The sequence below is a fragment of the Nicotiana sylvestris genome, chromosome 9 (assembly GCF_000393655.2).
Source record: "Nicotiana sylvestris chromosome 9, ASM39365v2, whole genome shotgun sequence".
NCBI lineage: Eukaryota > Viridiplantae > Streptophyta > Magnoliopsida > Solanales > Solanaceae > Nicotiana > Nicotiana sylvestris.
In genome coordinates, this window is record NC_091065.1 from 117,462,858 (window position 1) to 117,533,498 (window position 70,641).

The window sequence follows — 70,641 nt, forward strand, 5'->3', positions numbered from 1 at the left end:
CCATCAAGTTCTAATCACAATTCATTTCCAAATCTCATAAAAAATTTCAGAAAATAATTTTCTTTAAAAATTCATTTCTCGGGCTTTGGACCTCGAAATTCGATTCTGGGCATACGCCCAAGTCCCATATTTTACTGCGGACCCTCTGGGACCGTCAAATCATGGGTCCGCCCAAATGTTGATCGAAGTCAACTTAATTCATTTTATAATCATAATTCATCATTTTTTCACAAATTTTCACATAATGTCTATCCGGCTATGCGCCCGGGCTGCGCACGCAAATTGAGGTAATTCTTAAAGAGGTTTCTAAGATCTCGGAATGCATAATTCATTTCTAAAACAAGTGATAACCCAAAAGGGTCATCACACTTAGCCATGCTAAGGTATGATACATAAGCACTGAGAACCATGAAGCGAGTGGCACCTCGTGGATTGGGCCTATTTGATCAGGTTAGGATCGAACTCGTGCCGATCACACGGTGACTGAGACAAAATTAAGTCAGGATAGTTGGAACTCCCAAAGTATAAAGTGAAGTATTTTTTTTATAAGAAAGAAAAAAGAAAAGAATTTCTTTTAGAATATTCATAAACTGCTATTATGCAATTATTTAGAATTATTCTTATAAGCTTTATGGTTTACATGCATTTAGAACCTTTGCTCATAATATATATGTTATTAAAGTTTCGCCCCCTGTTGTTGAGACTCACTGAGTACAATGGATGGTACTGACGTTCTCTTTTGGGAACCTACGTTGGTCTGCAGTACAACGTAGGAACCTGATTTACAGGTGAGCAGACTACGAGTTAGAACTTCTTTCTCTTCTAGTGCTAATGGTGAGCTCCGCTTTTGTTCTTGGAGTATTCCTTAGAGTCATATTTATTTAGATATTTATTTGTTACTTAGAGAACTGGCCAGGAAATCTCATGTCTTGAGCAGTGCGTCAGTTTATCAGTAGAGGCTTCATAGACATAGTCGTTGGGTTAAGATTCAGATATTTTTGATAATAATTTAGCAGTATTTCATTGGTTACTATGAATAAAGTTTTGGAGTTGATTTATTTAAATGTTTAAATTAATCAAAAGTATTGGTTAGAGTATTGCCTTGTTGCATATAAAGTTTAGAGTTACAATAGATTTGATAGGCAGAGATGGTTCGCTCGGTCATGTTTAGTGATCGAGTACCGGTCCCAGCTTGTTCAGAAAATGGGTCGTGACATCTGCGTACACACTACCCTCCCTAGACCCCACTAAGTGGGATTATACTGGGTTGTTATTGTTGTTGTTTGGTTTAAAGTCTTTTATTTGTACTTATGTTCGTAAACATTTTTAATATATATATATATATATATATATTAAAAATGTTTAAGCTAAAGTTACTGAATTTCGATGAACCCGTATAAACTAAAAGTTACATTCGCCTCCGCCTACCACCCACACCGAGAAGAAAAACACTGAAGGACCCATCATATGGAATTCTGCATTTTCAAGGGCCGAAATAATTTGACCTTAATTGGACTTGCACAATATACTTGTTAGAAATATAGTAGATATGCCCTAGATCCATTCTCATATTTGATGATTTGAACATATTTTTGTGAACATTATTTGATATAAAAATATATGACATTTGATATTATTTTATCATTGTTATTATTAATTGCTTGATTAATTTAATAAGGTCCTTGATTAAATTGTGAGACTTACCATCGTGATCATGATAATGAGAGTGATGTTTCTTATAATTTAATCTAATTTTTGTTCTAGATCGTAGGATTATTAATTTGGACATTAGTAATCTAGTTAGATCAATATTTATGTGATCGTCTTTATAGGATAAAGATTAGTTGATCTCATTAACTAAATCACATAGATAGATGATGCATATGGAGAAAAGATCATAGAACTTACTCATTGGATAATTCCTAATGGTTAGAATTACCATAAACTGTCAATAGGATATTCTCTTGAAGAATGTGATGTAAGAGTTTCCTTTGACCTAAGATCGTCATAGTAATTGACAAGTTATTTATTGTGCTTTGATACTAAACACCTATGGCCCTAGGGCGATAGTTAAAAGGATATTGGGTATGATTAAATGCTTGTAGAATTAGTGATTGATCAAGATGAAATCTGTCAACTCTTGGTAATGAGTTTAAGCTCCATGTTGTCATGAATTATAAACGATCAAACTAAGACCTTGGCCATGGGCAATTGAATGAAAAGAAGAAAAGAGTTTCTTAGGTCATTCAATGGTCGATTATATTTGACCTGAACACATAGTTGGTCGCCTATTAGTATTTGACAGTTGAACCATATCCTAGGGTGACTCTGAGCTATAAAGACAGAAAAAAATACTACATTATTGTTCTACGGGTTCTTGAGAGTAAATTGTATACTTCATGTTATCCAGTCGTTAAGGAGTGTTGCTAGACGCCACCCTTGATTAGTATATTGATATGATCAATTTACTACTGATTTTGTATTGAACCTATGGTGTCGCACACTAACGAATTTTCTGATCTTTGCTAAAGGATTAATTAAATTATTTGATAATTAAATTAAAGAATTTAATTAGTCACGTAAATCAAATTTATTATTATATTCTTTGTTAGCACAGAGAATATAATTAATATTGTAAACAAATTAAAGTTTTCTATTTAGAATAAAAAATTAAATTATCTCTTGATTAAAATATATATGTGATATGTATAATTAATACTTATTTTATATAAGATGTTTTATAAAATAGTAATAAAATATTGATGGAAACTTACTAGTGAAATCCAATGTGGAATTGGATTCACATTAAAGTCCATCAAAGGTCTAGCTGCCAACGTACATATATAATCCCATTTGGAATGGGAAATATTTTTCCAATGGAAAACCTTTACAAAGTCTATTTTTGGAACTAGACTTCTACCCAAAGTAACTTCCCACCTTAGCCAATAGGAAATAGGTTTAGGTGATGTTATAAAAGGGGTCATGGGAAAGTGTCGTACGTGTTCTTTAGGAAAAACACTTTGCAAAAGTGTATGATTAAAAAGAGTTTTTTGAAGAAACCAAAAACTAAGAGATATATTCTTGCCAAGAAAATCAACTTTCTTGTCACATTATTTGCCGGAGGTTTGAGAAAATTTCAGCACAAGTTTTACATTGAATTTGTTTGCGGTTTCATTAATCAAAAAGTTGATAGCAAGGATTGGTCTCGGTGTAGATACGCATAGAGTTTTCGCACTATCGAAGAAATTTTAAAATGAGACTCTCTTCACCAGGTACGTCTTAGATCCGATCTTTGACATGTAAATAAATTTTAAATACGAAAAGATCTGCCTAGGATTGTTATTGTCTTCCGCTGCGTGTTACGAACGCCTATATGCAATCCTTCAGTGGTATCAGAGCCGTGGTGTATTGTGTCTAAAATTTTGGTTACAAAATATTTTAATATTATATTTGAAGAGTTAAAACTATAATACATGTGTCTTGTGTTATAGTCAAATTGTTTGAATGCATATGGATTGATATTATTTTATTATGAATAAAATATGTATACATATAAGTTAAACTATTGAGATAGTTCATAACTTAAATTTGAAATTTTGTATTAGATACGACGATAATCTATAATAGGTTAATGGATTCTATTGTTATTTTAATTGTTATTACTTCATGAGATGTTATTAATAATAGCAATATTCTGGCATGAATTCTTTTTATGTGATATATAAGATAAACGTGTTAGAAGTATGTTGAATTTCGTTTTTATGTCAACTGCTTGTTCGTTACATAATTTTTGAATTATTGATTAAATGTGATGTAAATTAATTTAGGACTAAGTATGTAGACAACTTGAACTAAATTCATATGCGATAAAAGATTTTATCTTCATGCTATTAAAAGTTGTTTTAGTAATAATTTCCTCTTACTAAAATTTGAGTTCTTAAATAATAAAATATAAGATGTTTTACTATAGAGCTATCCATCAAATATCACTGCGTAAAATACTTGAGACCAACAAGTTGGTAGGACCAAACTTTGATAACTGATATAGAAATTTGAGAATTGTTCTCATGCATGAAAAGCTCATTGATGTGATCGATAAGCTGCAAAGATAGTCCCACCAGAGAATGATGTTGAAGGCACCAAGGTTTATCAGAAATACTTGGAAGAATGTCTTGCTATTAAACACATCATTCTCGCTTTTATGAGTTCTGAACTTCTGAGGAAACATCAGAATATGGATCCAACTGCAATCATTAAATATCTTAAAAAGATGATTAATACACAGTTGGACACTGAAAACTCTCCAATTGGACCCCTTGTCAATCATGTGATTGTTCTTATCGGAGAATATGAGAAGTTGGGATACAAGCTTAATAAAGAGCTTTCTGAAGATTTGATCTTACAGTGAGTATATGATGTTCAATGTTTTCATTGTAAGAAGAAAGGGCATTGGAAGAGAAACTGCAAGGAGTATCTTGTAACTCTAAAGGACAAGAAACAAGGCGAGACATTAATGAAAAATATTTTCAAGGTTTATTTAGCTACTACTAATTCTTCAATGTGGGTATTAGATAATGGCAGTAGTTATAACATATGCAATATGTTGCAAGGGTTGAAGATAAGTAAGAGACTAAAGAAAGGAGAAGTTAATCAACAAGTTGAAAATGGTGCAAAAGTTGCAGCCACAGCTGTAGGATCAATTTCTTTAATAATGCCTAAGGGCAAAGTACTTATGTTGGATGATTGTTATTATGTTCCTAAATTTGTTTCGAACATAATTTCAGCTTCTGTGTTAGACAAACGTGGTTTTTGCATTATTATAGGCAATGGTATTTGATCTATTTATTATGGTGATAATTTATATGTGAATGACTATCTTCAATATGATGTTTATGTCTTACCTAATACAACAACAACAACAACAACAACAACAACAACAACAACAAACCTAGTGTAATCCCACAAGTGGGGTTTGAGAAGGGTAGTGTGTACGCAAACCTTATCCCCACCTTGAAGGTAGAGAGGTTGTTTCCGATAGACCCTCGCTCACGAAAGACAAAAAGATAAGCAGTAGCACTAAGTAGTAACAACAATAAGATAGCAAGAAAACGAAGTGAAAGGAACAAGAAGTAATACTTAAAAGAATCTAACAATAATAGAATTCAAGACCAACACTAAAACTCATGACTACCTATTAACCGTCTACCTTTATTCTCGACCTCCACACCTTCCTATCAAGAGTTATGTCTTCGGTAAGCTGAAGTAACGCCAATATGATGCGTTGTGAAAATAATTAATCTTGATTTTGTTTGGATTGTACTGATAATCAGTTATTTTGTGCTTTTAAAACATAGATGGACAAATCTGCTCCAGCAATTGTTGGTAGTTCACATTTTAAGGCACAACCAGTGACATTTGAACAGGCTCACTTGTGGAATGGAGTGTATTCCAATTTCTTTCCCAGCTCCGAGGTATTTTCTGTTGTGTCCCCTATTAGTTATATCAGTTGAAACTTATGGTAAAAACAATGTGCATATGCGTTCAGTCTGCATTATGTCTTACCTAATGTGAATGCTAATTCAATTATACATGTTTCAAGTATTAAGAGGAAAAAAGATGATCAAGTAAATCATACATACCTTTGGCATTGTAGGCTTGGTCATGTTGGAGAGAAAAAAATTAACAAATTGTACAAGGAAGGGTACCTTGACAAATATAATTTTGAATCATATCCAAATTGTGAATCTTGTCTCAAAGAAAAAATGACCAAATCCCCATTTACTGAAAATGGAGAAAGAGCTTCTGAATTATTGGGACTAATTCATACAGATGTATGTGGGCCCATAAAAATTCAAGTTAGAGGTGGATATTCTTACTTCATCACTTTCACTGATGATATGTCAAGATATGGATTTGTGTATCTTATGAAACACAAATCTGACTCTTTTGAAATGTTCAAAAGGGTCCGTAGTGAAGTTGAGAAACAGACTGGTAAAAGTATTAAAGTACTAAGGTCTGATAGAGGTGGAGAATATCTTAGTGAAGATTTTACTAGGTATCTCAAAGAGAATGGGATTCTCTCACAGTGGACACCTCCGGGAACACCACAACACAATGGTATGTCTGAAAGGAGAAATTGAACCTTATTAGATATGGTGAGATCTATGATGGGGTTCACTGATCTTTCAATAAATTTTTGGGGATATGCTTTGGAAACAGAAACATACTTACTTAACAAAGTTCCCACTAAGTCAGTCTCTACAACACCATATGAGATATGGAAAGGATGTAAGCCTAGCCTTAAGCATATTAAAGTTTGGAGTTGTCCAACTTATGTTAAGAGACTATAGTATGATAAACTTGACTCAAGATTTGATAAGTGTAGGTTCATTGGGTATCCCAAAGAAACAATGAGATATTATTTATATTACCTTTCTAACCATAAAGTGTTTGTGGCTAGAGGAACGACCTTTTTGTAAAGGGAATTTATTTTGGAAGAAAATTATAGTGGAGAAATAGGACTTGATGAAGTTTAAGAAACTAATAAATCAATACAAAATAAAGATCATGAGACCCAAGTTGAAGAACCTTTACTGAAAGAACTAAATGCAGTTCAAGAACAGGTTAATGAACTAGTTCTAAACCAAATTGAACACCAACCAAATCCAGCACAAGGTGGACAGGTTGTACAAGTACTTCTTAGAAAGTCTACAAGAGAACGTCATGTACCAACTAGATTAAATGTGATAGTACAAGGTGATATATCAAGTGAGGTTGATCATAATGATGACCTAAGACCTATGAAGAGGCTATACAAAGTTCTGACTATGAGAGATGACAAAAGGCTATGGAATCCGAAATGGAATCCATAAAGGAAAATAAAGTGTGGACTTTAGTTGAACCTTCAAAGGATATAAAAACTATAGGTTCTAAATGGGGTTTTAAGAAAAAGATTGGAGCAGACGGAAAGGTGGAGACCTACAAAGCCCATCTTGTTGCTAAGTAATATCGTCAGAAAGAAGGAGTCGACTATGATGATACTTTCTCTCCCGTGACAATGCTCAAATCAATTTGGATTTTGCTTGCTATAGCAGCATACTATGATTATGAAATATTACAAATAGATATGAAAACAGCTTTCCTTAATGGTTAGTTAGAAGAGGATGTGTACATGACACGACCTAAAGGTTTCACATCTCCGTCTGATCATATTAAAATTTGCAAGTTACATAGATCCATTTATGGACTAAAGCAAGCTTCTCGAAGTTGGAATATTCACTTTAACAATATAATTGAAAAGTTCAATTTTGTTAGATGCGAAGAAGAACCTTGTGTGTACAATAAGGTTAGTGGGAGCACAATTATATTCTTAGTATTGTATGTTGATGATATATTGCTCATAGGGAATGACATATCGGCATTGCAAAGTGTTAAGTTAAATTCCAAGGTTTCAATGATGATAATATTTAACTATTCTATTTCACAGGAATCTTCAAAAGGAAAAGAAAAGCAATAAGTTGTGATTGCTAAATCAATGGACCTATAGAAGGAACCAAAAGGCTGTTGATCTACTCGGCCTCAATCATGGCAATTAATTTTCCAATCAAGGAGTTATTGCCATATTTAGCCTCCTCAATTAAAGCTCAGTCAAGGGATTGACTGTCTCGTAAATGAAAATCTGTGACAAAGGAAGGTCGATCGAATCTGGTCTTTCCCAAAGAGCAAAATTCGAAGAAGCACCCATTGGGTCAAATCCTTTCAAAGATCTCGTGCCTCTATTTTTGGTCAAGAACTCAACGGCTATTTTCCTCTTCTATAAAAAGGTTGCTTGGTTCAATAGGAAGACATGCGCAACTACATACATTGTCTTCTAAGTCTCCCTACTTCTTAGACTAAACATTGTAATCTAATGTTTATCAGTGTCTCAAAAGATGGGAAGAATTTAGAACATAAAAGAGAGTTGTGTCATTATTAAGATTCACTGATTATTGTACTTCATTGGTGGTGAACGAATCAAAACCATCCATGTTGTAATTCTTTCAAGATCTAAAAGGAACCCTTATGACCTAAGGGAAACTGGATGTAAGTACCACACCGATACCGAACCAGTATAAAATTGTTGTATGTCTTCCTTTATTTGTTTACTGTAACTTTACTTCTGCTCTCGATCTAGTCAACTAATATCACCATCAATCGACTAAGTTTCTAACAGACCATAATTCACCACCTCTTGCACTTTCAATTGGTATCAGAGCAAGGCTCACAAACTTTGTTTAACACCCAGTAAGGAAAAGATCATGTGATCAAACACAGTCGTTGGTGCACTATTTCAAGAGAAAACTTCTCAAGTTCGACCACCACACTTTAATAGACAACATTTCTCTCATTGGAAGGTGCATATGGAAACATACACCATGTCTTATGACATCAAAGTCTGGCGAGTGATCAAAAAGGGAAATCTTCTAATTCCCCCAAGGAAAGACGAAAATGGTCAAGTTATATTATCCACTTATCCACTTGACTTGGATGATTACACTGATGAGCAAGTTATTGTTATAACTATAAATGCCAAAGCAAAACATCTGTTGTACAATGCTTTTAGTGGTGAAGAATATGAAAAAATTCCAAGCTGTGAAACTGCTAAGGAAATGTGGGATAAATTGGAAGTCATATGTGAAGGGACAAACAAAGTAAAAGAAACAAGGATAAATCTATTGGTTCGAGAGTATGAGCTATTTCAAATGAAAGATGGAGAATCTGCAGAAACAACGTTCTCCAGGTTCAGCAAAATTCTTGGAGATTTGAAATCCTTTGGTAGAACAATAAAAAGTGGAGAACAAGTCAGAAAAATTTTCAGAAGTCTACCTACGATTTGGTAGCCAAAAGTCATTGCACTCGAATGTCAGGATCTCGATAAAATATCATATGATGAACTCAGAGGTGATCTAATTGCTTTTGAGAAAACTCACTTGATAGATAGATTCAACAAGAAAAGAAGAAATAGACGCTTTCAAAGCAACTGTGGTTGAACCAGAAGATGAAGAAGAAAATGAAGGAGGAGAACAAGATGAAAACATAGCCATGTTCTCTCAAGTTGTAACCAGTATGATGAGGAGAAACAAAAATAGCAGAAGAGGTAAATCAAATTTCAGAAAGGGAAGGATAAATAATGAAAATAATGGAAGATGCTACGAATGTGGTAAACATGGACCATTCAAGTTGACTGTCTAGAACTAAAAAAATTGAGAAGGAATCTTCAAAGAAAGAAGTCTTTTTGAGCCTGGAGTGATGAAGAAGAATCTGATCCTGAAGAAATTGAAAATATGTGCTTCATGGCCTTAGAAGATGACAACAATAAAGAATCAGGAGAGTGTGGATTCTTAGGAAATAGAGGAATAAATAAAGAAGAAGAAGAAGAAGATCAACTTGGTCTCATGGCAGATGAAGGAACTAGTGAGGTGCGTCCCCTAAATTGTCCTAAATGTTATGAACTCCAAGAATTCGTTAATATTTCTCTTGCAGATATTGAAAGAGTTCTAAATGAACTTAGAAAGATTCTCAGAGAAAAGAAAGAATGGGTTCTGAATCTAGAAGTTTGTGAAATTGAACGTGATATGCTAAGGAAGAAGTAAATGAATTTCAACTGCAATTGAATGGATTGCAGAAATCTACTAGTCATAGTTCAGTCAAATCAAATCAGACTGTTCGTCACAAACAAAAGAAATCTCATGGGTGTTCGTTCTGTGGTAAGAATGGACATAATACTAACCAATGCAGGAACATAATCAAAATTGAAAAGGATTCTAAAAATAGTCCATCTTATTTTTATTGTGGGAAAAAGGGCCACACTTCAAATCGCTGCAGGTTTAAGGATAACAGAAGATGGTTCTGGCGACCAAAATCTTCAAACCAAACTAACACTCAGCAGTCTAATCTTTCAAGACCCAAGCAAGCTTGGGTACCTAAAAATAAGTAATTTTGTTTTGCAGGAATACCGCAAGAAGAATCGAAAAGGAAAATGGTATATCGACAGCGTGTGTTCCAGACATATGACTGGTGACAAACAACTATTCAAAATAGTCTCTAAACTAGATGGAGAAACAGTTACATTTGGAGACAAATCCAATGGAAATGTAATTGGTGTTGGAAAAGTACCTCTAATCCCAACATGTGATGTAGATGAAGTTTACCTGGTTGATGAACTTGGCTACAATCTTCTCAACATTGGTCAACTATGTGACAATGATTATGAGGTTCATTTTGAGAAACATGGTTGGTTTATAGAAGATGAATCAGGTAAAGTCATTCTTTCAGGTAATAGAGACAGAAATGTTTATACTATTAGCAACCTAGATAATCTCGGGGATCAAATCTGTCTTGCTTCTATAGTTTATGATCCTTGGGTTGGCATAGAAAACTTGTTCATGCCAGCATGCATACTATTCAAAAGCTTTCTAAACATGATCTCATCATTAGACTTCCAAAACTAGATTTTTCAAAAGATCATATTTGTGATGCATGTCAACTCAGAAAACAAACTCGCTCATCTTTCAAAATAAAAAGTTTTATTTCCACTTCAAAACCTCTTCAACTATTGCATATGGATTTATTTGAACCAACTAGAACTACTGGCATAGGTGGTAGAAAATATGCTTTTGTTATTGTAGATGATTTTTCTAGATTTACTTGGGTTATGTTTTTAAGTCATAAAGATGATGCTCTAAAGAATTTTGAAGTTTTTTGTAAGAAGGTTCAACGAGAAAATGGTTACTACATCTCTTCTATCAGAAGTGATCATGGAGGAGAATTTGAAAGCAGAGCTTTTGAGAAATTTTGCACGATCAAGGAATCTCTCACAATTTTTCCTCACCAAGATCTCCGCAACAAAATGGAGTGGTAGAACGTAAAAATAGAATCCTATAGGACATGACAAGAACTATGATTGTGAAAATTTTCCTACCTCATTATTTCTAGGCAGAAGATGTAAGCACGACTTATCATATTATCAATAGGTGTTTGATTCGATCCATTCTCAAAAAGACTCCATATGAACTGTGCAATGGTAAGAAACCTAATATTAGTTATTTTCACCCCTTTGGATGCAAATGTTTCATTCACAACAATAGAAAGGATAATTTGGGTACGTTCGATCCGACAAGTGATGAAGATATATTTCTTGGTTACTCTCTTTCAAGTAGAGTATATAGAGTTTATAATAAAAGAACTCTCTGCATTGAAGAATCAATTCATGTTGTTTTTGTTGATACTAACCCTCATCCAAAAAACTTCCTGAAGATGAGAAAATTCCTTTTGTCCCTAAATTTGTCAATGCAGGAAAAGATCATCAAAGTGAGTCAGCTGATCAGCAAACTCAACCGCTGAAGAATCTATAGAAGTTCACGAACCATCTCAAACAGATCAGTCGACCAACGTAGAAAGAGATCTTCCTTCAAACACACCAAATGAATGGAAGGGCAAACCTGGCCATTCTCACAAATTTATTATAGGAGATCCACATGAAGGAATCACGACAAGAAGATCCCAGAAGAACAAATCTCATGTGGCTCTCATCTCTGAACTTGAGCCAAAGAAGGTGGATGAAGTTCTGAAGGATACACACTGGATAGGTGCTATGAAAGAGGAACTAGATCAATTTGAAAGAAACAAAGTATGGGAGTTGGTTCCAAGACCTTCAAACTCCTCAATCATTGGAACTAAATGGGTAATCAAAAACAAATTAAATGAATCTGGTCAAGTGGTTCGAAAAAAAGCAAGATTAGTTACTCAAGGATACTCCCAGCAAGAAGGAATTGACTATAATAAAACCTTTGCTCCTGTAGCAAGACTTGAACTCATTCGAATATTACTTGCTTGTGCTGCTCACAAAGGTTTCAAGTTATTTCAAATGGACGTTAAAAGCGCGTTCTTAAACGACTACATCTCTGAAGAAGTGTATGAAAAGCATCCACTAGGATATGCAAACATCTCCTTTCCTAATCATGTATACAAGCTAACTAAAGCCCTGTATGGTCTCAAACAAGCTCCACATGCCGGTATGAAAGGTTAAGTTCTTTTCTCTTAAATGAAGGGTTCAAAAGAGGTAATATTGATACAGCCCCTTTTTATTAAGCATTCTAGTTCAGGTAATCTTATTACTCAAATTTATGTTGATGCCATCATTTTTGGTAGTTATAACTCTATTTTATGTGAAGATTTTGCTCATTCCATGAAAGGAGAATTCGAAATGAGCATGATGGGAGAACGAACTTTTTTTCTCGGACTTCAAATCAAACAGTCTCCTAAAGACATTTTCATTAGCCAAACCAAGTACACTAAGGAGCTTATCAAAAAGTTTGGAATGGAAAATGAAAATTCAATAGGCACTCCAATGAGTCTAACAATAATTATCGATGAAGACAACAATGGAAAAAAGGTTGATGAAACCATGTATAGAGGGATGATTGGTTCGCTATTGTATCTTACTACTAGTCTACCAGATATCATGTTCAGTATATGCAAGTGTGCAAGATTTCAGTCGGCTCCTAAGGAATCCCATCTCACTACCATTAAAAGAATTATTAGATACCTAATTGGTACTTCTAATCTAGGATTATGGTATGATCATTCTAACAATTTCACATTAAAAAGTTTTTCAGATGCAGACTTTGCGGGTGACAAGATTGATAGAAAAAGCACTAGTGGACTCTTGGGAAATGCATTGGTATCTTGTCATAGCAAGAAACAAAATTGTGTTTCTCTATCAACGACTGAAGCAGATGTCACGACCCCGGTTCGCCCTCCGTGAACCATCGTAACGGTACCTAGTCTCTACGACTAGGTAAGCCTAAATTTGCGAAAGATAACCAAACTTGCGGATGTAAAACAATTTAAAAACAGAATAAAGCAATAACAATGTGTAAATGTGCCGCTCGGCATATTCCATGTTTAACTCTCAATACCAAACATAAATCCAAGACCCGGAAACCCATGAATCACAAGCTACGAAAGAAATACTACATAGATCTAACTCCGAAATTTCTAATAAATAACAGAAAAGTGCAGAAGGGCTAAATACTAAGGGCAAGAATAGAAAGGGACTCCTTGGTCTGGGGACGCGGCAGATGTACCTCGGAGTCTCTATGCAGTCGCCTCCCTCAACAATAGTAGGCCTGATCAGCAGTACCTGGGTCTGCACATGAAAAACATGCACAGAAGAGGCATGAGTACACTATAGCGGTACTCAGTAAGTGTCAAGCCTAACCTCGATTGGGTAGTGACGAGAAAGGTCAGGTCCCTACTGAGGTCAAATAAGATATAAAGATTAATAGTATAGAATGGAATAGTATAAATGAGTACAATGGTAAAATAACACAAGGTGAACAGAACAGCAACAACTATACAGAACAAGGTAAACATGGAAAGGAAATACAACTCAGCACCGAGAGTAACAATCGGGGATCTCCCAGGACACCGTCATGTAGTCCCATTTTTACAAATCCAGTGGATCTCCCGAGATACCGTCCCGTAGTCCATCATATATATATATATATATATATATATATATATATATATATATATATATATATATCCGAAGGATCTCCCGGGTACCGTCCCGTAGTCTAACTCATAGTGCGCAGGGATCTACCAAAATCTCATTCTGTAGTCCCAAATGTAAATATCCAGTACTGGGGAATCTACCGGGTGCATTACCGAAGTTCTATATAATTGTGCAGGGGGATCTACCAATAAACTAAGTCGTAGTCCCAAAGTAAACAGACAAGGGGGGAGCTACCGGAATCCCACATCCGTAGTCCCAAAATAAATACACAGCAACAGCAGGAAGATATACAGAAATGGCAAGATTTCATATTAAGGCAAGAAGTGATTCTAGCCTAGCATGCTGCACAGAATCCAAGTAAGGCAGGTTAAATCAAATAAAGCAAATTAAGTCACTTAGACATGCTTTCCTAAGCTAACAGCAGGCTCAATAGTGCAAGAAATAGAAACAGGAAAAGAAACATACTAGTAATTACTTAAGAAAAAAAACCGGATTTCCAACAATTAGCTCAAGTACGCACTCATCACCTACGTACAAGGCGTTTCAATTACCAAGTATACCAATCCTAAGGGGAAGGTCCCCCACACAAGGTTAGACAAGCCACTTACCTCGAACCGACTCAAAATCAACTTGAAACCACACTTTTGCCCCGAGCATCCGACTCCAAATGGCTCAAATCTATTAAATTCAATCGCATATTATAAATAACACTTTAAGTAACTGATTCTACAATTAAATTCTAAGCTAATACATGAAAACATGTAAAATAACCAAAACGCCCCTCAGGCCAACGTCTCGGAATCGGGTGAAATATATATTTTCAGAGACCCCGTACTCTCACGAGTCTATACATAACAAGAACACTGAAATCAGAGTCCAAATGACCCCTCAAATCTTCAATCAAAGGTCTCTTAAACTCAAGCCCTAATTACCCCTTTTCCCCAAATTTCTCACCATTAATTAGGTCCTTAATCACATAAAAACGAGTTATGAAATCAAGGACATTACCTCCAATCGATTACCCTTTATTTTCCTCAAATATCCCTCTCAAAAGCTCTAAACCCGGATGAAACTGGTGGAAGAATAGCCAAATTTCGCAAAGGCAACTATTTATATGTTCTGCCCAGCGATTTCTGCATTTGCAGCCCTGGGACCGCATCTGCAGTCCCGCTTCTGCAGAACAAGTGTCGCATCTGCGACTTTCATTAAATGACCAATTTTCCGCACCTGCGGTCTTCCACTCGCAGATGCGGTTCCGCTTCTGCGGAATATCCACCGCATCTGCGGAACCTGCTGAACAAACCAAAATCCGCTTCTGCGGTCTCCTTGGCCGCATCTACAGCACCGCATCTGTGGTCACCAAGCCGCAGATGCGAAAATACTAGAAGCAGCAATGCTACAGCTGCTGCAACACTTCTTCAACCTTCCCGTCAATCATCCGAAATCATCTCGAGGCCCCTGGGACCTCAACTAAAAGCGCCAACATCACCTAATATCTTATTCAAACTTGTACCAATCCTTAAAACATCTAAAACAACATCGGGAACTCGAATTAATCAAGGATTTAAGCCTACGAACTCCAATTTCCTTCAAATATGCTTTCGATCAAAACCTAACCAAAACACATCCGAATGACCTGAAACTTTGCACACACATCCTAAATGACATGACGGAACTACTGCAACTTCCGAAATTCTATTCCGATCCTTGGATCAAAATCTCACTATCGAACCAGAAACTTCAAAAATTCAACCTTCAGCATTTCAAGCCTAAATGAGCTACGGACCTCCAAAACACTATCTGAATACGCTCCCAACCCCAAAATCACCCAACGGAGCTAACAGAATCATCAGATTTCCTTTCTGAGGTCGACTTCACACTTTTCCGACTACGGTCAATTTTCCAACACTTAAGCTCTCATTCAGGGACTAAGTGTCCCAAAACTCTCCGAAACTCACAACCGAACATCCCGGCGATCAAATTAGCAGAATTAAATTTGGGAAAGTAGTTAATAGGGGATCGGGGTATTAATTCTTAAGACGACCGGCTGAGTCGTCACATCCTCCTACACTTAAACATTCGTTCGTACTCGAACAAGCATAGAGACATACCTGAAGTTGTGAAGAGATGAGGGTAACGGCTACGCATATCCTGCTCGATCTCCCAGGTCGCCTCCTCGACCGGCTGGCCCCGCCACTGACCTTTACCGAAGAAATGTTCTTTGACCTCAGCTTTCTAATCTGCCTGTCCAATATTGTCACTAGCTCCTCAACATAAGATAGATCCTTGTCCAACTGGACTGAGCAGAAATCCAACACGTGCGACGGGTCGCCATGATACCTCCGGAGCATCGAAACATGAAATACCAGATGAACTCCTGCCAAGCTGGGAGGTAAGGCAAGCTCATAAGCAACCTCCCCAACACGCCTTAATATCTCAAAAGGGCCAATAAACCTCGGACTCAACTTCCCTTTCTTCCCGAACCTTATAACGCCCTTCATAGGCGAGACCCGAAGCAGAACCCGCTCTCCAACCATATAGGAAACATTGCGAATTTTCCGGTCCACGTAACTCTTCTGTCTGGACTGGGTTGTACGGAGTCTATCCTGAATCACCTTAACCTTCTCCAAAGCATCCTGAACCAAGTCTGTGCCCAATAGTCTGGCCTCACCCGGCTCAAACCAACCCATCGGAGATCTACACCACCTACCATATAAAGCCTCATACGGTGCCATCTGAATGCTGGACGGATAGTTGTTGTAGTAAGGAAACTCCGCCAATGGAAAAAATGATCCCAAGACCCTCCAAACTCAATCACACACGCACGGAGCATATCCTCAAGAATCTAAATAGTGCGGTCGGACTGTCCGTCCATCTGAGGGTGAAATTTTGTACTCAACTCTACCCAAGTACCTAACTCATGCTGAACGGCTCTCCAGAACCGTGATGTGAACTGGGTACCTCTATTTAAAATGATAGAAACTAGAATACCATGCAGACGAATAATCTCCCGGATATAAATCTCAGCCAACCGCTCCGAAGAATAAGTAGTACACACAGGAATGAAATGAGCGGACTTGGTCAGCCGATCCACAATCACCCAAATAGCATCAAACTTCTTCAAAGTTTGTGGGAAACCAACTACAAAGTCCATGGTGATCCGCTCCAACTTCCACTCCGGAATCTCTATCTGCTGAAGCAACCCACCCGGTCACTAGTGCTCATACTTCACCTGCTGATAGTTGAGACACCGAGCTACAAATCCAACTATATCTTTCTTCATCCGCCTCCACCAATAGTGCTGCCTCAAATCCTAATACATCTTCGTGGCACCCGAATGAATGGAATACCGCGAGCTATGTGCCTTCTCCAGAATCAACTCCTGAAGCCCCTCAACATTGAGTACACAAATCCGGCCATGCATCCTCAATACCCCATCATCACCAATAGTCATATCCCTAGCATCACCGTGCTGAACCTTGTCCTTGAGGACAAGCAAATGAGGGTCATCATATTGTCGCTCCTTGATACGATCACATAAAGAAGACTGAGAAACCACGCAAGCTAGAACCTGAATAGGCTCCGAAAGATCCAATCTCACAAACTAACTGGCTAAGGCTTGAATATCCATCGCCATAGGCCTCTCTGATGCTGGTAAATAAGCCAAACTCCACAAACTCTCTGCCCGGCGACTCAAAGCATCGACCACCACATTAGCCTTGCCTGGGTGATACAAAATAGTGATATCATAGTCCTTTAGCAACTCCAGCCACCTCCTATGGCGCAAATTTAGTTCCTTTTGTTTGAACAAATGTTGCAAGCTCTGATGGTCAGTATAAACTTCACAAGGCACACCGTATAAGGAGTGGCACCAAATCTTCAGGGCATGAACAATGGCAGCTAACTCAAGGTCGTGAACAGGGTAGTTCTTCTCATGTATCTTTAACTGTCTGGATGCTAGGCAATCACCCTACCATCCTATATCAACACCACTCTGAGGCCAACCCTCGAGGAGTCACAATAGACCGTATAAGACCCCGAACTTGTAGGCAGTATCAAAATTAGGGATGTAGTCAATGCTGTCTTGAGCTTCTGAAAGCTCGCCTCACACTCCTCCATCTACTGAAACGGATCACCCTTCTGGGTCAATCTGGTCATGGGGGCTACAATCGATGAAACCCCCTCCACAAAACAACAGTAGTAGCCAGCCAAACCAAGGAAATTACGGATCTCGGTAGCTGAAGATGGTCTGGGCCAACTCTGCACGGCCTCTATCTTCTTCGGATCCACCTAAGTACCCTCGCTCGATACCACGTGGCCTAAGAATGCCACTGAATCCAACTAAAACTCACATTTCGAGAATTTAACATATAACTTCTTCTCTCTCAGAGTCTGAAGCACAGTCCTAGGGTGCTGCTCATGATCTTCCCGACTCCGGGAATACACCAGAATGCCATCAATAAAGACAATGACGAACGAGTCAAGATACGGCTGAAACACACTGTGCATCAAATGCATAAAGGCTGTTGGGGCATTGGTCAACCCAAATGACATAACAAGGAACTCATAATGACCATACCGAGTCCTGAAAGTGGTCTTCGGGATATCTGGCTCCCGAATCTTCAACTGATGGTAACCTGAGCGCAACTCAATCTTAGAAAACACTTGTGCACCCTGAAGCTGGTCAAATAGGTCATCAATACGAGGCAAGGGATAACGGTTCTTCACTGTAACCTTATTCAACTGGCGATAATCAATACACATACGCATAGAACCATCCTTTTTCTTCACAAACAAAACAGGAGAACCCCAAGCTGATACACTGGGACGAATAAAACCCTTATCAAGCAATTCCTGTAACTGATACTTCAACTCCTTCAACTCAGGAGGAGCCATACAATACGGAGGAATAGAAATGGGCTGAGTGCCCGGCAATAGATCAATGCCAAAATCAATATCTCTATCAGGCGGTATGCCTAGAAGGTCAGCTGGAAACACTTCGGGAAAATCTCGTACTACTAGAACTGAATCAACTAAAGGGGTATCAATACAAACATCTCTCACATAAGCTAAATATGTGTCACACCCCTTCTCAACCATACGCTGAGCTTTAAGAAAATAAATGACTCTATTGGAGGTGTAATCTAAGGTACCCCTCCACTCAACACACGGTACACCTGGCATAGCCAGCGTCACGGTTTTGGCGTGACAATCAAGAATAGCATAATGGGGCGACAACTAGTCCATGCCTAAGATAATATCAAAATCGATCATGCTGAGTAACAATAAATCGGCTCTGGTTTCAAAACCACTGAGAGCAACCAAACACGACCGATAAACACGGTCCACAATGAAAGAATCTCCCACAGGAGTAGAAACATAAACAGGGGAACTCAAAGAATCCCGAGGTACACCCAAATGCAGAGCAAAATAAGAAGACACATAAGAGTAAGTAGAGCCTGGATCGAATAGAACTGATGCATCTCTGTGACAAACCAATATAATACCTGTGATGTTAGAATCGGAGGCAACAACCTCGGTACGGGCAGGAAGGGCATAGTATCTGGCCTAGCCTCCCCCTCTAGGCTGACCTCTACCTCTAGCTGGCTGAGCAGGTGGGGTAGTAAACGGAGCTGTAACCATAGCCTAAGAACTCTGCGGGGCACGCTGTGGCTGAGAAGTCTATGGAGGTGCACCCCTCCCAAGTCTGGGGCAATCCCTCACCATATGGCATGTGTAAGCATACTCAAAACAAGCTCTGGGAGGGTGTGGTGGTTGTGACTGGCTAGGGCCAGGTCAGCTGGACTGACCCCTCAAAGCACCACGCGCAGGAGGCGCGCTAGAAACTAGAGGTGCATAATAAGGCTCCTAAGGTCTAGGAGGAGTTGGAATATCACTGGTTGCTGGAAGATCTGAATGAATGGGGTGACTCATATAACCTCTACCATGACGACCTGCAGCTGGGATACGGGCACCAGAATAATGGCCCAACTCTCGAGACCTCTTGGCCTCCCTCTCCTCTTTCTCCCTAGCATGCATACACTCAATCCTCCTATCAATGCTCACCACCTGCTCGTAAGAAATATCCATCTCCAAATCACGAGCCATGCTAGATCTGATGCTGGGAATAAGACCCTCAATAAACCGGCGAACCCTCTCACGGACAGTAGGAAACAAGGCTGTTTTAACGGACAGCATACTCTAAAACAGTCATATGGTGCAAATGCTCAAACTCTGCGCGCCATGCATCCCTAAGGCTCTGAGGAACATACTCCCTCAAGAACAGGTCTAAAAACTGAGTCCAAGTCAGTGAAGCAGCCTCATCTGGACTATCTAGCTCATAGGTGTGTCACCACTCATAGGAGGCTCCTCGAAGCTGGAAGGTAGTGAAAGAAACCCCGCTCAATCCTGAGATACCCATGGTGCGGAGGATGCGGTAACACTTATCAAGGAACCCCAGAGCATCCTCCGATGCTAAACCGCTGAATACAGGAGGCTTGTACCTCTTGAACCTCTCAAGCCTCAACTGCTCATCCTCGGAAGCAGCTGCCCTGTCCTCGGGCTGAGCTGGCACTGCAGGCGGTACAGGAATAATCTCAGGGACCTGCTCAACATGCACTCGCTACTCAGGAGTGTGGACGGCAGGAGTCTGTGCTGCTCCCCCGGCCTGGGATGTAGTTGCAGCAAGGGGAAGCAACCCTACCTGAGCCAAAGTGGTGTACATGCTCATAAACTATGCCAGAGTCTCCTGAAGTTCTGGCGTGGTAGTAGTAGTAGGTGTATCAGGTGCTTGGACTCCGGCTAGATCCGCTGGTGGTACCTCAGCGGCAGCTCGCACAGGTGCTCTGGTTGTACCACGTGCACGTCCTCGGCCTCTACCTCGGCCCAGGCCTCTGACGGCTGCAATAGGGGGTACGAGTGCCTGATCATCTCGGGTAGCATGTGTCCTCACCATCTGTGAGAGAATAGAAGACAAAAGTTTAGAATGGTGATGTCAAAATATCGCACGACAAAGAAATCAAATGAAGTGGAATTTTCCTAACAGTTACATAGCCTCTCATAGACAAGTACAGACGTCTCCGTACCGATCAGCGAGACTCTAATAAACCGACTTGTGATCCATGACTCCTATGAACCTAGAGCTCTAATACCACTTGTCACGACTGGTTCACCCTCCGTGAACCATCATGACGGCACCTAGTCTCTACGACTAGGCAAGCCTAAATTTCCGGAAGATAACCAAACTTGCGGAAGTAAAACAATTTAAAAATAGAATAAAGCAATAATAGTGTGTAAATGTATCACTCGACATATTCCATGTTTAACTCTCAACACCAAACATAAATCCAATACCCGGAAACCCATGAATCACAAGCTACGAAAGAAATACTACATAGCTCTAACTCCGGAATTTCTAATAAAGAATAGAAAAATGCAGAAGGGCTAAATACTAAAGGCAGGAATAGAAAGGGACTCCTTGGTCTGCGGACGAGGAAGATGTACCTCGGAGTCTCTACGCAGTCGCCTCCCTCAATGATAGTAGGCCTGATCAGCAGTACCTGGGTTTGCACATGAAAAACATGTGCAGAAAAGGCATGAGTACAGCACAGTTGTACTCAGTAAGTGCCAAGCCTAACCTCGGTTGGTAGTGACGAGGAAGGTCATGGCCCTACTGAGGTCAAATAAGATATAAAGATTAACAGTATAGAATGGAACAGTATAAATGAGTACAGCAGTAAAATAACACAGGGTGAACAGAACAGCAACAACTATACAGAATAAGGTAAACATGGAAAGGAAATACCACTCAGCACCGATAGTAACAATCGGGGATCTCCCAGGATACCGTCCTGTAGTCCCATATTTTCATATCCAGTGGATCTCCCAGGATATCGTCCCGTAGTCCATCATATATATATATATATATCCGAAGGATCTCCGGGGATACCGTCTCGTAGTCCAACTCATAGTGCGTGGAGATCTATCAGAATCCCATTTCGTAGTCCTAATTGTAAACACTCAGTACTGGGGGAATCTACCGGGTGCATTTCCGTAGTTCTATATAACTGTGCAGGGGGATATACCGGGAATCTAACCCATAGTACCAAAGTAAACAGGCAAGGGAGAAGCTATCGGAATCCCACATCCTTAGTATATATATACATATATATATATATATATATATATATATCCGAAGGATCTCCCGGGATACCGTCCCATAGTGCAACTCATAGTGCGTGGAGATCTACCAGAATCCCGTTCCGTAGTCCAAAATGTAAATACCCAGTACTGGGGGAATCTACCGGGTGCATTCACATAATTTCATATAATTGTGCAGGGGGATCTACCGGGAATCTAACCCGTAGTCCCAAAGTAAACAGACAAGGGGGGAGCTACCGGAATCCCACATACGTAGTCCCAAAATAAATACACAACAACAGCAGGAAGATATACAGAAATGGCAAGATTTCATATTAAGGCAAGAAGTGATTCTAGCCTAGCATGCTGCACAGAATCCAAGTAAGGCAGGTTAAATCAAATAAAGCAAACTAAGTCACTTAGACATGCTTTCCTAAGCTAACAGCAGGCTCAATAGTGCAAGAAATAGAAACAGGAAAAGAAACATACTAGTAATTACTTAAGAAAAAAATAGATTTCCAACAATTAGCTCAAGTACACACTCGTCACCTCATGTACAAGACATTTCAATTACCAAGTATATCAATCCTAAAGGGGAGGTCCCCCACACAAGGTTAGACAAGCCACTTACGTCGAACCGGCTCAAAATCAACTTGAAACCAGACTTTTTCCACAAGCATCCGATTCCAAATGGCCCAAATCTATTCAATTCAACCGCATATTGTAAATAACATTCAAGTAACTGATTATACAATTAAATTCTAAGCTAATACGCGAAAACATGTAAAATGACCAAAACTCTCCTCAGGCCAACATCTCGGAATTGGGTGAAATTCATATTTTCAGAAACCTCGTACTCTCACGAGTCTATATATAACAAGAACACTGAAATCGAGTCCAAATGTCCCCTTAAATCCTCAATCAAAGGTCTCTTAAACTCAAGCCCTAATTACCCCTTTTTCCCAAATTTTTCACCATTAATTAGGTCTTTAATCACATAAAAATGAGTTATGAAGTCAAGGACATTACCTCCAATCGATTTCCCTTTGTTTTCCTAAAAAATCGCTCTCAAAAGCTCCAACCCCGGATGAAAATGGTGGAAGAATAGCCAAATTTCGCAAAGGCAACTATTTATATGTTCTGCCTAGAGATTTACGCATTTGTGTCCTTGGGACCGCATCTGCAGTCCCGCTTCTGCGAAACAAGTGTCGCATCTGCAACTTTCATTTAATGGCCAATTTTTCGCACTTGTGGTCTTCTACTCGCAGATGCGGTTCCGCTTCAGCGGAATATCCACCGCATCTGTGGAACCTGCTGAACAAACCAAAATCCGTTTTTGCGGTCTCCTTGGTCGCATCTACGGCACAGCATCTGCGGTCTCCAAGCCGCAGATGCAAAAATACCAGAAGCAGCAATGCTACAGCTGCTGTAACACTTCTTCAACCTTCCCGTCAACCATCCGAAATCATCCCGAGGCCCCTGGGACCTCAACCAAAAGTGCCAACATCACCTAATACCTTTTTCAAACTTGTACCAATCCTTAAAACACCTAAAACAACATCAGGAACTCGAATTAATCAAGGATTTAAGCTTAAGAACTCCAATTTCCTCCAAATACGCTTTCGATCAAAAACCTAACCAAAACACATCCGAATCACCTGAAACTTTGCACACACATCCCAAATGACATGACGGAACTACTGCAACTTCCAAAATTCCATTTCGACCCTCAGATCAAAATCTCACTATCGAACCAGAAACTTTAAAAATTCAACCTTCGGCATTTCAAGCCTAAATGAGCTACGGACCTCCAAAACACTATCCGAACATGCTCCCATCCCCAAAATCACCCAACGAAGCTAACGGAACAATCGAATTTCCATTTCGAGACCGTCTTCACACTATTCTGACTACGGCCAATTTTCAAACACTTAAGCTCTCATTCAGGGACTAAGTGTCCCAAAACTCTCCGAAACTCACAACCGAACATCCCGACGAATCAAATTAGAAGAATTAAACTTGGGGAAAGCAGTTAATAGGGGATTGGGGCGTTAATTCTTAAGACGACCGGCCAGGTCGTCACAGCAGAATACTTGGCAGTTGGAAGTTGGAAGTTGTTGTACACAAATTCTATGGATTACGCATCAACTTCTCAATTATGGTTTATCTCTTACTTCTACTCCTATATTTTGTGATAATACCAGTGTTATTTTCTTATCAAAGAGTTATATGCATCATTCTAGAGCAGAGCATATAGAAATTAAGCCTAATTTTATCCGTGATCATGTCGCTAAAGGTGATATTGTATTAGAATTTATTAGTACTGATTTTCAACTTGCTGATATTTTTACAAAACCTCTTTTGGAAGAAAGATTTTGTTTTCTCAGGAAAAAGATTGGCATTTTGCCAAATTTTTTAAATAAAATATTTTTGCCGTGTTTAAAATATTTTATTTCCTTAAGTAAGTATTGTTTAATTAATTTAGGTGTAATAATTGTTTCTTCATTAGTGCCTCCGATCGGTCACTTCAGAAGCATCCTTTCCTTCTGAATCTGCCTTTCCTCTAACCAAGGTGACCCTTCGTTACACAAAAAAGCTTCAATCCCTCTCATCTCCATTACTCTTTTCATTCCTATCAAACAAACCTTTTTCACCATATCCAAAAGAAATCCCTCCCCCTCCACTGCAACCAGACGAAACCGACGATTTCAAAAAGCCCACAATCTTAAAGAACCTGTAGACTTGGTGTAATGACCTGGCCGGTCGTTTCATGAGTTACCGCTTTGTTTACCCCATTTCTGCTTCTTATTGTCTTGTTCAATTGTATTATGTGTTATCGGGTTAGTTGCCTCGGGTTCGGAGAGGTTTTGGTAAGGTTTGAGATACTTAGTCTCTTTTGAGTGAGCTTAAGTTGAAAAAGTCAACCGGATATTGACTTATGTGAAAAAAGGCTCGAATGTGAATTATGATGGTTTGAATAGCTTTGGGAGGTGATTTGGGACTTAGGAGCGTAATCGGAATGTGTTTTGGAGGTCCAGAGTAGATTTAGGCTTGAATTGGCGAAATTGGAATTTTGGCATTTTCCGGTTGATAGGTGAGATTTTGATATAGGGGTCGGAATAGAATTCCATAAGTTGGAGTAGTTCCCTTGTGTCATTTATGATGTGTGTGCAAAAGTTTAGGTCATTCGGACAAGGTTTGATAGACCTTTTGATCGAAAGCGGAATTTGGAAGTTTTTTGAATTCTTAGGCTTGAATCCGATGTGAAACTGGTGTTTTGATATTGTTTTGAGCATTCCGAAGGTTGGAACAAGTTTGAATAATGTTATGGGATATACTTTCATATTTGGCTGAGGTCTCGGGGGCCTCGGGTGAGTTTCGATTGGTTGAACGGATTATTTCATGTTGAAGGAAATTGCAGAAAAAATGTTATTGGTGTTGCAGGTTTTTGACCTTCGCGTTCACGATGCATGTCCCACATTCGCAAAGGGTTAGGATGTGAGGCTGTGGATTTGGCATTCGCATTCGCGAAGGTGGACCCACAATAGCAAAGGGTTAAAATTAATGGGCATCGCGTTCGCAGGGGTTTAGCCGCGTTCGCGTAGAGGAAAGGTGAACAGCTGGGTTCAGGTCGATTTGTTCTTCGCATTTGCAAGTGGGGAGTCGCGTTCGCAATGAGTTGGGATGCCAAGCCATCGTGTTCGCATACGGGAGTCGATATCGGATAAAGAGAAAAATGGTCAACATGAGTTTTGCTTCGCGAACGCGAGGCGTTGTCTACGTTCGCGAAGAAGAGATTTTAAGTGCTGGGCAAAATGTTTTAAAAGGCCATATCTGCGATTTTGGGTCTAAGTTTCACCATTGTTGGGTGATTTTAGAGATTTTTGAGGAGGATTGAAGAGGGAATGAAGGAGAAACACTTGGAGGTAAGATTTATGAACTTAATACTCAATCCTAATGTAATTTCTACCTAATTAATCATGGAATTGTGGAATTTAAGCTTAAAAATTGGAAGTTAGGGCTTGGAAATTGGAGACCTAAATCTAGGGATTTGAGGGGTCATTTGTGGTCGGAATTCGATGTATTTGATATGTATGAATTCATGAGAGTGTAAGGATTCTAGTTTTGTAATTTTTATCGGAATCTGTGAGAGTGTAAGGTCCAATTTCAAGATTTTTTATGTAAATTGGTTATTTTCGAGTGGGCTTTGTTCCTTTGGCATATTTTGATGGTATAAATCTGTTTTTGAATAGATTTGGAGCATCCAGAGGCCGATTTGAGGGGCCAAGGCATCGCAGGCTAGAGTTTGGACCGGATAGTGATAAGTAACGATTGTAAATGCTGTCTTGAGGGTATAAAACCTCGTATTTCACATTGTTGTGCTACTTTGAGGTGACGCACACGCTAGATGACGAGCGTAGGGTCGTGCACCGTTGGGGATTGTGACTTAGTCCATCCCGTATGACTGTTTAACCGCGTATTTGATTGAAAACTGTTTGCTATCATCATGTTTTGGGTTGAATGCCATATTTGGGCCTCGTGCCAACTGTTTAGGACCCTTAAGGGATTTTACTATTATTCCTCACTGTTTTGACTTCGTATTTGTACTCAGTCATGCTATATTCTACTATTTTGACAACTTAGCCATCTTTACTTGTTTTTGATATTTTAAATGATATTTTGGGCTGAGCATCATGTTTTACTGTTGCCCGAGTGGCTTATGAGGTTCTGACTGAGTAAGGGCGAGGGCCTGTGTTGTGAGGATATTATGGGATCGGGCTGCGCGTCGCAGCGGTATTGTACCGATTCATGATTATAAGCCTGAGGGCCTGAGTTGTTATGCAACGAGGTGGCTTGATATGAGGCTGAGAGCCTGTTTGATTATGCCACGAGATGGATTGTTAATGCGCTTGGGCCGTAAGGGGCCCCTCTCAGAGTCTGTACACCCCTAGTGAGCGCGGGTACCTAGTGTGAGATGTATTATAGCCCGAGAGGCTGATGTTGTTCCATGTTATTGCCCGAGGGGCTGATACAAGTGATTGTGAGATGGCCCGAGGGGCTGGTTCTACTGGTATTCATTTATGTTCATTTCTTATCTCCCTGTATCCAACACTCCTTTGAACTATTAAAAGATGTTTTAAAGAGGTTTTCACTAAACTAAGGTGTTTTAAGAGCTTTTACTATTTTATTGCATTGGACTGGTTTTATACTGCCTCGTTGTAGTATTTTGCTATATTTTACGTGTTTTCTTATCGCTCAGCTGCCTTTACTTTTGTTACTTACTGAGTTGGCGTACTCACATTACTCCATGCACCATGTGTGCAGATTCAGGAGTCTTGGGGCACGCTAGCGAGGGCTAATTTGCTTTCACCGCATGCATTATTCGGAGTTGACTAGGTAGTTGCTCGACATTCGCAGCCCAGTGTTTCTCCATCCTATCTTTACTTTTCTTGTACTAGCTTTGTACTAGACTATGTAGTCTTTTCATACTCTTAGACGGAAGTTTAGATGCTCATGACTGGTGACACCCCGATGTCGGGCTGTGTTTTTTCCACAATTGTTCTATTTCACTCTTTATTTTGGGATTTATAATGTATTTATGACTTAAAATCAATTATTATAAATGTCTTTAATGGTTTGAGGGTTTGTGTTGGCTGGCCTTGTTTCACGAGAGGCGCCATCACGACCGAGTCCGGTTTGGGGTCGTGACAAATTGGTATCAGAGCCTAGGTTACATAGGTCTCATGAGTCATAAGAAGGTTTAGTAGAATCTCACGGATCGGTACGGAGACGTCTGTATTTATCCTTGGGAGGCTGCAGAACCTTTAGGAAAACTTCATAACTTGAAATTCTTGTCGTGCGAATCTGTTGATCCGAGTACTAAACTTCTATTATTCTATTCTCTCACAAATGGTGAGTACACGTGCTATCGGTCAGGATAGATGACCATCGGTGCCACCAGCTAGGGCCACTAGAGGCCGAGGACGCGGTCGAGGCCATGGTAGGGGCAGGGGTGTAGCTCGCATAGTAGTCAGGACAGCATATGTGGATCAACCAGTTGCCCCAGTTCAAGATCAGGTCCCAGTTGTGGGTGCTCCAGCAGCACTAGCTCAGGCACCAGATTGTGATTCCAGGTCTTCAGGAGGCCCTGGACCAGATTCTATTAGTATGCACTAGCCTAGATCAGGCGGTCTCAGTTACTACAGTCGCAGCTACTTCTCAGGCCAAGGGAGGCACTCAAACTCCCGCCGCTCGCACACCTGTGTAGGTCGTGCAGGGACTTCAGACACCGGGGGCACCTTCAGCCTAGCCGGTTGCAACTATTCTGGACTATGTAGCTCCTGCCATGCTAGAGGACGAGCAACGCAGGTTGGAGAGGTTTGGTAGACTTCAGTCTCCGACTTTCAGTGGTATACTAGGGGAGGATGCCCAGAGTTTCTTGGACAAGTGTCAGAGGATTCTTCATACAGCAGGTATTCTGGAGACCAGCGGAGTCGCTTTCACTACTTTTTAGTTTTCTGGAGCTGCCTTCACTTGGTAGGAGGTTTATGAGAGGCGTAGGCCTGTTGGTGCAGCACCATTTACCTGGCAGCAGTTCTTCGTTCTCTTTTTGGAAAAGTATGTGCCATAGTATCGTAGAGAGAAGTTGCACAGGCAGTTCGAGTGGTTGCGTCAGGGAGATATGACTATGATACAGTATGAGATAAGGTTCTCGGAGTTAGCGCGTCGTGTTGTTTAGTTGGTTCATATGGAGAGAGAGAGGATTAGGAGGTTCGTTGATGGACTCACGTATCAGCTTCGGATTCTCATGACCAAGGAGAGGGTGTCTGGTGCTACTTTTGAGGAGGTTATTGGCATTTCCCGTGAGATTGAGTCAGTTCGTCACCATGATCGAGATGAGAGGGAGGCCAAAAGGCCCTGGGGATCTGGTAGTTACGGTGGTGCTCCTTCGAGGGGTCAGTTTCAGCACGGCAGAGGCCGTTCATTTAGACATGCTCAGTCAGCTCGCCCAGGTTACCGTGAGGCATCATCCGGTCATGGTTCTCACAGTTCTTATCAGGGCCATTCATCACTCAATGCCCTTCCAGTCCAGAGTTCGTCCCGTGCTCCATCAGTTCAGGGCTCTTCTATACCAGGTGCATCTACTAGTCAATCCGGTGCTAGGGGTTCCCTTCAGTCCCCATCTCCAGCACCCGGGAGTTTCTATGAGTGTGGAGAGTTGGGTCATATGTGGAGGCAGTGTCCTCATCATCTTGGGGGTTCATCTCAGTAGAGGAGTCAGCCATCAGCTTCAGTGCCAGTTACTTCACCACTACCCACCCACCCAGCTAGGGGTGTAGGACAATCAGCTAGAGGTCGCCCCAGAGGGGGAGGTCGATTAGGTGGTGGTCAGGCCCGTTTCTATGCACTCCCAGCTAGACCAGATGTTATTGCTTCAGATGATATAATTACATGTATTGTCTCAGTCTGCCACAGAGATGCCTCTATGTTATTTGATCCTGATTCCACTTTTTCATATGTGTCACCATATTTTGCTCGTTATTTGGATATGCCCCGTGAGTCTCTTGTTTCATCTATTCGTGTATCTACTCTGGTAGGCGATACTATTATTGTGGATCGTGTGTACCGGTCGTGTGTGGTGACTATTAGGGGTCTAGAGACCCGAGTGGACCTATTATTACTTTGTATGGTGGACTTTGATGTGATATTGGGCATGGATTGGCTATCTCCATGTCATGCTATTTTGGACTATCATGCTAAGATATTGACATTGGCTATGCCTGGTGTGCCACGGATTGAGTGGAGAGGTTCAACTGCCCAGTAGGGTGATTTCGTTCTTTAAGGCCCAACGGATGGTGGGAAAGGTTGTCTTTCATACTTAGCCTTTGTGAGGGATATCGGTGCAGAGACTCCTAGTATTGATTTTATTCCTATTGTGAGGGATTTTCCCGATGTGTTTTCTGCAGACCTGATGGGCATGCCACCGAACAGGGATATTGATTTTGTTATTGATCTGGTGCCGGGCACTCAGCCCATTTCTATTCCACCGTATCGTATGGCACCAGCGGAGTTGAATGAGCAGCTTCAGGAACTCCTTGATAAGGGGTTTATTCGGCCTAGTGTGTCACCTTGGGTGCGCCTGTTCTATTTGTGAAGAAGAAGGATGGCACGATGAGGATGTGCATTGATTACAGGCAGTTGAACAAAGTAACAATCAAAAACAAGTATCTTTTGCCTCGTATCGATGATTTGTTTGACCAGTTTCAAGGAGCGAGAGTGTTCTCCAAGATTGATCTCTGTTCAGGTTATCACCAGCTACAGATCAGGGACTCAGATATTCTTAAGACAGCGTTCAAGACTCGATATCGTCATTATGAGTTCTTGGTGATGTCTTTTGGGCTGACCAATGCCCCACTAATATTCATGCATTTGATGAACATCGTGTTTTGGCCTTATCTCGACTCGTTTGTCATAGTTTTCATTGATGATATTCTGGTGTATTCGCGTAGTCAGGAGGAGCACGCAGAGCATTTGAGAGTTGTGTTGCAGAGATTGAGGGAGGAGACGATTTATGCAAAGTTCTCCAAGTGTGAGTTTTGACTCAGTTTAGTGGCATTCTTGGGGCACGTGGTATCCAGTTATGGTATTCTGGTTGATCCGAAGAAGATAAAGGCGGTTTAGAGTTGGTCCAGACCGTCCTCAGCCACAGAGATTCGCACATTTCTTGGTTTAGCGGGTTATTACCGCCAGTTTGTTCAGGGATTTTCATCTATCGCATCGCCCTTGACCAAGTTGACTCAAAAGGATGCTCCATTCAGGTGGCCGGATGAGTGTGAGGAGAGATTTCAGAAGCTCAAGACTGCCTTGACCACAGCTCTAGTGCTAGTTTTGCCATCAGCTTCAGGTTCATATACCGTGTATTGTGATGCTTCGAGAGTTGGTATTGGGTGTGTGTTGATGTAGGAGGGTAGAGTTATTGCTTATGCTTCTCGTCAGTTGAAGCCCCATGAAAAGAACTACCATGTTCATGATCTGGAGTTGGCTGCCATTGTCCACGCGTTGAAAATTTGGAGGCATTATTTGTATGGTATATCTTGTGTGGTGTTTACTGATCATCATAGTCTCCAGCACTTGTTCAAGTAGAAAGATCTCAATTTGAGGTAGTGGAGATGGTTGGAGCTATTAAAGGACTATGATATCAGTATTTTGTACCATCCGGGGAAGGCCAATGTGGTGGTCGATGCCTTGAGTAGGAAGGCGGTGAGTATGGGGAGTTTGGCGTATATTCCTGTTGGGGAGAAACCTTTTTCAGTTGATGTTCAGGCCTTGGCCAATCGGTTTGTGAGGTTGGATATTTCGAAGCCCAATCGGGTATTGGCTTGTGTGATTTCTCAGTCTTCCTTATTTGATCGCATCAGAGAGCGCCAGTATGATGATCCTCATTTGCTTGTCCTTAAGGACAGGGTTTAGAATGACGATGCTAGAGATGTGACTATTGGTGATGATGGGGTGTTGAGGATGCAGGGTCGGATATGTGTGCCCAATGTAGATGGGATTCGGGAGTTGATTCTAGAGGAAGCTCATAGCTCGCTGTATTTCATTCATCCGGGTGGCATGAAGATGTATCAAAATCTGAGACAGCATTATTGGTGGAGGAGAATGAAGAAGGACATTGTGGGATTTGTAGCTCGGTGTCTCAATTGTCAGCAGGTGAAATATGAGAATCAGAGATTGGGTGGCTTGCTTCAGCAGATGGATATTGCAGAATGGAAGTGGGAGTGGATCGCCATGGACTTTGTAGTTGGGCTCCCACAGACTTTGAAGAAGTTCGATGCTATTTGGGTGATTGTGGATCGGCTGACCAAGTCCGCGCACTTTATTCCTGTGTGTACTACCTATTTTCAAAGCAGTTAGCAGAGATCTATATCCGGGAGATTGTTCATTTGCATGGAGTCCTAGTTTCTATCATTTTAGATATGACCACTCATTTTACTTCACAATTCTGGAGGTCTGTGTAGCGAAAGTTGGGTACTCAGGTTGAGTTGAGCACAGCTTTTCACCCTCAGATGGACGGGAAGTCCGAGCGCACTATTCAGATATTGGAGGACATGTTGCGTACTTGTTTCATTGATTTTGGAGGGTCATGGATCAGTTTCTACCGCTCACAGAGTTTGCTTATAACAACAGTTACCAGTCGAGTATTCAGATGGCTCTATGTGAGTCTTTGTATGGGAGGCGGTGTAGATCTCCAGTTGGTTGGTTTGAGCCGGGTGAGGCTAGGCTATTGGGTACAGACTTGGTGTAGGATGCTTTATACAAGGTGAAGGTGATTCAAGAGAGGCTTCGTACAACGCAGTCAAGATAGAAGAGTTACGCTGACATGAAGGTTCGGGATGTGCCCTACATGGTTGGTGAGAAGGTTCTATTGAACGTTTCACCCATGAAGGGTGTTATGAGATTTGGGAAGAAGGGTAAATTGAGTCCTCGGTTCATTGGGACTTTTGAGGTGCTTCGGAGGATTGGGGAGGTGGCTTATGAGCTTGCTTTGTCGCCCAGCTTGTCGAGTGTGCATCCGGTATTTCATGTTTCTATGCTCCGGAAGTATATTGGCGATCCGTCTCATGTTTTGGATTTCAGCACAGTTCAGTTGGATGATGATTTGACTTATGATGTGGAGCCAGTAGCTATTTTGGAGCGTCAGGTTTGAAAGTTGAGGTCAAAAGATATAGCTTCAGTGAAAGTGCAGTGGAGAGGTCGGCCCGTGGAGGAGGCTACCTGGGAGACCGAGCAGGAGATGCGGAGTAGATATCCTTACCTATTTGAGGCTTCAGGTATGTATCTTGACTTGTTCGAGGACGAACGTTTGTTTAAGAGGGGGAGGATGTAATGACTCGGCCGATCGTTTCATGAATTACCGCTCCATTTCCCCCATTTCTGCTTCTTAATGTCTTGTTCAGTTGTATTATATGTTATTGGGTTGGCTCAGGTTTGGAGAGGTTTTGGTAAGGTTTGAGACACTTAGTCTTATTTGGGTGAGCTTAAGTTGGAAAAGTCAACCGGATGTTGACTTATGTGAAAAAGGGTTTGGATGTGAATTTCAATAGTTTGGATAGCTTCGGGAGTGATTTGAGACTTAGGAGCATGATCGGAATGTATTTTGGAGGTCCGGAGTAGATTTAAGCTTGAATTGGCGAAATTGGAATTTTGGCGTTTTCCGGTTGATAGGTGAGATTTTTATATAGGGGTCGGAATGGTATTCTGGAAGTTGGAGTAGGTCCGTTCTATCATTTGTGACGTGTGTGCAAAATTTTAGGTCACTTGGACGAGGTTTGATAGACTTTTTGATCGAAAGCGGAATTTGGAAGTTTTTGGAATTCTTAGGCTTGAATCTGATGTGAAATTGGTGTTTTGATGTTGTTTTGAGTGTTCTGAAGGTTGGAACAAGTTTGAATGATGTTATGGGATATGTTGGCATGTTTGGTTGAGGTCGCGAGGGCCTCGGGTGAGTTTCGGGTGGTTGAACGGATCGTTTCATGTTGAAGGAAATTGCAGAAAAACTACTATTGGTGTTGCAGGGTTTTGACCTTCGCGTTCACGATGCATGTCCCGCGTTCGCGAAGGGTTAGGATGTGAGGCTGTGGAGTTGGACTTAGCGTTCGCAAAGGTGGTCCCGCGATCGCGAAGGGTTGAGATCAATGGTCATCGCGTTCGCGGGGGTTTAGCCACGTTCGCGTAGAGGAAAGGTGAGCAGCTAGTTCAGGTCGATTTGTTCTTCACGTTCGCGGGTGGGGAGTCGCGTTCGGTATGAGTTGGGAAGCCAAGCCATCATGTTCGCGTACGGGAGTCACGATCAGATGAAGGGAAAAATGGTCAACATGAGTTTGTGCTTCGCGAACGCGAGGCGTTATCTGCGTTCGCGAAGAAGAGATTTTAAGTGTTGGGCAGAATGTTTTAAAAGGCCACATTTGCGATTTTGGGTCTAAGTTTCACCAGTGTTGGGCGATTTTAAAACTTTTTGAGGAGGATTGAAGAGGGAATCAAGGGGAAGCACTTGGAGGTAAGATTTATGGACTTAATACTCAATCTAAATGTGATTTCTACCTAATTAATCATGGAATTGTGGATTTTAAGCTTAAAAATTGGAAATTAGGGCTTGGAAATTGGAGACCTAAATCTAGAGATTTGAGGGGACATTTATGGTCGGAATTTGATGTATTTGATATGTATGAAATCGTGAGAGTGTAAGGATTCTAGTTTTGTGATTTTTATCGGAATCCGAGATGTGGGCCCGGGGGTCGGGTTTGGCCAATTTCGAGATTTTGATGTAAATTGGTTATTTCCGAGTAGTCTTTGTTCCCTTAGCATATTTTAATAGTATAAATATGTTTTTGAATAGATTTGGAGCATCCGGAGGCCGATTCGAGGGGCAAAGGCATCGCGGGCTAGAGTTTGGATCGGATAGAGGAAAGTAATGATTGTAAATACTGTCCTGAGGTATGAATCCTCGGATTTCACATAGTTGTGCTACTTTGAGGTGATGCACACGCTAGATGACGAGCGTGGGGTCGTGCACCATGGGGATTGTGACTTAGTCCATCCCGTATGACTGTTTAACCGCGTATTTGATTGAAAATTATTTGCTATCATCATATTTTGGGTTGAATGCCATATTTGGGCCTCGTGCCAACTATTTTGGATCCTTAGGGGATTTTACTACTATTCCTCACTGTTTTGACTTCGTATTTGTACTCAGTCATGCTATATTCTATTGTTTTGACAACTTAGCCATCTTTACTTGTTTTGGATATTTTAAATGATATTTTGGGCTGAGCATCATGTTTTACTGTTGCCCGAGTGGCTTATGAGGTTCTGATTGAGTAAGGCCAAGGGCCTGTGTTGTGAGGATATTATGGGATCGGGCTGCGCGTCGCAGCGGTATTATACCGATTCATGATTATAAGGTCGAGGGCCTGAGTTGTTACACCACGAGGTGGCTTGATATGAGGCTGAGAGCCTGTTTGATTATGCCACGAGATGGCTTGTTATTGCGCTTGGGCCGTAAGGGGACCCTCCCGGAGTCTGTACACCCCCAGTGAGCGCGGGTACCCTCTGTGAGATGTGTTATAGCCCGAGGGGCTAATGTTATTCCATGTTATTGCCCGAGGGGCTGATACGAGTGATTGTGAGATGACCCGAGGGGCTGGTTCTGGTGGTATTCATTTTTGTTCATTTCTTATCTCCTTGTATTCATCACTCGTTTGAACTATTAAAAGATGTTTTAAATAGGTTTTCATTGAACTAAGGTGTTTTACGAGCTTTCACTGTTTTATTGCATTGTATTGGTTTTATACTGCTTCATTGTAGTATTTTGCTGTGTTTTATGTGTTTTCTTATCGCTCAGCTGCCTTTAATTTTATTATTTACTGAGTTGGCGTACTCACATTACTCCCTGCACCCTATGTGCATATTCAGGAGTCTCGGGTAATGCTAGTAAGGGCTGATTTGCTTTCACCGCAGGCATTATTCGGAGTTGACTAGGTAGTTGCTTGGCGTTTGCAGCTCAGTGCTTCTCCTTCCTATCTTTACTTTTCTTGTAGCTTTGTACTATATTGTGTAGTCTTTTCATACTCTTAGACGGATGTTTAGATGCTCATGACTGGTGACACCCTGATGTCGGACTGTGATGTTTCCGCAATTGTTCTGTTTCACTCTTTATTTTGGGATTTATAGTTTATTTATGACTTAAAATCAATTATTATAACTGTCTTAAATGGTTTGAGAGTTTGTGTTGGCTGGACTTGTTTCATGAGAAGCGTTATCACGACCGGGTCTGATTTGGGGTCGTGACACTTAGAGTCATCTATTGACTCAAATTTTCTCAAGACTGACAATGAGAGTAGTGAATCCTCTGAAAATCCTCCCATAAGTCAGAAAAAGGCATGAAAAAGGCTCATAGAGCAAACCCCCAAAAAGGCTGCATGCAAGAAAGGGAAGGTGGAAAACACTGAATTCAGACCTGAGGACAAGTTGATCTTTTATGGCCCAAGTGAAAAAGTAAGGTTTGAGTCCTACAAGTCAAAATCGATGGCTTATGGACGTTCTATAAATCTTTCTCTCATGAAAAATTTGTTCTGTGATGTGACCTCTATATTTGATTTTCAACATCTTTCTTCTCAGTCCAACACTGTTGGTAACTCCGTTTATGAGGAACTTTTGAGGATGTTCTATGCAAATCTTTTGTAACTGACAAAGATGACCTGGAATCTATGGTATTAGGCACTAGAATTGTTCTAGACTCTTATTAATTTGAAAAGATTTTCTCCGCTAAGTTCAGTGGGTTTGATATTTTTGTGCAAAATTCTTGGCCAAAAGATTTTGAAGTATCCTTTGATGAAGCTAAAGTATTTTTATCTGATAATCCCCCTGATATTGGCCCCAAGAACCTAAAGTTTGAACGTCGTGCCTTGGCCCACATGATTTCTACCACTCTACTCCCCAGAACTGGGTCCCCTAGTTCTTTATCCACTAGGGATGTGTTTGTCCTTTACTGTCTTGTTAATAATAAAAGACTGGATTGGTTTATGTGGATTCGCCAATACATGCTTGAAAGTATTAAGGACATATCTTCCTCTGCTGCCTGTTTGCCATATGGTCTGCTCATCTCACACATCCACGAAGTTATGAAGGTAGATTTGGCACCCTTTACACCCAAGCACATTACCAGCACTTATGATAAAACAACTTTTTCAATAATGGGGTACACCTTCAGTGATGATGGATGGGTTAAACGCGCCAAAGTTGACAGTATTCTAGTGTTAGTTGAAGTTCAAACCGAACAACCAGCATCTCAGTCGACTCCCTCTCAAAATCTTCAGCCAATGCAGAAATATTTGGATGAGGTAAAACATGCCATTGTTTGAGATGAAGGAACAGGTGGAGAAAATCAGGGAAGTCACTAAGGAGACAGGTACAGATGTGGCTAAGTCAGAATAGATATAGGAGCTACGCAGAGACAAGGAATCAGGGCTTTCAATTCTATGACTGAAAAAATGATAAGCTAGTCAAAGATGTCGAGAATTCCTATGACTCCTTCTGCACCAAAGTAATCAACACCCTCAAGTAGTTCCTGGGAAGGCACTAATGTGTACTCGTGTGATGGGTTTTAAAACAATTTTTTTTGCTTGCTTGCTAGTGGTTTTTATAAACTTTCTTTTTCTTGGGTTTGTATAACCTATGCCTCTGCTGAAGGCATTACTTTTGTTGCACTATTTAGCTAGTTATTGTGTACATTACTTCCTATCTTACTCTTGCTTGTGTCGTTTTCTTTCCCTTTTTGATTGATGTCAAAGGGGGAGAACAGGGTAAGAGAAGTAAATAGGTTTGAGCAGCAATTCAACCTCTCAAGGGGAGCATGCATCAAGCCAGGGGGAGCTCTCACGGGGAGCAAGCATCAAGGTAGAAAATAAGGAAAGTTTCATAGTTAATGCTTATAATTTTTATTAATGTTTATTCTCTCGTAATTGTCATCATCAAAAAGGGGAAGATTGTTAAGTTAAATTCTAAGGTTTCAATGATAACAATGTTTAAATGTTCTATTACGCAGAAATCATCAAAAGGAAAAGAAAAGGAATAAGGTGTGACTGCTAAATCAATGGACCTATAGAAGGAACCAAAAGGCTGCTGATCTACTCGGCCACAATCATGGCAATTAGTTTTCCAATAAAGGAGTTATTGTCATACTCAACCTACTCAATTGAAGCTCAGTCAAGGGATTGACTGTCTCGTAAATGAAAATTTGTGACAAAGGAAAGTCGATCGAATCTAGTCTTTCCCAAAGAGCAGAATTCGAAGAGGCACCCCTTGGGTCAAATCCTTTCAAAGATCTCGTGCCTCTATTTCTGGTCAAGGACTCAAGAGCTATTTTCCTCTTCTATAAGAAGGTTGCTTGGTTCAATAGGAAGACTTGCGCAACTATATACATTGTATTCTAAGTCTCCCTACTTCTTAGCCTAAACACTGTAATCTAAAGTTGATCAATATCTCAAAAGATAGGAAGAAGTTAGAACACAAAAAAGAGTTGTGTCATTATTAAGATTCACTGATTACTGTACTTCGTTGGTAGTGAACAAATCAAAACCATCCATGTTGTAATTCTTTCAAAATTTAAAATGAATCCTTGTGACCCAAGGAAAACTGGATGTAAGTATCGTACCGGTACCAAACTAGAGATAAAATTGTTGTGTGTCTTCCTTTATTTGTTTACTGTCACTTTACTTCTGCTCTCGATCTAGTCAACTAAAATCATCGTTAGTCGACTAAGTTTTTAACAGACCGCAATTCACCCCTCCCCCCCCTCTTGTACTTTCACAAAGTACTAAGATTTGGCTATCTGAATAGCTCTCCATGAAAGACTTGGGAGAAGCAGCTTATATATTAGGAATAAAGATCTATAGAGATAGATCAAGGAAGTTGTTTGGACTTTTCCAGTCTTTGTACATTCATACCATTTTGAAAAGGTATAGCATGGATAATTCCAAAGAGGCTATCTACCAATAGGCACTGGAATTACTCTCAATAGGGAGGATTGTCCTAAAACACTTGAAAAGAGAGACCGAATGAGTAGGATCACATACGCTAGTGTAGTGGGAGCTACCATGTATACCATGATATGTACACATCTTGATGTGGCTTATGCACTTGGAGTGACTAGAAGATATCAGGCAAATCTTGGTGAGGAACATTAGAAGGTGGTAAAGACCATTCTTAAGTACTTAAGAAGGACTAAAGACCAATTCCTCATTTATGGAGATTCTGCGTTGAAACTTGAAGGTTATACCGATGCAAGTTTCTCTTTAGATAAAGATGATAGCAAATCTATTTCTGGTTATGTATTCACCTCAGTGAGTTGGAAAAGTTTCAAATAAACTACAGTAGTTGATTCAGTGGCTGAAGCAAAGTATATAGCAGCTAGTGAAGCTGCTAAGGAAGTTGTATGGATGAAAAAATTCTTAACTGAACTTGGTGTGGTCCTTCACTAGAAGGTGCAGTTCTATTATTGTCTGATAATACTGGAGCCATTGCTCAAGCAAAAGAACCAAGATCACACCAAAAATCCAAACACGTTCTGCGAAGGTATCACTTGATAAGAGAAATCATTGAACGTGGAGACGTCGAGATTCAAAAGGTTGATGGAAAGGAAAATGCTGCAGACCCATTCACTAAAGCTCTTGGCGCAAAGGAGTTTGACAAGCACTGGTAGAAATTGGGAATGAAGTACAAGAGCGATTGGCTCTAGTGCAAGTAGGAGATTGTTAGGGATATAGTAGATATGCCCTAGATCCATTCTCAGATTTGATGATTTGGACATATTTTTGTGAACGTTATTTAATATAAAAATATATGGCATTTGATATTCTTTTTTCATAGTTATTATTAATTGCTTGATTAATTTAATAAGGTCATTGATTAAATTTTGATACTTACCATCGTGATGGAGATCATGATAATGAGAGTGAAGTTTTCTATAATTTAATCTAAATTTTGTTCTTGATCCTAAGATTATTAATTTGGACATTAGTAATCCAGTTAGATCAATATTTATATGATCGTCTTTATGGGATAAAGATTAGTTGATCTCATTAACTAAATAACATAGATAGATGATACATATGGAGATATGATCATTGAACTTACTCATTGGATAATTCCTAAAGGTTAGAATTACCATAAACTGTCAATAAGATATTCTCTTGAAGAATGTGATGTAAGAGTTTCCTTTGACCTGAGATCGTCATAGTAATTGACAAGTTATTTTTTGTACTTTGATACTAAACACATATGGCTCTAGAGCCATGGTTGAAAGGATATTTAGTATAATTAAATGCTTGTAGAATTAGTGATTGATCAAGATGGAATCTATCAACTATTGGTAATGAATTTAAGCTCCATGTTATTATAAATTATCCGTAAATATAACAAGAATATATACATCATCAATGATAATAAGATTGTTCCAAATGGTAGAATCAATCTTTTGACACAATGCCTCCTGCGCCTCTTTGCTCTCTCAACCAATACACCCAATAACTTTTTCATTTTATAAATGCCTATTAACTAATGACAAATAACTATTTTTCTAAGGCTTCAATGGCATTAATTTCCTATATGTCTCTATGGCTCTATCATATGTTAGATGTTAATAAAATACCATACTATGAAGATGGAAAACCCCAAAAACATTTAAAAATTTCCTATACTAGAGAGAACCAAAATTAGCAAAACATAAAACTATGTAATGCGAAAGGTAAAGAAAAACAGATGCAAGATAAGAGTATCAAATATGGTAGGACCGTCTTTCTTTATCTGTTTCACACGTAATAAATACTAGTTCTCATGTGAATTTTATTTTTCAAAGAGCATAACTAGTTTCTCTTATAAATCATATTAATTTTATTTATTAAAATATTTTTCCTACTAGGTAACAAGAATCAACTACCGGAATGTATTTTTAGGACAAGAATTCACTATGATGAATTTTTTTTTTAATCTCTTTCCTTTTAGTGTTTGTTTCCAGAATTGGAAAGTCAATTGGCATTAGAAATCACAACGCTTTATGACTGCTTTCCAATTCCTTTTTGGAGATTGAATTAAAATTATGTACTTCTTTGGCCTCCTGCAACTAAAACAAGATTGTTAAATCCAACTAGTAGTATATACTAGTCAAAAGCCTCCCCCTTTCTCATCCCCTTTTTTAATCAGTTTCCAAGGGGAAAAAATTAGATCCATTGTATTAAATTTTCTTTTCTTGATTAAATTTTTTTCTTTCGTGCTTAAATTTATCATCAATATTAAATGATGCAATCAAAAGTTAGATATAAGAGATTAACTTTTCACTTAATACTTTTCGTGCTTTTAGCATATATCCTATGGGTGATGAATTGTACAATATTCGAAACTAAGCACAAAAAACAAATATTCATACTAGCCGGACAAAGTAACATGGCTGGACGAGGAGGGGTAGTTGACAAAGTTTGGGATGGCTATGTACCACCGGAATGTCGCCGGAATCCGGCGATCCTCCGGCTGAACGGAAACTCAATATGGGAAGTAGCCCAAGAGCCTCTACATTATGACATTGACTTGAACAAAACTTGTGGGATAGGACCAACCATGGTGTTTGCCAACGATATCTTGGAGAAGGACCCAGAATTCGGGATCATAGGGTTAGTCCCTTGCGCGGCTGGAGGGACGAGCATCGATAAATGATCACAGGGTTCCAGGTACACATCTTATCTCGCTTTAACATATATTAGATACATCAGATGCAACTCGTACAATTGAACCCATTGATTTCAACTGGAATCACGTATAGTTATAGAAGAAATAAAAATTACGTTATATATAATGAAATACATCTAATAAGATTATACTCATTCAGAACTCACTACTTCTTTGCGAAGGCTATTACAATGAGATGGTTAAAAGAGCGAGAATAGCCGTGCATGGTGGTGGAACAATTAGAGCAATTCTTTGGTATCAAGGGGAAAGAGATACATTAACTTGGGAAGAAGCAAAGTCTTACAAGAGCAAATTGGAGAAACTTTTTCAGGACTTGCGTAGTGATTTGAACTCTCCATTGCTTCCTATTTTTCAGGTATAAATTTATCTTCCTTGTTCACTTAATATGTAATATTTAATATAATAACCCTTTTTTTGCTTGCACATGATGCTTTGAATCTTACAAAAATTAATGATCTACCATAATGGAAATTGAAAAATAGTAATTTTAACTGCCAAAATCATTGTATCACAATGAGCAAGACAACTTTAGTAGGAATATATATTTTGACTAATTTCAGGAATTTGATTAGTGCTTTTGAATGTAGTTCTCTTTGTTTCCTCAAATGGACATCTGCAAATGGACCACGTACGACGTAGAATCTGTTCTGTAAAATGTACATTAGTGAAAAAAAATATTATATGAAAGACAATTACTATCCACGTTATGTCGTTATCTTTCAACTGAAACAAAGGTTGATGGCTATAATTATGATGATTGTGGTGTTAGGTGATAGTTGAGAGTCCTAAAAGTGGAGCTTATGTTTTAAAAAGAAATAGACTAGAGAAAATCATAAAGAAGCGTTAGTTGTGCAATAAATTCTTTTTCCCCTTATTGTAAACCAGAAAATAATTTCTTGAGAAGACATTTACCAGAATCAGTCTAAACGAAATTTTGGCCATTTATAATAGGTTTCTTCCACATTATCGTGTAATTCACATAAATTTCAAATTCCTTTTTTTAAAAGAAAGAGAGAATTCATGCGAGTTACTATCATTTAACAGTAGCCTTAGAATTACGGTGATATTTTCTTTCTTTTAAGTGATTAAATTAAGCATTCAACGTATATTCAAGAACTAGTGATCGTGAAGAGTGAAATATTCATATAAGTGTTATGAAATAAAGACTATAAAGTAAAGACAAGTATAGAGAGAAACTGATATATTATTCGAATTCAAACTGATGTACATAATGAACTGAAATCTCTTCTATTTATAGAAGAAAGGAAGCTGCTCTGTAAGCTGCTACTACAAGCTGCTGTGTAAGCTGCTACTACAAGCTGCAGTGTAAGCTACTATAAGTTGCTGTGTAAGCTACTACTACAAGCTGTTGTGTAAGCTGCTACAAGCTGCTGTGTAAGCTGCTACTGTACCAGATATGGATAATCTTCTACTGAGAGCAATATTTATCCATAACGGAGTACTGAATGGATAAGCTTATTATATCCGGTATGGATAATCTTCTACCGGGGGTAATGTTTATCCATAACCGGGTACTGAAAAGATAAGCTTATTATACCCGGTATGGATAAACTTCTACTGGGGGTAATGTTTATCCATAACCGGGTACCGAAGTGATAAGCTTCTTCAGGAAGCTTATTTCCAATATAGTACTAAATAGATAAATATATTTACGGTGGAGTCCCATATGGATAAGCTTCTTCAGGAAGCTTATTTACAACAGAGTACTAAATGAACATCCATAATATAATATATTTATAACACTCCCCTTGGATGTTCATTAAAAGATAATGTGTCTCATTAAAACCTCACTAGGAAAAACCACGTGGGAAAAAAATCTAGTGAAGGAAAAAGAGTACACATATTTAGTAATACGCATTGTTAGGTGCCTCATTAAAAACCTTATAAGGAAAACCCCATGGGAAAAAACCTTAGTAAGGGAAAAAGAGTGCATTGCGTATTTTACTCCCCTTGATGAAAACCTTGTTTCAAATATTTGAGTCTCCGCATTCCAATCTTGTATACCATCTTCTCAAAAGTTGAAGTTGGCAAAGATTTAGTGAATAAATCTGCTGGATTATCACTTGAACGGATTTGTTGCACATCAATGTCACCATTTTTCTGAAGATCGTGTGTGTAGAATAATTTTGGTGAAATGTGCTTCGTTCTATCTCCTTTTATAAATCCTCCCTTCAATTGGGCTATGCATGCAGCATTGTCTTCGTATAAAATTGTGGGTCTTTTCTCACATTCCAAACCACATTTTTCTCGAATAAAATGAATTATTGATCTCAACCATACGCACTCCCTACTTGCTTCATGAATAGCTATTATCTCAGCGTGATTTGAAGAAGTAGCAACAATAGATTGCTTTGTGGAGCGCCATGATATGATAGTACCTCCATATGTAAATACGTAGCCGGTTTGAGATCGAGCTTTATGGGGATCAGATAAATAACCTGCATCTGCATAACCAACAAGGTCTGCACTATCTTTGTTAGCATAAAACAAACCCATATCAAGAGTTCCCTTTAAATATCGCAATATATGCTTAATCCCGTTCCAATGTCTCCGTGTAGGAGAAGAACTATATCTTGCTAGTAAATTAACAGAAAATGCTATGTCAGGCCTTGTAGCATTAGCAAGATACATTAGTGCACCAATTGCACTGAGATAGGGTACTTCGGGACCAAGGAGTTCCTCGTCCTCTTCTGGAGGTCGGAACAAATCCTTATTCACTTCAAGTGATCGAACAACCATTGGTGTACTCAATGGGTGCGCTTTGTCCATGTAAAAGCGTTTTAAGACCCTTTCTGTATAGGCAGATTGATGGATAAAGATCTCGTCTGCTAAATGTTCAATTTGCAGACCAAGACAAAGTTTTGTCTTTCCAAGATCTTTCATCTCAAATTCTTTCTTAAGATATTCAATTGCCTTTTGGAGCTCTTCTGGAGTTCCAACAAGATTTATGTCATCAACATAAACAGCAAGTATAACAAATTCTGATGCCATTTTCTTTATAAAAATACATGGACAAATAACATCATTTATGTAACCTTCTTTCAGCAAATATTCACTAAGGCGATTATACCACATGCGCCCAGATTGCTTTAAACCGTACAAAGATCTTTGTAATCTGATTGAATACATTTCCTGAGATTTTGCTTCAGGCATTTTAAATCCTTCAGGAATTTTCATATAAATTTCATTATCAAGTGAACCGTACAGATAAGCTGTAACTACATCCATTAGATGTATTTCAAGCTTTTCATGTAGTGCTAAACTGATGAGATATCGAAATGTTATGGCATCCATAACAGGTGAATATGTTTCATCAAAATCGACTCCAGGTCGTTGTGAGAATCCTTGTGCAACAAGGCGAGCTTTGTATCTTTCAACTTCATTTTTATCATTCCTTTTTCGCACAAAAACCCATTTATGACCAACTGGTTTTATACCAGCAGGTGTTTGGACTACTGGTCCAAAGACCTCTCTTTTAGCAAGTGACTTCAATTCCGATTGAATTGCCTCTTGCCATTTTGGCCAATCAGATCTTTGTCGACATTCTTCGACAGATCGAGGTTCAAGATCCTCACTATCTTGCATAATATTAAGTGCAACATTATATGCAAAAATATTATCCACCACTATTTCAAATCGATTTAAATTAATCCCATCACCGTTCGAACTTATTAAAAGTTCCTCACTCACATGAGCTTCAGGTTCATTGATTTCTTCAGGAATCTCAGAACTAATCAGATTTTGGGTCTCTTCAGGGGATCCCTTCATAGTATCGTTTTGATCATTTGTCGATTTTCTTTTTCGAGGATTTCGATCCTTAGAACCCAAAGGCCTACCACGCTTCAGGCGTGCTTTAGGTTCACTAGCTCTCATGCTAGTAGATGGTCTTACTGGGACATCAATTCGGATAGGCACATTCTCTGCTGGGATATGTGACTTAGTTATCCTTTTCAAATCAGTAAATGCGTCTGGCATTTGATTTGCTATATTCTGTAAATGGATGATCTTCTGGACCTCCTGATTACATATAGGGGTACGGGGATCAAAGTGAGATAATGATGAAACTTTCCACACAATTTCTCTTTTGATTTCCTTTTTCTCTCCCCCTAATTGTGGGAAATTTGTTTCATCAAACCGACAATCTGCAAATCGAGCAGTAAATAAATCTCCTGTCAATGGTTCAAGATAGCGAATAATAGAGGGTGATTCAAACCCAACATATATTCCTATCCTTCTCTGTGGTCCCATCTTACTACGTTGTGGTGGTGCTACTGGCACATATACAGCACATCCGAAAATTCGTAGATGGGCAATATTTGGTTCATGACCAAAAACTAATTGTGATGGAGAATATTTATTATAATGTGTCGGTCTAAGACGGATAAGTGATGCTGCATGCAAGATAGCATGGCCCCAAACAGTAGTGGGCAATTTTGTTTTCATAAGTAGTGGTCTTGCTATCAATTGCAACCGTTTAATAAATGACTCTGCAAGGCCATTTTGAGTATGAACATAAGCTACAGGATGTTCAACTTTTATCCCAACGGATAGACAATAATCATCAAAAGCTTGAGATGAGAATTCTCCAGCATTATCAAGGCGAATAGCCTTTATAGGATAATCTGGGAATTGTGCCCTTAATCGAATTATTTGGGCTAATAGCTTTGCAAACGCCAGGTTGCGAGATGATAGTAGACACACATGAGACCATCTTGAAGATGCATCTATTAGGACCATAAAATATCTAAACAACCCACTTGGTGGGTGAATAGGTCCACATATATCCCCATGTATACGCTCTAAAAAGGCAGGGGATTCAATATCAACCTTCATTGGTGATGGTCTAGTGATCATTTTTCCTTGATAACAAGCATCACAAGAAAATTCGTCATTTGTAAGAATCTTCAGGTTCTTTAATGGATGCCCACTCGAATTTTCAGTAATTCGTCTCATCATTATTGATCCGGGATGGCCCAAACGGCCATGCCAAAGCACAAAAGTATTTGAATCCGTAAACTTCTGGTTTACGATAGAGTGTGCTTCAATTGTACTAATTTTTGAATAATATAAGCCAGAAGATAAAGTTGGTAACTTTTCTACAATGCATTTCTGGCCAGAAATATTCTTTGTAATACAAAGATATTCCCTGTTCATTTCATCTATTGTCTCTACATGATACCCATTTCGGCGGATATCTATAAAACTCAACAAGTTTCTTCGGGACTTGGAGGAGAACAATGCATTGTCTATAATAAGTTTTGTTCCATTAGACAGAAATATTATGGCTCTTCCGGAGCCTTCAATCAAACTTATATTACCAGAAATTGTTGAAACATTTGCTTTTTCCTTATGCAAATAAGAAAAGTATTTCTGATCGTTGAATATGGCATGTGTTGTTCCACTATCAATAACACACATATCTTCATGATTTGTCTTTGATCCAAACATAATTTGAGGGTTATCCATATTCTTCAAAATAACATAAATAAAATATATTATAGTAAATATCATTATCAAAACATAACTTTTATTTATGTACAATAATTACATAACCATACTATTTATTACAAACAACACAAATTAAAATATTTACATTTCTACAGATTCACTACCGATTACATGACTTATTTCTCCTTCTGGGAGTGCAAAGTAATCAGCTACATCCAAATGCATGAAGTCTAAATTATCTTCAGAAATAAAATTTGCTTCAGCATTTTTCTCTGTCTTCTTCAGGGAGGCTTGATAAAGCTCAACCAGGTGCTTTGGCGTACGACAAGTACGTGACCAGTGCCCTTTTCCTCCACATCTATAGCATGCATTTTCCGCATTTGGCGCTTGCACCGCTTCATGCTTTTGTTCCTTCCTTTTCCACTGCTGGTGGTGAGGAGGCTTCTTTGGTGCATTATTATTACCATGATTGGGGTTTCTTCCCCGACCACGGCCATGACCACGACTGGGGCCACGACCTCTTCCACGTTTAGCTTGGTGGAAGTTCGTCTCATTCACTTCAGGGAATGGACAAGAACCAATAGGTCGGCTTTCATGATTTTTCATTAATAGCCCATTATGTTGCTCTGCTATAAGAAGATGTGAGATAAGTTCAGAATACTTTTTAAATCCCATCTCTCGATATTGCTGCTGCAGGAGCATATTCGAGGCATGAAAAGTGGTGAAAGTTTTCTCCAACATATCATGATCAGTAATATTATCACCACATAATTTTAATTGGGAAATAATTCTGAACATAGCAGAATTATACTCACTGATAGATTTAAAATCTTGTAGCCTTAGATGAGTCCAATCATAACGTGCCTGTGGAAGAACGACCATCTTCAGGTGGTCATATCTATCTTTCAAATTATTCCACAGTATGACTGGATCTTTAATAGTGAGATATTCCATTTTCAGGCCCTCATCAAGGTGATGGCGTAGGAATATCATTGCTTTGGCACGGTCTTGGTTTGATGCCTGGTTTTTATCCTTGATGGTGTCTGCCAGACCCATCGCATCAAGATGAATTTCAGCATCAAGTACCCAAGACATGTAGCTTTTGCCCGATATATCCAGGGCTACAAATTCAAGTTTAGAAAGATTTGACATTATTTAGGAAAAGAAAGTTCTTACCTTAGATACTTTCAAAATATTTGCTCGAGATGGTAGAGCTTCGTGCTGATAACGTGTTATGAAATAAAGACTATAAAGTAAAGACAAGTATAGAGAGAAACTGATATATTATTCGAATTCAAACTGATGTACATAATGAACTGAAATCTCTTCTATTTATAGAAGAAAGGAAGCTGCTCTGTAAGCTGCTACTACAAGCTGCTGTGTAAGCTGCTACTACAAGCTGCAGTGTAAGCTACTATAAGCTGCTGTGTAAGCTACTACTACAAGCTGTTGTGTAAGCTGCTACAAGCTGCTGTGTAAGCTGCTGCTGTACCAGATATGGATAATCTTCTACTGAGAGCAATATTTATCCATAACGGAGTACTGAATGAATAAGCTTATTATATCCGGTATGGATAATCTTCTACCGGGGGTAATGTTTATCCATAACCGGGTACTGAAAAGATAAGCTTATTATACCCGGTATGGATAAACTTCTACTGGGGGTAATGTTTATCCATAACCGGGTACCGAAGTGATAAGCTTCTTCAGGAAGCTTATTTCCAATATAGTACTAAATAGATAAATATATTTACGGTGGAGTCCCATATGGATAAGCTTCTTCAGGAAGCTTATTTACAACAGAGTACTAAATGAACATCCATAATATAATATATTTATAACAATAAGATATTTATCCATTTCATTGTTAATTTACTACCAAAATTTAATATTAACGTAAAGTTTCTTTTTTTCTTTTTTCCAAATCTGCCTATTTATATCTATTTTAATTTTTATTGATTTTTTAATATAATTGTATAGGTAGCCCTAGCTTCTGGACAAGGACCCTTTATTGAGGGAGTGAGGGAAGCCCAGCTTGGAATTAACCTTCCCAATGTAATAGCTGTAGATGCTTTGGGCCTATCATTGGAGAAAGATGGGCTACACCTTAGTACTCCAGCCCAAGTTCAACTTGGATATAAGTTGGCTGATGCATTTGTAAAACCCCATTATACACTGAAAACAACGCAATAGCACTCTTGTTCTTTTATTTTGTTGTTTTTTTACCTACTTCTTCATCCTTTTCGTCTTTCTTGGTGATCTTAAAAGATATCGCTAAAGTGGAACATTTGCATTTATACCCAGTTTTATGGTCACCACTGAAATTATACCTACTAAGCACAAAAATTTGTAAGTCTTTGCACTTTTGGATCAACTTCATGCTTATACAGTTATCCACTCTAAAGTTGAAGAAAAAAATTTAGTCTAAAATGCAACGCACTTAAGGCTAATTAAGTCCAAAGCACAACAATTGTATTTAAAGCCAAATAGATTTGAAGTGAAAAAAATATTTTCATGCACTTTGCCAAATAGGATTGAAATGAAAAATTGTGTTTCAGATGCACTTAAGACCAAATAGGTCCGAGTACAATTTGTCCATAAATAGAAACCTATTCTTTGAATTTCTACAATCCAACACACAATTCAACACCTAAATCTACTACAAATTAGCTCAAATTTGAAACATGACCTCCAAATATCATAAAGAACAAACCTCAATCATAATTTGTCAAAACAACAACGAATCTAACAAATTGCAAAGAAAGAAGTACCACAACAACTCACTATTATAAAACACCACCACCTTAAAACCTGCTCGCGAACACCATATAAATTCATCATCACCTTTGTTTTTACAACGGCTAAGAAGAAGAAAAAGAAAGAAAATAATGGAGTAAAGGCCTGAAATTAGTTATGCTTTGGGTACTAACATTTTTTGAAAAAGTAGGTACAAATTAAATGGAGTGACCAAATAGGACGCTTCGTAAAATTTTTACCGCTAAAATCGGGAGAAATTTGATCTTATTTCTCACTCTTGTTTACAAGAAACAATAACAACAACAACAACCCAGTAAAATCTCACTAATGGGGTCTGGGAAGGATAGTGTGTACGCAAATCTTACCTCTACTCCGAGGGAGTAGAAAGGCTACTTCCGAAAGACCCCGGCTCAAGGAAAAAAAAATTAATATATACTATCACTTCAATCTACCTATTAACCGTAGTAAGTAACTCGATTCGGTGTGATAAATTTTCTTTTACTTCCTCAACTCTAAAGAATAAATCGATCATGATCTCGAATTGTAAAGATGACAGTCCAAAAACTTATTTGATAATAATCACCTTTTGCAGTAATAAATAAGAAAAAGGAGGTAGCTTTTGTAACATATAGCATTGTGTTTTACGGAGCCCTTCCTCCAAAGGCCAAAACAAGAGATTATGAATGAGAAATTTTCACAAACCATTATTGTTTAGTGGTTATTAGCTAGTTGTAGCTATCATTTAATATATTACTTTCTATAGTTATGTTTTCAGTTTTGCTAGAGTGTATTCAATGTATTTAAGCTATTGTATTTATAAATACAGTAGCAAAACTCGGCGTGAAACAGGAGATTACAGCTAGGCAATTATTGTATTCGACTGTATTCACGATATGTATTTGTGAATACAGTAACGTAAATAGCGTAAATCGTGGTCTATTCAGCTGTTTTTAAACGGAAAGTGAATCAATTAACACAAATAGACTCATAATATAACTCAACAAACTCAATTATAAATCTGAATACATAAATTATATTAATTAAAAAAAATATTTGAATACATTCATGGAATAGCGAGACAGTAAATACAATGAAATATATGGAATACAGCGAGATACATTGAAAATACAATATTAAAAAAGACAATGAAATACATAGAATACAGCGAGATATATTGAAATACAATGGGAAAAAAAGTAATAGACTCTTCAAGTTGCTCAGCCCCAAACTCTGTCGTCTTTGTTCAAGAATAACTCTAATGTCGTCTCGTCGATAGCAGATTTCGGACCTCTATTGTCAGCCCCAATTTACTCTATGTCAGATTTCGACATTGATATGAAACATAAGACATTGATTTCTAAACAGACTCTTCAACCACTAAACATAGCTATACGAAATTTTCATTGTTAGCCCCAATTTACCTTTCAATAGCAGATTTCGAACCTCCATCTTTCTCTCTAGGGCTTGATTTCGACATTGATTCAGAACTCCAGGCCACTGACAATGAAAATTTCGTTCAACAATGGAGATGAATCAGTGGAGAATCATGATTGTACTCATGGAGAAAGACTGACGTTGAGGGAGAGAGGGTGGAGAAAAATCTGAAAGAATGAGAGAAAAAAATAATACAAAGCGTATTTTATGGCTTAAGGGTTGGAGCCAGGAGGTGACCATAAATAGATATTTGAGTATAAAAATCAAAAGATAGCTATGAATATAATTTTTAAAAAAAATATTTATTTAAAAAAAAATAAGATATCAACATTTGCTACAGGAGGTAAAAATCCATTATGAATTTGCCACCGGAGCTCTCAATGGTGTGAAATAGAATATTAGTAACTCAAAAGATTTTACAAGCAAAGGTTAGTTGTTAATGGAGAGAATAATTGCATTCGAACAATGGAGAGGATTCACGGGCAATTTTAGAAAAAAGAATATATTTTTGTATTCCTCTTTTGCCCCTCATAGAAAATTTTAAAAAGTGAATTAATTATTTTGCAAGGAAATAAAGAAATTAGGATACAAATCATATATAAAAAAAAAAAGGACGGTGCAAATCTCAAAAAAGGACATAAAAGAGGGGTGCAAAATGCAATGGACCCAAAACAAATGATCATCATTAGGGTTTTCCTTTAAAAAATACAAATGTGAAGTACGCTTTTATTTGCAAGAAACAGAAGAATACTGTATGAAAAAGAAACACTTCAAGCAGTCCAAATAAAGAGGATGTTCATCTTCAACAGATAAAGTAACATATACAGACTACTGCCAGAATTAAAATCTTGTATCAAATACCTAAGTTAACCACCCCAATCCCTCAGGGTGCAAGAGAGCCGAGCAATCAAGAAAGAATTCAACTCAAAGCATCAAGCATTACATCACTGAAATTAATGAAGGGTCCCGACTAATAATGACTATACACATTGAAATATTAGAATAGAACTACCCATGGTAGAAAAGAATTGGATGTCATTTTGTAGTCACATTAAAAGTGCAGATATATTGACTTTGAAGCAAACTGCAGTGATCCTATCTATCTGCAGTAGAAAAGAGTTGCTTCACAACAATCTTTCAAAAGTCGCCATAAGCCGTTTATAAGCAACTTCATACTGCTTTCGTCCTCCTAATTTGGGTTTCAGTTACTCTTCATGTTTACCCTAAAAATTCGATAACAATTGAACTTATAATGTGGTTTTAAGGATATGTGATTTCACCTAATACCAATTGATAAACGTAAAGATAAGTGATGTAAATTGACAATAATATAAAGCAAACCGGCTTTGCAGCGTAACTAAGTTTTCGAGCTCGTATGCCTTCGAACAAATTAATGCCGGAGTAATAAAAGAAATAACAAGCTGATGAACAGGAATGTAAGCTAGGAAATGTTTTATTGCTTTGATATTCATGAATGTAAGGTCCCTACAAATGATAGGGACTCCTCTTTATATAGTAGATGAGTCCTAATTATAGTATAACTCTAATTATAGAAGTAAATCTCATGATTAGCCTAAACAACCGCCCTTGATTTGATCTGTTCCGGAATTTTCGCCGTGATCTTCGACCGGTTATTGATATCTTGCCTTTCCGTTATTGCGCTTCGTTCAGAGTCTGTCATATATGATCTTGATCGTTGTTGGCCTCGATCTCGACGAGAACCTCGATTCTCGAGCTCGATACTTTATCTTAGTGCTCTGACCTGATCCATTACGAGACTAACCCTCGACGTGATTCTCTGGTCTTCAATTAAATAGCAGGATCAGACAAGTCCTATTTTATCCGTATAAAATAGTCCCCTCGTTTCTTGGAATGTAATGAGAAGAAACGAACTGAGCCTTCGATTTTATACCTCGACCAGTTATGACGTCACTGTTATGACGTAAGTGATCGAAGCGTCACGTCGGTACAGTTCCCAAGATCATTAATGAACGTCAATTGATGGTCGGCCACTAATACCTTTGAATCGTCGCCATGAATCCTTAAATAGGTCTCCTTCTCACTTCTTTAAACTTTTACTTTGAATTTTTCTTGCACCAATCTTCAAAACCCCTCTGGGTTTTTCAAGTCTTTCTGTAATTCTTCAAAGTTCTTCATATCCAATTAAGCCTCTCCATTCTTGCATAGTTTCTAGGCCTCGTTAAACCTTTCTTCAAAACTACAAATCTCATCTTTTTCTTTCTCTGAATCCATATAATAATGGAAAAAACATCCAAAACCGTTCCTTAAAAGGAAAAGGTTTCTTTATCGCGATCGGCCGGCGATAAAACACCGGCGGAGCCGCGCCCTGAGGAATGTGTTCCCGAGATGGGGTGTGATCTTTCTTCCAACTTGAAAGTTGGGAAAACTTCTTCTGTCCCTGGCCGGTGTGAGCCGATGTCTAGGTACATGTGCTCGATAACTGAGAGCGACCTTGAACAGGTCAAGGAAGATTGCCATTGGGATGGTGATTCCGTCTCCCGTGGAAGACATTACTACCCATATGGAAGGATTTCTGAGTGTTTACACTTATCCTTTCAGGTTGGGCCTTGTCAATCCTGTTATCATCGACTTCTGCCGCCAATACCAAATAATCCCTAGGCTAGATCCACCCTTCCTTTTGACGGATTGTCATTTTACTTCGATTTTTGGCGAGAAAAAAGAAGGGACGCCTTTACCCTCGACCACCTCATCAGGCTGTATAGGCCCCGTCTTTTTCGAGGTGGGTTGATAAAGCTTCAGCGTCGGGCCACCAAGGTATTGTTCTCGAGCATAGACGAGGATAAGGATTGAGGGTGGATGGGTCGGTTTGTTCGAGTGAAAACTTCCAACCTAATTCCGGCCGAGAAGATGCCATTTCCCGAGAAGTGGAATATGGAGCGTAAGTTCGATCCTTTATTTGGCTTTTATTCACTATTTTGTTTCCTTTACTTCTTTTTACTGACATCCTTTTTCTTTTTACTAACATCCATTTTTTTGTGATCTAGCGGTCGCTTGGATGCCTGGTGCGATTCCGGACCTCGAGTGTTGGGTTCGGACCCTAGCTTTGACCTCCTCGTATGCTGAGAGCTCGTGGCGTAATTTATCAAGGGGCCGATGGGAGGCCAAAAATCACGGTAAGCCTTTTCTTCACTTATCTGATGGCTTTATAATGTTTTTCCCTCTTATGCTTACTTGATTTCTTTTCATATAGGCCTTGGGAAAGATGCCGTCATGAGGCCCCCATCCGGGAAGGAGGAGGTTCCACCCCCGACCCCGAAGCCATCAAAGGAGAAGAAAAGGAAAATGGTCTCACCCTCCGAGACTCCAAAGCCTAAAAAGATCAAGGCTCGTAAGTCGAAGAATGACACCGTCGCTCTGCCTGCCAGCGTAGCTCAACGACTACGAGATGAAGAAGAGGAAAACGAAGATGCTGACTATGAGTTGGTGGATCGAAAGAGGGGCACCAAGGTCCCAAAGGTCGTTAAGACGGTGATGATCAAAGAAGTTCAGCCTCGGACCGAGGAGATCTCGATAGGTGGCCCGAGAAAAGTCCCGAGTCCCAGGTAGACTTCAACTCCCGTTATTAGTTTTACGTTTGCCATTATTTCCCTTTGCCTGATTTCTTCATCGGGAAGCGTTTTTCAAATTCCGGGACGAGCTGAACTGGTGTGAGGCCGATCTCAAAAGGCTCACGGAGGAGAGAGATGACCTCAAACACTTTAGTGAGCAAAAAGAAGAGGAGATCAAGGACCTCCGAGCTGAACTGGCCAAAGCTCACAAAGAGCAGACCTACTTGATCGAACAGGTAATGAAGAGTTTTCTTAGAAGTTCGATGTATCAATTCGGGAATGACGACTAATACTTTGATCCTTCAGGTTCAAAAAAAGGCCAAAAAGGTCGAGCAGCTTTGTGAGGAGGCCAAGATAAAGTAGGCAGAGACTTTGGGGTGGAAGCAGAACATGGACCACCTTACCATGTAGAAAGATACTGCTCGAGCCCAGCTATCTTCGGCTGAGCGTCAACTCCAAAGCATGAAGGAGGAGAGCTTGGCCCAAGCCAAGAAAATTGAGGAGCTCGAGACTCGGTTGGCCGCTGAGCTTGCAAAGGCCACATCTGAGGCAGGAAGAAGAAAGGCTGAAGCTGAGGCGATGGTGGCCGTCTATCGAGCTGATGCTGAAGTTGCTCAAGTTCGAGCAAAGACAGCGGCTGACACAGCCCATACTTGATTATACTGGGCTATTGAGCATGCCAAGTTTCAAACTCGAAGAGAGACTCTCGAGGAGATTCATGCTTGTGGCTTCGACCTTGCCGCCGATACCGAGAACGCGAAAATACTTGAGGCCGACACTAGAGCGCTGCTTTCTCCTGATATGATGACTCCGGGAGCTCGAGCAGATATGAGAGCGGAGAAGATGAAGATGAGGCTCTCGGGGAATATTAGGCAACTAGAATTGTTTTTCCTTTTTTTGGATTTTTATGTAAGACACTGAGTGGTCTTTGTAAATATTTTTGCATATATGAAAGATCCCTTTTCTTTCCGATTTGTCTTCAATTTTTGTTGTGTGAAAACTTTGCCTTATGATAATTTTGATATATTGTATATCTTGTGAGAATTTTGACTCACTTTGTTGCCTTGCAAAAATCTTATCGGAGTCACATTAGTATAGTCTCTATAATCGAGTGAGTACTTTCTCGAACTCGGAGTAGAAAAAACCCTTAGGTTTTGGTTAAACGAGGGTGGATCCTCGAACTCAACAATATAATGGCCCTTAGGCTCTTGAATCGGGCCGATATGGCCTTAAAAGAGTGATTTTTTCCCTTTTTCGCTAAAAAGGTTTAATCATATAAAATTTGTTATGCCTTAGCATGAGGTAAATTTGTACCCATTAGGATTTCGTGTTATTGAAAAACTTTGTTATGCCTTAGCATAAGTTTGTTCGAGAGTTCGAACAATTTGGTACCTCTTAAGGTTTTTGAGGGTTGATGTTATCAAAACTCTTTGTAACTTTGCCGAGGGTAGCCTTTTTTAACTGGTTTTATAAAAATATTTGAAGGCCTGTTTGATTACGGAATTCGGACGTCTCCGAACCATGCTAGTTTGGTCTTAGCCTTTAACTTGAAATTTGCCCTTTGGGCTTGTTTCTCGATTATACTTCGAACTTGTTCGAAGTGTTAGTCCCTGAGTGGGGTGGTCGTGGCCTATAAAACCAAGGATTGCCTTTTCAAGGTCTTATGATCTCGGAGTTTAATAATTCAAACATGTCAATTTTTGGACGACAGTCCCCGAGTACAGGGTTGATAGCTCGAGCTTTAGTTGCGATCGGCACTTGAGCCGGCTTCCGCAATAGATCATAAGTAAAGTAGAAATTTCACTAAGGCACGGAACGTCTGGTAAGCAAAAAATACTTCTTTCCATAGATCATTCATGCGTACATGTTTTTCCATCGGGGCTCGAATAATCTACAAGGACACGGTTAATTCGACCATTTGGCCCTTTACAAAGTTGTATCTATCGAGACTTGTTGATATAGAGTATTTTCCTTGAGAACATAACATCCGAGAATGATTACATCCGAGGGTGATGCCCCCCAGTATTCGAGGTTGATTGCAAAGAAGCCTCAGATAATTGTTGCCTCGTTAAAAACCTTGCCGGAAAAACCCATTTGGAATAAAAACCGATCTAAGGAAAAAAGAGTGCAACGCGTGCTTTAAAACCTGAGGTCTTTGTGTTGAAGAATTTCTCGATATCTTCGATCGAACACCTGCAACAAGTTAGTATCAAATACAAATGAAAAAAGGAGAGAGTCATACCTTAGCAATAATATCATTTGAGGAGTGATATGTTCCAGTTATTTGGAAATTGTTCGCCGTTCATCGTGCCAATTTTATAAGATCCTTTTTCGATGACACCGAGGACCTGATATGGTCCTTCCCAATTTGGGCCGAGTTTCCCCTTATTTGGGTCTCGAGTGTTGAGGGTGACTTTTCTCAGAACTAAGTCCTCGATTCGAAAGTGGTGAAGATTGGCTCTTCGGTTGTAGTATCTTTCGATGCGCTGCTTCTGTGCTACCATTCTGACGAGGGCGGCTTCCCATTTTTCATCTAATAATTCAAGGCTTGTGTTCATAGCCTTGTGATTTGATTATTCCGTTGTGTATCGAAACCTAACGCTGGGTTCCCCAACCTCGACCGAGATCAGAGCTTCTATGCCATATACTAAGGAGAACGGTGTTGCCCCCCCCCCCCCGTACTAGATTTTGACATTGTTCGATACGCCTAGAGGACTTCGGGCAAAATTTCTCTCCATTTTCCCTTACCATCTTCTTTAGATTCTGAATGATGGTCTTTGTCACACCTCCTTTTTGCGCGCCCGTCCCCGAAGGGTTAAATGCGCGGGTGGAGTTTTTCCAATTTAAGTGACAATATTCGAAATGGGATTATTTATTTAATTTAGAGTCGCCACTTGGGAAAGGTTTGGCTTTTGGTGTCCCAAGTCACCGGTTTATCTTGAATCCCAAATCGAGGAAATTTTCGACTTTTCCAAATGAAGTCTGCAAACCAGAAATTCTAAGTAAGGAATTCTGTTGACCCGAGGGAAGGTGTTAGGCACCCTCGAATCCCGTGGTTCTAGCACGGTCGCTTAAATTGTTACAATGGCTAAATATCTGATTTAAGTACATGTTGTGACTTACGTGCTTTTATTAAGTTTAAACCGCTTTTATTATTATCATTTATTTTTATAGAATTGCAACGTCGTGAAAATGCATCTCGAACCACGTCACAATCAATGCACCCGTAGTTGTTAACACATTTCGACTCCGTTGAGATTTGAATTTGGGTCACATAAATGCGCACCCGAATTTAAGAATGTAATTTAATTAAGTCGCGCCTAAAGAATCTAACGCGTTATTGTCTTTGGGGAGGGCAGTGGAAATTCACTAAACAGCCCGTCCCAAATTCTAAGTATTTATTATGATCAATTATTGAGGGCCCCGCAATTTGCATTTTTATTCGGCGAGGCTCGTCTCATTATTTTAGAAGGGTACCCTACAATGACTACATTTCTACTACATTTATCTTTAAAGAGAAGGATGATGCCGAATTTTGCGGGTTTGGACAAATACGGACTGAATCCTTATTATGTTTGCCGAACCTAAACTTGTTTGATTACCTGATTGATTGTTCATGAGGTGAGGGTTACCGCATGCTTTGTCTTCATCGAGTGAATATGCTTATTAATTCGCTAAGTGAGATTGCAAACAAACTAACAACATATATTAAGTTATGTTTAACGACCTCCAAGTTCTATTTTTAACACTCTAACCTATTTGAAATTGATAAAACGAAATCGGCTGTTTTATTAGGGAAATTACTACTAATTGAACTCAAAAATGATTATTAGTTTTTCTCAACAATCATCACATCATTTCGAAACAAAGAATCTATACCGAAACCCAGTATCGAACCTGCATTGGAACGAATAAACTGACAGGAGAACTGGCATTCATAGCCAGACTCTTAATGTGACTGTATGGGAGTTTGTTTGGGATACATTTATCCCGGACCCAGCACCACAGTTTTGTCAATTCAGTGGTCTAGGAAAAATACATACAAGTGCTTACCATGACTCTATGTTATACAGTCATAACTAAACCAAACAAGTGTTATACTGAACTGAATATATACTAAATCAAAACATGTTGTCTATGTCATGCTGTCATTACTGTTGAACCATGTTATCTAACAGTTCATCTTAAACAGAATGTATGCTAGTTTATACAGAATATTTGCAGTTCGCAGTAAAAATACAGGCCCAACTAACATTCGAACTATCTTTTTACACCAGTGTTATAACATAAACTGATGTTCATTTCTTTATTTCTGCTTCAACTTCAAACTTTCAACAATACAAGGTTCAAAGGTTGTGTACCTGGGAATATTTGCAATTGAAGAAAAGGGCAATCAGTAGAGTAACAATGAACAAATGCAGCAGCAGTAACAGCACTATCAGTAGCAACAAGGCAGAATAGCAGCAGGCAAAACAATACAGCCAGAAACAGGCTCGAGTGCAGAGATGCAACTATGGCCAATAGAAAGCAATAGCCAAATAGCAGCAACACCCAGTGGAATAGAATCAGAAATCCAGACAGACCAAACCAATAGTAAACCAATGAAAACACTCGACTAATAGACACAACTGGAGTTTCAAAGAATCAGAATTGATTTGAACAGGTTGAACAACTGAAACCCAGTAATAATAGGAGGAAAAAGCTTCTGATTGTTGGTTGTATCCCTTCTATCCCTTAAACTCTCTCTATCTATGTGTATCTATTTTGTATGTATTTCAGCTCTCCTGTCCAAACTCCTCACAGTGTGTTTTTCTTTTTTTAACCTTCAAAGTCCGTTTTCTTTTTGTATCTCCCCCCCCCTTTTTGTCTCCTCACCTCCTCCTCTTATAGGCCTCAACACCATCCCTTTTAAACAGCCTGTTTTCAGAACACCCCAGTGCCCCTCCCATGTGCCTTCCATTTCAATTCCAACTTAGCTAATTAAATATTTAAACCCCATCAACATTCCCTGGCAGACTTACTTTTTAAAAGGTTTAACATTTTTTAAACTTAAAGCAAGGTATGGGCGACAGAATATACCTGACAGCATATGCTGTCAAATTGTTTAAAACTTAAAAGCCTTCTTATGCAGAAAAACAGGCTGTGCACAAGGCACATGAGGTGCACCAATGCACATGTTGTGCACGAGTGCACCTGCCTTCCAATTCAGAATTTAAACATAAACAATCCTTTTTACATTAACTGATCAATTCAAACAATCTATAAGTAAACAAAGTTGGTTCTTAATTGACTCAAGGCAAATGTTCATTAGAAGCAAATCGATTTACTTTGTTCAGACAGTTGAAACTAATTGACGACATATGTCGACTCGACTATATTAGCATTGACATACACAATCGTAACCAAAAATCCGACATTTAAAAGTATCGATACATGGTTTGAATTATACTGACTAAGCAGAGATGCACTTGAGGAGTTAGCTAGTCAGTACAAACTCGAAACACAACCAATACACATGCCTTATCAGAATAAGAGGGGGCGATTTAGACAAACACAGAGGTTTAAGCAAAGTGGACAAACAAAAATCAAAACAAATATGAACAAAACCCTTTTTAAAAAACAAATCACACGAAATAAAACAAAAATAAAGAAAAGAAAACAAGACTCACCTCAAATCTTTTTAAGGAACAAATCAGAAAAATCCACTGGTGTTTGAACAGACCTTCTTTAAGGTTGAATGGACTTTTAAACGAAGTGTTTCTCGGATGAGAAACACCTCGATTAAGGTCCATTAGACCTTAATCTCTTCGTTTTGAACAAAACACGGAACATGCACAGGGAAAACTAGAGTTCAAAAACTTAGATCTGGGATTCGTGTTTCCCTGGTTAGATTCGGACCAAACCAAGTATGGTTTGGTCACGAGGAGGGTCCGGGGAGTGTCTGGTATGAAACTGGGGTTGGTTGGGTTAGATCGAGTTTTGACTCGAATCTTCAAATGAAGATTCGAGGACCTGGGGGGTGATTCGAACCAAACGGTTAACAGGTCTATGTTCAGGGTGGTGAGGGGGTTCTATGGTGTTCAAGTGGAGGTCACCGGCGTTCAGGCCGCCGGGTTTCTGGTGAAGGTGTGCAGGGGCGGCTAGGGTTTGAAAGGGATGGGTTCGGTGAAGACGAAGGCAGGGGTGTTAGCTAGGGGGGCAGGGTATGGTGAAGGGCTTATATAGTTAGTGGGTGGGTGAACCTCGACCGTTAGATCAATCTAGATCTACGGTCTGGATCTGAAGGCTTAAATGGAACGGTGTCGTTTTGAGGGTTTGGGTTCGGTCCGGGTGAGACGGGTCGGGTTTGTTAGTGGGTACGGGGTGTGAGATCTTGGCCGTTGGATCAGTTTGGTTTGAATGGTTGAGATGGATCGGCCTTGAAACGACGTAGTTTTGGTGTTAAACTACGTCGTTTTGTGTCCTGGGGGTGGGCTGTTCGGACTGGGGGTTTGGGCTGTTCAATTGGGCTCCAGATTTTGAAATGGGCACGGCCCAAATTCATTTTATAACAAATTTTGTCTTCTTTTTCTTTATTTCTAATTTCCTAAATACACAAACTAATTAAATAAAACCAAGCACCACTAATTAACACTTAACATATTTATTTCACGCGGATAAAATGTTAAAAGTAGGCAAAATTAAACACGGCAACAAATCAGGACAAAAGAAAAAATGCGTATTTTTGTAATTTTCCATCTAACAAACGGGTCATGGTTTAAATTACGCATGACACATACATTTTTAATTCTTTTGGAGCGATTGTCGCGTAAAACAAAAATCACGTGCTCACAGCTGCCCCTCTTTGTTCGGAAACACGAAGAGTTTTCGTGCAAAGACAAAGTGAGCGTGTATGAGCGATTTTTGCCTATGGACTACTCTGTATGAAGCATGTTTTTTGAAAGATCTGACCGAATCTTGCTTCAAAGATTTCCTACATATCCTGGGCTAAACAGGAATCAGGTCAATGTAGTTCGGAAAGTTTTGGTAGCTGGGACTACCATGGGATTGCAATGCTTGCTGCTACTGCTGTTGCTGTTGTCACTGCTACGTCACTGACCGCCTTATTACAACCAAACAAAAATTGGAAACTGAACTAACTACTTATATGCATGTCAACTGCTAGTTACAAGATTCCTATCTATGATTCTTTTACGACTTGATCTTGGGTCTTAGCTGATCCTGCTTGTAGACTCCGATCTGAATCTTGATGCTTGCGAGTTGCGGCGACTTGTTCAACCTCTGGGATACTGAGTGAGACGCGATTGGTAGGGTTTAAAACCCTAATGCTGATTGCATGAAAAAGCTCAGTTTAGAGTTTAAAACTCTAATGCTGGCTGAAAGGAAAATTCAGTTTAGGGTTTAAAACCCTAATGCTGATTGCATGAAAAAGCTCAGTTTAGAGTTTAAAACTCTAATGCTGGCTGAAAGGAAAATTCAGTTTAGGGTTTAAAACCCTAATGCTGATTGCATGAAAAAGCTCAGTTTAGAGTTTAAAACTCTAATGCTGGCTGAAAGGAAAATTCAGTTTAGGGTTTAAAACCCTAATGCTGATTGCATGAAAAAGCTCAGTTTAGAGTTTAAAACTCTAATGCTGGCTGAAAGGAAAATTCAGTTTAGGGTTTAAAACCCTAATGCTGATTGCATGAAAAAGCTCAGTTTAGAGTTTAAAACTCTAATGCTGGCTGAAAGGAAAATTCAGTTTAGGGTTTAAAACCCTAATGCTGATTGCATGAAAAAGCTCAGTTTAGAGTTTAAAACTCTAATGCTGGCTGAAAGGAAAATTCAGTTTAGGGTTTAAAACCCTAATGCTGATTGCATGAAAAAGCTCAGTTTAGAGTTTAAAACTCTAATGCTGGCTGAAAGGAAAATTCAGTTTAGGGTTTAAAACCCTAATGCTGATTGCATGAAAAAGCTCAGTTTAGAGTTTAAAACTCTAATGCTGGCTGAAAGGAAAATTCAGTTTAGGGTTTAAAACCCTAATGCTGATTGCATGAAAAAGCTCAGTTTAGAGTTTAAAACTCTAATGCTGGCTGAAAGGAAAATTCAGTTTAGGGTTTAAAACCCTAATGCTGATTGCATGAAAAAGCTCAGTTTAGAGTTTAAAACTCTAATGCTGGCTGAAAGGAAAATTCAGTTTAGGGTTTAAAACCCTAATGCTGATTGCATGAAAAAGCTCAGTTTAGAGTTTAAAACTCTAATGCTGGCTGAAAGGAAAATTCAGTTTAGGGTTTAAAACCCTAATGCTGATTGCATGAAAAAGCTCAGTTTAGAGTTTAAAACTCTAATGCTGGCTGAAAGGAAAATTCAGTTTAGGGTTTAAAACCCTAATGCTGATTGCATGAAAAAGCTCAGTTTAGAGTTTAAAACTCTAATGCTGGCTGAAAGGAAAATTCAGTTTAGGGTTTAAAACCCTAATGCTGATTGCATGAAAAAGCTCAGTTTAGAGTTTAAAACTCTAATGCTGGCTGAAAGGAAAATTCAGTTTAGGGTTTAAAACCCTAATGCTGATTGCATGAAAAAGCTCAGTTTAGAGTTTAAAACTCTAATGCTGGCTGAAAGGAAAATTCAGTTTAGGGTTTAAAACCCTAATGCTGATTGCATGAAAAAGCTCAGTTTAGAGTTTAAAACTCTAATGCTGGCTGAAAGGAAAATTCAGTTTAGGGTTTAAAACCCTAATGCTGATTGCATGAAAAAGCTCAGTTTAGAGTTTAAAACTCTAATGCTGGCTGAAAGGAAAATTCAGTTTAGGGTTTAAAACCCTAATGCTGATTGCATGAAAAAGCTCAGTTTAGAGTTTAAAACTCTAATGCTGGCTGAAAGGAAAATTCAGTTTAGGGTTTAAAACCCTAATGCTGATTGCATGAAAAAGCTCAGTTTAGAGTTTAAAACTCTAATGCTGGCTGAAAGGAAAATTCAGTTTAGGGTTTAAAACCCTAATGCTGATTGCATGAAAAAGCTCAGTTTAGAGTTTAAAACTCTAATGCTGGCTGAAAGGAAAATTCAGTTTAGGGTTTAAAACCCTAATGCTGATTGCATGAAAAAGCTCAGTTTAGAGTTTAAAACTCTAATGCTGGCTGAAAGGAAAATTCAGTTTAGGGTTTAAAACCCTAATGCTGATTGCATGAAAAAGCTCAGTTTAGAGTTTAAAACTCTAATGCTGGCTGAAAGGAAAATTCAGTTTAGGGTTTAAAACCCTAATGCTGATTGCATGAAAAAGCTCAGTTTAGAGTTTAAAACTCTAATGCTGGCTGAAAGGAAAATTCAGTTTAGGGTTTAAAACCCTAATGCTGATTGCATGAAAAAGCTCAGTTTAGAGTTTAAAACTCTAATGCTGGCTGAAAGGAAAATTCAGTTTAGGGTTTAAAACCCTAATGCTGATTGCATGAAAAAGCTCAGTTTAGAGTTTAAAACTCTAATGCTGGCTGAAAGGAAAATTCAGTTTAGGGTTTAAAACCCTAATGCTGATTGCATGAAAAAGCTCAGTTTAGAGTTTAAAACTCTAATGCTGGCTGAAAGGAAAATTCAGTTTAGGGTTTAAAACCCTAATGCTGATTGCATGAAAAAGCTCAGTTTAGAGTTTAAAACTCTAATGCTGGCTGAAAGGAAAATTCAGTTTAGGGTTTAAAACCCTAATGCTGATTGCATGAAAAAGCTCAGTTTAGAGTTTAAAACTCTAATGCTGGCTGAAAGGAAAATTCAGTTTAGGGTTTAAAACCCTAATGCTGATTGCATGAAAAAGCTCAGTTTAGAGTTTAAAACTCTAATGCTGGCTGAAAGGAAAATTCAGTTTAGGGTTTAAAACCCTAATGCTGATTGCATGAAAAAGCTCAGTTTAGAGTTTAAAACTCTAATGCTGGCTGAAAGGAAAATTCAGTTTAGGGTTTAAAACCCTAATGCTGATTGCATGAAAAAGCTCAGTTTAGAGTTTAAAACTCTAATGCTGGCTGAAAGGAAAATTCAGTTTAGGGTTTAAAACCCTAATGCTGATTGCATGAAAAAGCTCAGTTTAGAGTTTAAAACTCTAATGCTGGCTGAAAGGAAAATTCAGTTTAGGGTTTAAAACCCTAATGCTGATTGCATGAAAAAGCTCAGTTTAGAGTTTAAAACTCTAATGCTGGCTGAAAGGAAAATTCAGTTTAGGGTTTAAAACCCTAATGCTGATTGCATGAAAAAGCTCAGTTTAGAGTTTAAAACTCTAATGCTGGCTGAAAGGAAAATTCAGTTTAGGGTTTAAAACCCTAATGCTGATTGCATGAAAAAGCTCAGTTTAGAGTTTAAAACTCTAATGCTGGCTGAAAGGAAAATTCAGTTTAGGGTTTAAAACCCTAATGCTGATTGCATGAAAAAGCTCAGTTTAGAGTTTAAAACTCTAATGCTGGCTGAAAGGAAAATTCAGTTTAGGGTTTAAAACCCTAATGCTGATTGCATGAAAAAGCTCAGTTTAGAGTTTAAAACTCTAATGCTGGCTGAAAGGAAAATTCAGTTTAGGGTTTAAAACCCTAATGCTGATTGCATGAAAAAGCTCAGTTTAGAGTTTAAAACTCTAATGCTGGCTGAAAGGAAAATTCAGTTTAGGGTTTAAAACCCTAATGCTGATTGCATGGAAAAGCTCAGTTTAGAGTTTAAAACTCTAATGCTGGCTGAAAGGAAAATTCAGTTTAGGGTTTAAAACCCTAACGCTGATTAAAAGAAAATTCAGTTTAGGGTTTAAAACCCTAATGCTGATTGAAAGGAAAATTCAGTTTAGGGTTTAAAACCCTAATGCTGATTGAAAGGAAAATTCAGTTTAGGGTTTAAAACCCTAATGCTGATTGGCTGGGGATAAAGCTTGAGAATACTACACGATCTATTTTTGAGTTTTCTCGTTTTAATAGAAGGAAAAAGGGAGTTTTGCGGGAACTTACCTTTTGAGTGAATTCCTTATTGCCAAAATGTTTCTTGTACCCGTGTACCTTCTTCTTTGGGCGACACCTGCTTCTAGCACGGTTGTCTTGGATTAACACCTGTTTCAACTTCTCAGACAAAGAACAATTGTTAGTTCGGAAATGACGGTTGGTTCGGTGACCTTGATCGTTCCCAATTGCTCCGTTGCGTCTTTACTTCTGTTGCGAAGTCCCGCCATTGATTTGATTCGAATGGCGAAACCTTTAGACTGCTCAGGCTTGTATTTCCGGATTCTGTGATGATTTGCCTCGTGAGGCCCCCTTTTTTTTTGTCCCGTTTTGATTGAAGGTTCTCAACGGGGGTTTCATTGGAGGTGTTCTGTGGGAACTTGTACAAATGGAAGCTATGTGGGGGAATATTTACAAAGTGAATTCTTTGTGCGGATTCTGTAAAGTGGGGTATACTGGGTTTTTGTTTCAAAACGGGTTTCCCAGGGTTTGTTGGGGTAAGCTTGTTGGAGAACATTTACACAAGGACTCGCTGGGGATGTGCTGACGAAATTCCAATGGGGATTGTGGGAGACTTTATGGGAGATTGTACAAAAAGAGAAACTCTGTGGGGTTTTGTACAGGGGGAGACTCTGTGGGGATTTGTCCGAAGGTGGACCTGCTGGGGAAGGTTTCAAGATTTCTCTCTTTCTTCTTTACTCCGGAACACCATCAAATGTCACGATTCATCATGCTTGGGTAATCATATCAACGAGATGAGGTGCTTTCCTTCCTGAGACGGGATTCCGTGCAAACAAACCTGCCACCTGTCCTTTCCGGTGTGTCTTGAACTCGGGGTTAAAATGCGAAAGGGATTCGAAAAGAAACAAAGAAAGGGGAAAACAAATCAGAAAAGGAACACCCTTTTCGGGACGAGGAAGACTTATCTGAGGAAGATAACGCTGGCTTTAAATGACATGACATGCTCTTTGGACTGGACGTCTGATCTTCTAAGAACTTGCGTTTTCCTGAACCAGAACGGATCTGTGATTCCAAACTGGGGGCACTCTGCCGAAACTTTCTTGGGGTGGTGTCATTCTTTTTCGGCCAACAGCGCCCTTTGCGGGTTTTCGCTGGCTGACCTCTCTCATTTCTCTTCCTGTCATCGCTTGATAGCACTCTTTGCGAGTTTTTACTAAACAAGCTCTCTCATTTTGGTTTCTCTACTCCCGTCGCCTCGTGGTGCCCGAAGGTTTTCACCGCCGAGACTCTCTCATTTTATCTCTCTCAATTCAGAGTGTGCTGGTCTCCATTTGTGACGCTTATTGGTTTCCCACCATATTCGGTAATTGATTTGAAGGTTTGTGCTTGGTAAAGAGAGGTAGATGATACTAACTTCTAAACTGCTCGACGTGCCCCGGTTTCAATTTCAGGGTGAATGGGATTTTATTGTTGGTGTGACTGAACCTCAGGGAGAGGCTGCCTACGTATCCTTTCGGAATCAAGTCAAACGTAGTTCAGGCCTCAATCAAATTTTGTTTTTGTTTTCTTTCTTTTCTTTTTTTTTTGTTTTTTTTTTTTTTTCTTCTTTTTTTCTTTTTGTAGAGAGGATTGGGTAGTGTTTGGGGAGTAGTGGGGAATAAAACCTTCGCCATTTTCAAATGTGTCAGGACCACTGGAGTATGATTTAGACGTAGTACCTCTTGACTGCATCTGCATTTACTGCTGTGTCGGGGTCATTTCCTTCGATATCACCTAAATACAATGCTCCTCTTGGCAATATTTTCCTTACGATGTATGGGCCTTTCCAATTTGGGGCAAACTTTCCTTTTGCTTCTTCATGATGCGGCAGAATACGCCTCAGTACTAGCTGACCTACTTCGAAATTCCGGGGTCGGACTTTCTTGTTGTAAGCACGGGCCATCCTTCGTTGGTATAACTGTCCGTGACAAACTGCAGCCATCCGCTTTTCATCAATCAACGTCAATTGCTCTAACCGAGTCTTAACCCACTCGCTGTCCTCGATTTCTGCTTCGACAATGATTCGAAGCGAAGGAATTTCTACCTCTGCCGGTATTACAGCCTCGGTCCCATAAACCAAAAGATAAGGAGTCGCTCCCACCGATGTGCGTACCGTAGTGCGGTACCCCAATAATGCAAAAGGTAACTGCTCATGCCACTGTCGGGAACTTTGTATTGTTTTCCTCAAAATCTTCTTGATGTTTTTATTTGCAGCTTCCACAGCACCATTGGCTTTTGGCCGATAAGGAGTGGAATTCCTGTGTGTTATCTTGAATTGCTCGCACACATCTCCCATCAAGTGACTATTCAAGTTCGCTGCGTTATCTGTAATGATAGTCGCAGGAATACCGAAGCGACAGATAAGATTTGAGTGTACAAAATCCACCACAGCTTTCTTAGTGACCGACTTGAGAGTGACAGCTTCTACCCATTTTGTGAAGTAATCGATGGCAACCAGTATAAACCTGTGTCCATTCGAAGCCTTTGGTTCAATTGGTCCAATGACGTCCATGCCCCAAGCGACAAATGGCCAAGGTGCGGACATGGGATGCAGTTCCGTGGGAGGTGCATGAATCAAATCACCGTGCACCTGACACTGATGACATTTCCGAACGAAGCTGAAACAATCCTTTTCCATGGTCATCCAGTAATATCCTGCTCTGAGGATTTTCTTCGCTAAGACATACCCGTTCATGTGAGGTCCGCTCACACCTGCGTGTACTTCGTGCATGATTTTTCTCGCTTCCTCGATATCGACACATCTTAGGAGATTGAGGTCTGGGGTCCTCTTATACAACAATTCGCCGCTCAGAAAGAAACCACTTGCATGTCGCCTAATGGTCCTCTTTTGATCTCCAGTAGCGTGCTCGGGGTATTCTTGCGTCTTCAGGAACCTCTTGATGTCATGGTACCAAGGCTGCGTATTTGATCCCGCCTCGATTACACTGCAGTAACCGTGTCTTTCCTTGATTTGGATTTCCAAAGGATCGACGTGGGCGTTGCCCGGGTAGGGTAGCATAGAAGCCAGAGTAGCAAGTGCATCTGCCAGTTCATTGTGACACCTCGGAATATACCTGAACTCTATTGAGGTAAAGCGCTTGCTGAGGTCCTCCACATGTTGTCGGTATGGGATAAGTTTGACATCCCGAGTTTCCCACTCGCCTTGAGCTTGCCGGATGATCAGGTCAGAATCTCCCATAATCAGTAAATCTTTGACATCCTGATCGATTGCCATATGCATGCCCATAATGCAGGCTTCATATTCAGCTGTATTATTTGTGCAGAAGAAACGAAGTCTAGCTGTGGCGGGATAATGCTGACCGGAAGGCGAGATCAAAATTGCCCCAATCCCTATACCCTTGGCGTTCACGGCTCCGTCAAAGAACATCTTCCAAACATGAGCTTCCTCCGAGATCACTTCTACGGTGTTTACCTCTTCATCTGGAAAGTAGGTATCCAATGGCTGGTATTCCTCATCGACCGGGTTTTCGGCTAAATGATCTGCTAACGCCTGGGCTTTCATTGCCGTGCGAGTGACATAAACTATGTCGAATTCCGTAAGCAAGATTTGCCATTTAGCCAGTCTCCCAGTAGGCATTGGTTTCTGAAATATATACTTCAAGGGATCCAACCTGCTTATGAGGAATGTAGTGTGGGCTTGGAGATAATGTCTCAGCTTTTGAGCAACCCATGTGAGAGCGCAGCATGTCCTTTCCAGCAGAGTGTATTTGGCCTCGTAGCTGGTGAATTTCTTGCTCAGGTAGTAGATTGCTTGTTCCTTCTTTCCGGTTATGTCGTGTTGCCCGAGGACGCAACCGAAAGAGTTCTCCAAGACTGTCAGATACAAGAAAAGTGGCCTCCCTGGTTCTGGAGGGACCAAGACTGGGGGATTCGAAAGGTATTCTTTGACTTTATCAAAGGCTTCTTGACACTCCGTTGTCCACTTAATCGCCGCATCTTTCCTTAACAGCTTGAATATGGGCTCACACGTGCTTGTCAGCTGGGCAATAAACCGACTGATGTAGTTCAACCTGCCCAACAGACTCATCACGTCTTTCTTCGTTCTCGGGGGAGGTAGATCTCTGATGGATTTTATCTTAGTTGGATCTAGCTCAATTCCTCTCCTGCTTACGATGAAACCCAAAAGTTTGCCCGACGGAACTCCGAAAGCGCATTTGGCCGGATTTAGCTTCAAGTCATACTTCCTTAGCCTCTCGAAGAATTTCCTCAAGTCTTGGATGTGATTATCCTGCGTCCTGGACTTGACTATCACATCGTCCACGTACACCTCTATTTCCTGGTGCATCATGTCATGGAAAATGGCAGTCATGGCCCTCATGTAAGTAGCCCCAGCATTCTTCAGACCAAATGGCATGACCCGGTAACAGTAGGTGCCCCAAGGCGTGGTGAAGGCGGTTTTCTCGGCGTCCTCTTCATCCATCAGTACCTGATGATACCCAACATAACAATCTACAAAAGACTGTATCTCGTGTTTGGCACAATTATCAATGAGGATGTGGATGTTGGGCAGCGGGAAATTATCTTTAGGACTTGCTCTGTTCAGATCTCGGTAATCTACGCATACTCGAGTTTTCCCGTCCTTCTTTGGTACTGGAACCACATTCGCCACCATGTTGTGTATTGGACTACCCGGATCACTCCTGTTTTCAGTTGCTTGGTGATCTCCTCTTTAATCTTGTCACTGACCTCGGTTTTGAACTTTCGTTGCTTTTGTTGAACTGGAGGACAATCAGGATGAATCGGCAATTTGTGAACCACTAGATCGACACCTAGTCCCGGCATGTCATCATATGACCAAGCAAACACGTCTTTGAATTCAAAAAGAAGTTGAATTATCGCCTCTCTCGTTTTCTTGTCCGTGTGAATGCTTATCTTGGTCTCCCGGATTTCTTCCGGGGTTCCTAAATTTACCGGTTCAGTGTCATTCAGATTCGGCTTAGGTTTATTCTCAAAATATTCCAACTCTCAGTTTATCTCCCTAAAAGCCTCTTCCGCATCATATTCTGGTTCTGGGTTCATTAATTCGCAGTTAAATAACTCATTGTAATCTGGGCGTGAAGTCCGCAAGCATGTCATATTTAAAGCCGCATTATTAGGACTGAAAAGGAAGATAAGAGGAAAAGTAATAAAAATCAGAACAAAAGAAGGAATAGGAAAGCAATGATGATTTTTTTGTATTTTGTATATTTTCTTTGGAAAGTTGGAAGACAACAATGTTTACAACTAGGAATTCAAAACAACAATTTAAAAAGAAGAAAACGTTCAAGTTATGTCCCGGAGATAACTTGTGATACAGGAAAGGTGGCAGGACAGGTCTACCCGGACTTCCGTCTAGTTGGGAATGGCGTGATCTCCCAGTTTTGGAGTTTGGCGTTTGGCCCCATGTACATCATCTCAGCAGTGCTCGTGCCTTCGCCTGGTTGAACCATGTGGACCTCGT

At 39.5% G+C, this 70,641-nt stretch overlaps 1 protein-coding gene and 1 long non-coding RNA gene across 2 annotated transcripts; both read left to right on the forward strand.

Annotated features, from left to right (window-relative positions):
* Nucleotides 1–8,414: 8,414 nt before the first annotated feature.
* Nucleotides 8,415–12,805, forward strand: LOC138878110 (uncharacterized). Its single transcript, XM_070157769.1, has 7 exons — nt 8,415–8,840; nt 8,977–9,136; nt 9,295–9,593; nt 9,990–10,314; nt 11,296–11,349; nt 11,508–12,053; nt 12,144–12,805. Exons 1-7 carry the CDS (start codon nt 8,415–8,417, stop codon nt 12,803–12,805), a joined length of 2,472 nt encoding a protein of 823 aa, XP_070013870.1.
* Nucleotides 12,806–40,372: 27,567 nt separating this feature from the next.
* On the forward strand, nt 40,373–48,490 carry LOC138877163 (uncharacterized). The gene is made up of 3 exons (XR_011402500.1): nt 40,373–40,977; nt 41,158–41,351; nt 48,446–48,490. It is a non-coding gene; the product is annotated as an uncharacterized lncRNA (long non-coding RNA).
* Nucleotides 48,491–70,641: the final 22,151 nt, after the last annotated feature.

Bases quoted from the DNA above. Each gene is read 5' to 3' on its own strand.
- LOC138878110 (XM_070157769.1), top strand. From the start codon at position 8,415: ATGTCTTATGACATCAAAGTCTGGCGAGTGATCAAAAAGGGAAATCTT. The intron at 11,350-11,507 runs GTGAGTCAGCTG...AATTTATTATAG, and splicing joins TGCAGGAAAAGATCATCAAA to GAGATCCACATGAAGGAATC. The intron at 12,054-12,143 runs GTATGAAAGGTT...ATTCTAGTTCAG, and splicing joins CAAACAAGCTCCACATGCCG to GTAATCTTATTACTCAAATT.